Source organism: Prunus persica, chromosome G2 (assembly GCF_000346465.2).
Source record: "Prunus persica cultivar Lovell chromosome G2, Prunus_persica_NCBIv2, whole genome shotgun sequence".
Taxonomy (NCBI): Eukaryota; Viridiplantae; Streptophyta; class Magnoliopsida; order Rosales; family Rosaceae; genus Prunus; species Prunus persica.
The window spans coordinates 22,980,145-23,049,763 of NC_034010.1; the positions used below are offsets into that span (position 1 = coordinate 22,980,145).

General features: G+C 38.1%; 6 protein-coding genes across 11 annotated transcripts; 2 read left to right on the plus strand and 4 right to left on the minus strand.

Moving 5' to 3' along the window:
- On the plus strand, positions 7,981-13,074 carry LOC18786825 (auxin response factor 18). Its single transcript, XM_020556641.1, has 14 exons — positions 7,981-8,811; positions 9,178-9,293; positions 9,407-9,502; positions 9,618-9,674; positions 10,011-10,163; positions 10,267-10,351; positions 10,550-10,640; positions 10,740-10,904; positions 11,010-11,123; positions 11,205-11,277; positions 11,362-11,509; positions 11,611-12,233; positions 12,328-12,515; positions 12,609-13,074. Exons 1-14 carry the CDS (start codon positions 8,766-8,768, stop codon positions 12,748-12,750), a joined length of 2,097 nt encoding a protein of 698 aa, XP_020412230.1. The 5' UTR covers positions 7,981-8,765; the 3' UTR covers positions 12,751-13,074.
- LOC18787166 (uncharacterized protein At4g00950) lies at positions 17,433-19,018 on the plus strand. 2 transcript variants are annotated; one of them, XM_020556643.1, is made up of 3 exons: positions 17,443-17,837; positions 17,928-18,240; positions 18,680-19,018. In XM_020556643.1, the coding sequence occupies exons 1-3, from the start codon at positions 17,581-17,583 to the stop codon at positions 18,755-18,757; spliced, it is 648 nt and encodes a 215-aa protein (XP_020412232.1). In that variant the 5' UTR covers positions 17,443-17,580; the 3' UTR covers positions 18,758-19,018. The 2 variants fall into 2 exon arrangements, with proteins under 2 accessions (XP_020412231.1, XP_020412232.1); XM_020556642.1 differs by having other exon boundaries at positions 17,433-18,240; positions 18,680-18,984.
- On the minus strand, positions 19,361-21,518 carry LOC18785017. Its single transcript, XM_007218609.2, has 3 exons — positions 21,290-21,518; positions 20,336-20,418; positions 19,361-19,633 (listed from the first exon to the last, which is right to left on the minus strand). The coding sequence occupies exons 1-3, from the start codon at positions 21,366-21,368 to the stop codon at positions 19,604-19,606; spliced, it is 192 nt and encodes a 63-aa protein (XP_007218671.1). The 5' UTR covers positions 21,369-21,518; the 3' UTR covers positions 19,361-19,603.
- On the minus strand, positions 22,086-25,867 carry LOC18785239. Of its 2 annotated transcripts, XM_020557707.1 has the most exons (4): positions 25,608-25,867; positions 25,224-25,322; positions 23,050-23,986; positions 22,086-22,794 (listed from the first exon to the last, which is right to left on the minus strand). In XM_020557707.1, exons 3-4 carry the CDS (start codon positions 23,937-23,939, stop codon positions 22,329-22,331), a joined length of 1,356 nt encoding a protein of 451 aa, XP_020413296.1. In that variant the 5' UTR covers positions 23,940-23,986; positions 25,224-25,322; positions 25,608-25,867; the 3' UTR covers positions 22,086-22,328. The 2 variants fall into 2 exon arrangements, with proteins under 2 accessions (XP_020413296.1, XP_007217991.1); XM_007217929.2 differs by lacking the exon at positions 25,224-25,322.
- Positions 27,071-41,522, minus strand: LOC18784615. Of its 4 annotated transcripts, none has more exons than XR_002270062.1 (17): positions 41,038-41,522; positions 37,926-40,610; positions 37,163-37,622; positions 35,746-35,974; positions 35,104-35,268; positions 34,613-34,885; positions 34,246-34,491; positions 33,128-33,520; positions 31,623-33,023; positions 31,398-31,454; positions 30,401-30,829; positions 29,538-29,761; positions 28,889-29,022; positions 28,418-28,687; positions 28,143-28,321; positions 27,791-27,996; positions 27,071-27,713 (listed from the first exon to the last, which is right to left on the minus strand). XR_002270062.1 is itself a non-coding variant. In XM_020556439.1 (16 exons), the coding sequence occupies exons 1-16, from the start codon at positions 41,420-41,422 to the stop codon at positions 27,892-27,894; spliced, it is 7,635 nt and encodes a 2,544-aa protein (XP_020412028.1). In that variant the 5' UTR covers positions 41,423-41,522; the 3' UTR covers positions 27,071-27,891. The 4 variants fall into 4 exon arrangements, 2 of the variants coding, with proteins under 2 accessions (XP_020412028.1, XP_020412029.1); XR_002270063.1 differs by having other exon boundaries at positions 27,071-27,725; XM_020556439.1 differs by having other exon boundaries at positions 27,071-27,996.
- Positions 63,110-67,897, minus strand: LOC18786552 (cyclin-H1-1). Its single transcript, XM_007219404.2, has 10 exons — positions 67,878-67,897; positions 67,753-67,777; positions 66,055-66,111; positions 65,578-65,636; positions 65,281-65,365; positions 65,000-65,088; positions 64,850-64,913; positions 63,815-64,041; positions 63,539-63,666; positions 63,110-63,425 (listed from the first exon to the last, which is right to left on the minus strand). The coding sequence occupies exons 2-8, from the start codon at positions 67,765-67,767 to the stop codon at positions 63,997-63,999; spliced, it is 414 nt and encodes a 137-aa protein (XP_007219466.2). The 5' UTR covers positions 67,768-67,777; positions 67,878-67,897; the 3' UTR covers positions 63,110-63,425; positions 63,539-63,666; positions 63,815-63,996.

Below are 69,619 nucleotides of genomic sequence, written 5' to 3' on the forward strand. Positions count from 1 at the left end.
GTTCTGTTTGGAGTTTTGTTTAGGTTTGTTTTTACTTTAAAGTTGTTCTGTTTTTACTGTACCTTCAAAACCATGTCCGGTTATTTCATCAAGAATAAAAAGCAGTAAAAATGCTTTGAAAGCTTATATAAAATAGCCACCTTTGCGGCAAATTATTCGAACAAAAGAAAGAAGAAGCTAAAATCCTAGCTTTCTAAGAGTCTCTTGCAGGTTCGCTTTCTTGACAGAAAGCTCTTTCTGGAGCAGCACCCCCTGGTGAATTGAAGCCTCTGCAATCTCCAAAGCTGGCCTGGAGGCTGCAACCATACTTTGCACAAGAAAAGTGGCCTTAGTTTTAGAACTCAGTCCAGCCCCAAGCCTGCTCTGCACCTCCCTGCATTCTGCCAACTGTTTTTGGAGTTCCTCAATCTGCTTCTCCAGCTTATCCGCGGTAGCCTTGGCCTCCTTATATCCAGCCACCATCTGATCCAGTTCTGTTTTCTGCCTAGCAAAGTCAGCCAGATTGGCTTCATGTGTGGCCTTGCAGAACTCAGAAGTTTTGAACGTAGGCCTAAGATCTTCATAGCGATCATGCAGGTTAAGCACATCTCGGGCCAGGCTTAGGCCCATCTCAAGAATAGGCCTCGGAGCCATGTTCTGTCTATGCAGCAGGTCCGGGTCCTTCATCAGCTGATCAAGAGCCCCTGTATCTTCATCAAATTCCAGCTCGGTGGACTGCCAGATTTTCAACCTCTCCATGGCTTCCTCCACCGCCCTAGATTTTGCTTTGCCTGGAGGAGAGCTGAGTTTCTCCAGTCTGTCCAATTGGGCATCCAGATCCATGGCCTCAAACTCTTCAAGTTCTGGATCAGCAAAAGAAGCCGTGGCAGATGATCCTGGGAAGGAATGAATAGGCATCTGCAGAAGAGAACATAAGTTAATACCAGGCAGAAAGTGGAAGATAAAGGAGGCTCAAAAGTTATTAAAAACTTACAGCGACAATGGGAGGCTTTAGGGGGCTGGATACCGTAGCCAGAACACCAGTAGCCTTAGGCACTTCCACCTGGAAAGACTACAACTGTTAGAACAGACAGAACAGCAGGAAAACATGAATAGTCAAGGAGGAAAATTACCACAACCACAGGAGCAGCTGCAGTCGTTTCCACTTCAACCTCCGGGACCACAACGGTTAATTCTGCCTGATCCACGGGGTCTGATGCAGATGGCTCCACCTGATCCTCGGCCTCTGGAGCGGCAATAGAGTGTTCTGCCTCAGCATCCTCAAAAAGAGCCAGTTCTGAGCTGGTCAGCTCAGCACTCGGACCCTTTTGTTGCTTCTGCGCCAAGGCAATGCTCTCCGCTATCACCTCAGCAGGAATTTCATCCTACAAAAAGGGGGTCAGAACAGAAGGAATGAAGCAAAAGAGGAACTAGTGCGAGTCACAGACTAAAACTCACCTCGTCTTCCACCGCTGCCACCTTCTCTTGGGGCACCTCCTCCAGCTCTCGCAGCTCTTTTTCCTGCTCCACCTCCTCAAAGGCTTCTCGCAGCTCATCGTCCGTCCCAGAAGTAGCGGCTGGGATTGCTGCGGCTTCTTCTGCGGCAAAGTATTCCACTTCACCCCTCTTCTTAAGCTTTTTTAACTTAGTAGGAGGAGGAGAAGGACTCCCAGCTGGACAGAACAGAAGGAAAAGATTAGAAAAGAGAAAACAGAATAAATCCAGAGAGAACAGTTGGAATGCTCTAAACTTACCAGGAATGCCAGGCCGCGCGGTACTATCCAGAGGGGGAGCAAGCCCTTTTCTTTTTCTTCTACCAGAAGGAACAGCCTCGGCAGGGGTTTGTTCTGCCTCAACATCATCCTCTTCATCAGCAGAAGGAAGCTCCAGATCCCCGGCGGCAATAACAGAAGAGACTGCACCAAGCAGTTAGAGGTTAGAAGCCAATCCAACAGGAAAAGACAGAAGAAAATTAAAAAGGAAAGGCTTACCAATCACTTCTCCAGCCTGGACAGACTGTCCACCCACGTTCTTTGTCAGGGAAGGATCTAATAACAGGCAGAACATAGGTTAAAAACAGATTATCAAGACAGAACAAGTCCCAGACAGAATCAAGTATCTACCTTCTATGATTTGCGCATTAATGTCCTTGATGGTCTGGATCATATGCGCTTTGGCCTCCCCCTCCGCAAAAAGATGCCAGTTCTCCCAACCGTCAAAAAGCGTTTTGAGGGCAGTAACAGAAGCTGGTAGATTTTGGAATCTGGTTTGCCACCAGGCGTCAAAATCAGCAGAACTGCAGGAATTTGGCTCCCATGAGGGATAGAGGGCATCAGTGCTATTATTTATCTTGTTCACTGCACACCGGGCGTCCTTGTGCACCTCCAGATCATCTACATCCCTCCAAGAAGAGGCCCGATTGCAACTCCGGTATGATTTCAGCGGAATAAGCTGAGGACAGCCAAGCTGCCTTGCACAGAAGTTAGGATGATAGACTTCTGCCCCCAGATGATAGTTTGGAGGTTTGCCCCCACCATGAGGCAGATCTCTAGGCAGAGTAATGCTCAAGAACTTCTTTCTGAAATCTGTTCTGGCAGCCTCGTCTTCTGGTTCTTTCTCGAAAAGCCGAGATCCAGTCTGGAACCAAGGATAGGTCCTTCTGATCACCACTTGCCACTGAGCAGCCGACCTCTTGGTACAATGCCTGAAGAGCATCAAATACTCCTCAAGAGAGCGCTTGGGCACTTCTGCCGATATCAGGGGAAGGGCCAGAACTTGGTCTTCAGGCAGAACTATGTCTGGAAACCTTAACTCGGGGAAATATACCTGCAGCCAGATCTGGATCATCCAGAATGCGCCAGGAGCAGACAGGTTCAATGGATTTTCCAGAGTGGCAGTATGCAGATTCTTGAAAAGGTGGGCCAGAACTGTTGGTCCAAGCCCCACATCAGTGTGATTGTGAAGTGCTTCTGCCAGATGTCTGTATTCAAGCAGAACTGCCGAAGACCGATTGGGGAAGACAAATCGGTTCAGCCAATACAGAAGGAACAACATATGTTGCTGATCCTTGTCCTTCTCAGCGCTGAATCTCTTCAGAAAGTTGGAGAAGGAGCAGTTCTGATTGATCGTGGCTGGAGAGATAGTGAAGGGAGTGGCCACTTTCTCTTGGTTCTTTCGCCTGTGATAATCTCCAACAGCATCAACAGGTCTGCCATGGGGCCTAAACCCAAAAATCTGAGCCATATCCAGTAGAGTTGGAGCCATGGGACCCACACGGAAATCAAATGTGTTGCTGGCAGAATTCCAAAAACACAGGGCAGCAGCAAGCAGGTTCTCATCTCTGTTAATCGACTGCTTGGACAGAAGAATGGCGTCATAGAGCCCAGCTCTCCTCCAGTGACCCCCATATCTCGGGAGAAGTCTGTCAATCCAGTCTGCCCATTTGACGGGACTGTTCCTCACCTCGCTGGACGGAAAAGATCGACTCAAATTCTTGCTAACCCAAGAATAAGAAGCTAGGGCAGAAGTGCTTTCAAAACACAAAGGTGCCTCAGCATCCTTTTTCAGCAATTCCGCCACCTCAGCCGGAACAGGACCAAACCAGTGAGGCCCTAACACCAGAGTGTTCTCAAACAAATGGAGAACATTCTCGTCCAGATTCTTCTGGGCAAAGGGGTGAAGCTTGCTCCTAACCTCTATCGCGTGGGCATCAACCCCGCTCCCAGTGATGTAATCAGGAGGATTTGAAGCTGAAGAAGACTGAGCGCGGGATTTTGGGGAAGACATTTCTGATTCAGGGGAAGAAGCGGAAGAAAGGAAGGTCTGAAGAAAGCAATGGAAATCTCGAAGGAAAGACTCGCAGGAACAAGAGCTGGAAGGTTTAGAGTTTCTTTTTCAAAAAGCTATGAATTTGAATTTCTTTTAAAGAAAGGCTCGAAAACGTGGGAAGAAGAAGATGGGACGGCACCTGATAATTACTAGCTAATAACTAGCTGATAATTAGCCGTTTTCCCACAAACTCTAGTACGTGACAGGCGGACGTGGCAGACATAGGCGAAAGCACGGAAGAAACTGGCGCGCGAATTTAATGGCAAAACATTAAGTCTAAAAACGTTCCAAAAACAAGTTCAGACTTAATGGGGGCATTGTTTGGGCCTAAATTCGACACACCAAAGAGATCCAGAAACAGGCCCGTGGTGAAATACTTATCCAGTCCCAAAAAGACCCAAAGCTGTCATATTGGGCCTTTGAAAATCAGCCCACAAAATATTGTTTAAACTCAAGCCCAAGAGACTAAAGACACATTCACGTGGCTACCTCACCTCTCTGGAAAGTCAGCAAATCCAACTAGAGTTTTTATGTGAGAAGGGACGTTTCTGAAAACACTGCCGAGAAAGAAAAATCAAAGGGGCGTCTATGATCAGAGACTTTTTGCTCCAAAGCAACACACCGTCTTCTAAAAAGATTTCGCAAATCACGTTTTCAAGAGCAAGAGACAGGGAGTTGTTCAGAAAATACAAAAGAAAAATCAAAACCGCCATAGGATCAGCTCACACAGACGGTGGCATTAAAATAAAAAAAACCGTCAGCCAGGAAACCAGGGAAGGGATCGCTATAGGAAATGACCACTGGGAGTCTATCTGCCATAATTGATAAAAATCTTTCCTGCTTTACGTTTTTTGAGAAATCTTTTGCCGCCCATTATTAAAATTTAAAACCACCTTCAAAAGGAGGGTCTCTTATAAAAACAAAAACAGGCAAGAAAGAAAAGGGACATTCTTTTCATCAATGAATCAAAAAATACAAACAGGAAAACAGCTCTAGATCAGAATTCCAAAGTTCAGACTTAGAAAATAAGTCCTCTGAAAGCGAGATCCCTCTCGTTACAAATTTGGTTCAGCAAAAGCCAAAACAAACACAGCTTGAGTTTTCACAAATATGAAAACCTCAACAAATTTTATAGCATAGTTCCAGCTTGTTAAATCCTCGAGAATAGCCACTTCTGTCCTTTCAAACTGAAGAAGTCGCAGTTCTGCCCGCTCGAAAAGTCTCCCAAGGCTTGAAGTAGATTAAAGCTCTGCCAAAATTGAACTTTGGTATCGATTTACAACTGAAGCCAAGCAGCTAAAGTTGTTGACAGTACAGTCCAGCATAGACATACCCAGTCCAGCCCGGATCAGAAGTTTCTACCCAGGCAGAAATGAGATTCCAGCCATCTTTTTGCCTTTCTAGAGTTGATTTCTCCATTCTTAATTTTGTAAAAGGCAGTTCTGCCTGAAACAGTACTTTATTATTATCTATTCTGGCCAGAACAACCATCTTGATACTGAGATAAATTGTGAAAGTCCTCACCAGTCTGAGGCAAGAAAAGAACTTACTTGGGAGATATTCCTCACCCAAATTCACAATCGTTTGTTTTAGAAGTCAGTAACTTGAGGCGCAGGTTATCCACTCTAAAAATGAGTCTGCTAGAATTTACATTGCTAGCAGTGGCACGCTCGCACACCAAAGAAAGCTGACTTGTTGACCAACAAGTGGTCTCCAAGCTAGTGGGGAACTTCGCCCTTCCATATCAGGAGTTAAACACGAAAACGGGTGAACACTATACATAAAATAAGAATTTAAGCATGGAAGCAACAGTGTTTGCTTGTGCATTCCAAAGTAATGAGACAACTAATTCTTTTCTTTGGCTATTTGAGCAATTTAAGATATGTCATTGACCGGGGAATACAAAAGTATGAGAAAAAATAATTTATTTTTTAATTGAAAAGTCATATTGTAAAATCAAGATACAAAGTAAATACTTAAAAAATACTACAAGGGAGGGTGGTTTCTTACATACACTACTAAGTTGTGATGAGGTTCGAACTTAAGACCACTGATATGCAAGTAAAGGCCATTTTCTAATGGGTTAGACCCCGCCGACATTAAAAACTATTTATTGCTTCAACAATTAGCATTTATACTTGTTATTTTGGCCTTCTTTGTCTCACAAAATACACAATTAAAAAAATTATGATGTTGATGTTATTGTACTATGATTATTTTGAATGAATTCCATTTCTCATAAGATAAAGGAATACACAGTATTTTTCTATTACTTCATAGTCTATTCATAAATTGTCAAAGAATTTCCAAAATTTGTGTGTGATGTAGGGCTCTATGGTAAATCTATGACAAATGAGATGTGCTTTCAACTTCATGTAGTGAATAAGTAGATAAATTAATTTGGTGACAGTGATTATTTAATCTAATTTTGAATTGTACCTTTTAAGCAAGAAGTCGATATATATATTACTTTTTTTTCATTAAAAAAAGTGATGTTACAAACTCTTTGGCTTCATCTAGCATCTACATTCCAAATTTATTAAAATTTATATGCCATGTTGACTTTAAAAAAAAAAAATCAGAAAAATATAATATTTAGAGGAGAATGCAACTCCTTTTACCATTAGAACATGATGAAACAATTTCTTCTTGGAAATCTGATTAAATTTAATATGAACATTTAATAATGTATTTAAAGTTGTTGAGATCGATGGACTATAGCAACACCAGCGCGTGCTTCCAGTTTCCAAAAGCGCGCGGAATCCAAATCCTAAGAATGCTAGAGGTCGAACAGAAAGGGTCCCACCCCTAGTGGCAACGTGCGTAATAAGAGGAGTTTATGAGGGCAAAAGCCAACGACTAAAAAGTCTGAAGACCATAAATTGAAATTGAAAATGGAAAAAGAAAAAGAAAAAAATCTCTGCCGGGTTTACACGAGCCAATACCATTGCCTGCCACGACGCAGACAGAGAAAAAGACGGCAATGGAGGAAAACCCGAAACGGAGGCCGTCAAAACATAACGAGCTCCCTTACGCCGTTACGTTACGCCTGAAGTCCGTCAAAGCTTTTCAAAGGCGCCGTCAGACGCGTTCGGCGCATTTCAGCAATGTGATGATTACGGGAGGCATTAATTGTTCCGCCGCCGTTATTAGACGGTTCAGATTCAATTTCCCGTGAGCCCTACATACATAGCTAGCTTAATTAACTAGCACTAGCAAAATGAATAGAAAAATAAATAAATAAAAAACACAACATAACTTATATTCGAGTTTTCTTAATTAATTAAGAAATATAAGCTTTTTATAAATGGGAATTGTTATTGGCATTAAAAAATATTATTTTATACAAGAAGAGAGATTTCAAATTAAGTGTTTCATTCTAAATTATTGTTTTTTAAAACCTCAGTTATTCAAAGAGAACTTTATTAAATTGTTTTTTTTTAATTCAGAAAAAATTTCTTCCTCGTCATCATTTCATGTTCTATTTCTAAATTGTCGATTTAGATTGTTAATTCAGAAAAATGGTTTTTCTTTTTGAAGTTATACTACTTTCCATATTTCTATACTAATAGTTTCTTCTGTCAAACAATTTAGCATGTTATGTTGCTAAATTATCGATCTTTGATCATAAGCGTTAAATGTGTTCATAACATACCAAATATCAAACATTATAAATACAATTGTAATTGTCATATATAATTAATTTTATAACATCACACACAATTGTCATCTTTGTGCTCATTGACATTGTTATAATTATTTTGAGGTTTTTTTTTCTTGCACAATACTTATATTTTTTCTTTATCATTAGGTCAGGATCCCACACTTCTACTGATAATTAATTAAAACATTGGAGTCCCAATATCCCACACAAACAGTGGGGGTGGTCCCAATTATTGGTCAAGAAATTTTTATTTATTTTTGGTTAGATGATAAGAATTGTATTGGTTTATGTTTGAATATACAAATTGAAATTTTTTTTTTGTGGGTATAAAATATTTGTTGTAAGGTCCAAACCTTCATTATGATGATTAGTCACCAACCATGTACCATCATCTGCGAAGACTGAAACAGGATGTCAGGATGTGAGCTAAAACTCAAAGAGCAAGCACTAAATTCATAATGGGAAAGGAAAAATATTAGCAATAGCAAGTACAATTATTTAATTAATTCTTCTAGTTCTTTCCAGTGGGATGACTGTTATAATATTATAGATCCCACTCAATTATAAGAGAAATAGAAAAAAAGAATTTGGCCTATGATAGATAGATCCCATTCCCACCCAGTTGCAAGAGAATTGAGTAAAAAAAATAAAAATAATTGGGCTTTTAAGAATTTGCAATTATAATATGATTTAAGAGAGAAAAAAAAAACAAAGCTTTTTTGGGGATTTGGTAACGTCGATTCAGGTCAAGAAAAACCCAGCAGAATTAGAAAACCACAAAGACTCAGAAAGAGAGAGAGACAGAGAGAGAGAGAGAGAGAGAGAGCTAAAGCTTCACAATCACAAGGAAACCAAAAGAGAAGCTGTTTTGGCTGTGCCGAGAAGACAAAGCAAAAAAGCGGGTTTGTAACTGAAACACACTTCAGAGAGAGAGAGAGAGGAAGAGAGAGGGAGAGAGAGAGGGAGAGAGAGAGGGAGGCCACCAGCCTATTAAAAACCACAGTCGTTACAGACCCAAAAGAGAGAAAAAGAGAGAAATAAAAATAAATAAAAGAAACTAGTACTAGCACTAGCAATTATGGCTGCTAGCATAACCGTCCTGTCTTCTTAGCCTTTTTGCTCTTCCGGGTCTTCTTGTTCGTAAATGGGGTAGGCCATTATGGTATTTACCACAGTGCGTGAAGACTGAAGAGGCTGCTGTTTGAGCTTTTCTTTGCTTTGTTTCAGTTCTCTTGGGTCCTCTGCTCCTGCACGCCACTAACGACTTCGTTGCTGGGTTGGTTTGAGCTTTTGAATGGCACACCTTGAGTGTGACTCCTCGATTTCTCGGGCGGAAACAGGTGGGTTGGTTTGCTTGGTAAGTAGAGCAGAGTTGGATGCATAGGAAAATGAAATGGAAATGTTAAAGATTTTGCCTTTCTATGTGTTTTTTATTTGGGTACTGAGAAAACACGAAAAAACATTCATTGAAGTCTCTAGTTTGTTTTCTGTGTTGGGTGGTGGCCTAAAAAGTTGTTTATGTCTCAGTGGAGGAGGGGAGGATTCTAATATTTCAGCTTGCAGACTATGATAAAGTTTCCATCTTTAATATTTTCAGCTTGTTTTAATTTCTGGGTTTCTTCAGAAACCAGGCACAGGATTAGTTTATACCCTTTATGTTTATTTATCATTTTTCTAATATTTATGGTATACATTTCGTTTGGTAGGCTTTGGAGGTGGTGATCTGTACACAGAGCTATGGAAGTTATGTGCAGGACCTCTGGTGGATGTGCCAAGGCCTGGGGAGAGGGTGTTCTACTTCCCTCAGGGTCATATGGAACAAGTACAATCCTTTCTATCCACTTGTTTTCGTTGTTTCTTAGTGGATCAAAATCTGTTTTTTCTTGTTACATTTGTTTCCTTTTCTGGGTTTCTGATGATTTCTGGTTTTTGCAGTTGGAAGCATCAACAAATCAGGAACTAAATCAGCAAATCCCTCTCTTTAATCTTCCTTCTAAGATCCTTTGTCGTGTGGTTCATATTCATTTACTGGTATTGTGCTTCAGATCGTAGTTTTCCATGTATATCTATGGTTTTGTGAAAATTTTGTATTTTGTTATCTGGAAAATTGATTTTTGTTGAAATGAGAGTTTCTTTGAACTTACAGGCAGAACAAGAGACAGATGAGGTTTATGCTCAGATCACTTTGCACCCAGAAGCAGATGTGAGAAACATGTTTTTCTTTTTTGTCTTATTTATTGTTTTGTGTCAACTTGCTCTGTTTGATTACTAAGAAGGAGGAGAAAAAAGATATAAAATCAAAATGTATAACCCAAATGCTGTGAATGTTTTGGTTCCAGAAATTAATGTTAAAGTCGCTTCAATTCAATTGAGTTATTTTCTTAATAACCAATACTGAAATTTTCACGTTTTTTAGCTCTTTTCCACAGTTTTTGTAGTAACCAAAAGTGCGTGTATAGAATTATTAGTTCCAGCTCTGAATGAAGTATAATTTTTTCCCCTTTTCTTTCTACTCATCTTCTTTCCGCTGGCACTACAGCAAAGTGAACCTACCAGTCCTGATCCATGCATCCCTGAACCTTCAAAGCCAACAGTTCACAGCTTTTGCAAGATTTTGACCGCTTCCGATACAAGCACCCATGGAGGGTTCTCAGTTCTTCGAAAGCATGCCACTGAGTGCTTACCTCCATTGGTATTTTCTCTCATTTCCATGCATTTCTGTTGTTTTTATGCTAGTGGTTAATCACCGTTTTCTTTTCATATTTTCATATGCACTGCTGTTTCTATTTCACTAGGACATGATCCAAGCAACTCCAACTCAGGAGTTGAACGCCAAAGATCTTCATGGGTATGAGTGGAAATTTAAGCATATCTTTAGAGGTATGTGCAGCCAAAAGTTTGCTTTGTATAGAATGTGAATAAGGGTTTTTATTTACTTTAAAAACTACAATTATTTGATTCTGAAGTAAACTAATCGGAAGCACTAATATAGTATTTAGCCATGTTGAATGTTAGGAACTGTTCTGTTTCTGTGTATGATTACTGGGCTTATGTTTCACTTTAATTTCAAATGTTAAGGTCAACCCCGGAGGCATTTACTTACAACAGGATGGAGTACATTCGTCACTTCAAAAAGATTGGTTGCCGGTGATGCCTTTGTGTTTTTGAGGTAACTTTTGAAGTTCAAGGCGTTTCTATTTTATTTTTATAATTAAGGTGAATGCATCCTTCATAGCTTGGCTTTTAGTTAACAAGAACCTATTTGTAGGGGTGATAATGGGGAATTACGGGTTGGGGTTCGGCGTCTAGCTCGTCAACAAAGTCACATGCCTTCATCTGTGATATCAAGCCAGAGCATGCATCTTGGAGTGCTTGCAACTGCTTCTCATGCTCTTATGACACGAACCCTCTTTGTCGTGTACTACAAGCCCAGGTTTGGGGGATGCTTTTATTATTATTTTTTTTCTGTAATTTAAGGTTTTTCTGTTAGTTGGGAAATCCATTTATTCCAGCACATTTGTTTCTTTTTTTCTTCCAGGACAAGCCAGTTCATTATTGGCTTAAACAAATATCTGGAGGCCATTAACAATAAGTTTTCGGTTGGGATGCGCTTCAAGATGAGATTTGAAGGAGAAGAGTCTCCTGAAAGAAGGTGTCTATAATGGATTTTTGGTCATTAATGTTTTCTTAAACTGAATTCTTTTGTAAATTTCTACATAATTTATTTGGCCAGGTTCACAGGCACTATAGTTGGTGTTGGGGATTTATCATCTCAGTGGTCTGAATCTAAATGGCGGTCATTGAAGGTTGAGATGTTATTGAGTTACAGATCAGAATACTGTTTTATTTGCTCCCATTTGTATACTTATTTTTCGATCTTATTCTTACAGATTCAATGGGATGAACATGCTGCAGTTCAAAGGCCAGAGAGGGTTTCCTTTTGGGAGATAGAGCCTTTTGTAGCTTCTGCTCCTATACATCTTGTTCAACCAGTAGTAAAGAGCAAAAGACCTCGACCTGTAGAAATTTCTTCATCTGGTATGAAAGTTTCTGCTGTGGATTATTTATTGATTAATATTCTTGTTGGACTCTTGGGTGGGTTTTAGTGTCTTGACTTCTATGTATCAATTGGAATGTAGAAATTACCACCAATTCACCTGCTTCTGCTTTCTGGTATCATGGCTCAACCCAGACCGTGGAGTTAAACCAATTAGGTGGTGTTCCTGAAGTCCAAAGCTCTGGTAGTCAGGTTGTCTGGCCTCTGAGGCAGAAAGAAAGCAATAGCAGCAGTTACTCTAGCTCGAGGGTCTACTCAGAGGGCATCTGGCCTTCTTCTCCACACGTGAATGTCTCCTTAAGCCTTTTTCCAGACTCGAAGGAGGGCAACAAAAATGTAACTACGGGTTCTGTTCTCTCTAGTGTTGCTTCCCCAGTTTCATCAAAGGCATCATCAAAGCCAAGTAATACCCCGATACCTGGCCAGGTGGGAAAAGAGAAAAAATCTGACAGTTCAGATTTGTGGTTGTTTGGATATAACTTGACAAACAACTCTAAAACTGCCTCTCCCCCAGAGAGCGAGCCAGTGTGTAAAGCAATGTCGTGTGGTGGTAAAGGACCTACTACAGCTGCTGCATTTGAAGTTTATCAGGATCTGGATGTCTCAAAGCTCTCAAAGGAGCAGAAACAAGTAATCTCAGAGGCATCACCGGGAGAGACACAGGGCAAGCAAGGATTGACTCTCTCAACAAGAACTCGTACTAAGGTAAAATGCGGAGTCTTGCTAGTTCTATTGTTTCACACCACTACTTAAAAAAGCAGTTGTTTCTTATGAGCAATTGTTATTGTCTATTGAGAAGGTGCAAATGCAAGGGGTTGCTGTTGGTCGTGCTGTGGACTTGACTTCATTGAAAGGCTACGATAATCTAATTGATGAGCTAGAGAAAATGTTTGAGATCAAAGGAGAGCTTCGTCCACAGAACAAATGGGCAGTTGTTTTTACAGATGATGAAAATGACATGATGCTTATGGGCGATGATCAGTGGCTGTAAGTAACTTAAGATTTTGTCTATTGCACCATTTCTTTTCAATACAAAAATGAACTCAGGTTCTGAGAATATTCAACTGCTTACAAATGCAGGGACTTCTGTAAGTTGGTGAAGAAGATATTTATATATTCAAGCGACGAAGTACAGAAGATGAATAGATGTAAGCTTCAGAATTCATCTTTAGATTGTGAAGGGACGGTTAGCGTGGATTCTGAGCATAGATGTGAAACATGATAGTTCAAATTTCCTTCCTTCTTGTTGTGGGTTGATTTTATCTCCCTTTTCATCTGGGAGAAGTTAGTTGGTAGTTGCTTTGCTCATATTTTTGGAGCATGTACTAAGCAAGCAGAAGGCTAGGTTGGGGTTTGGGTTTTTGGTGATGGGTTAGCAGACTTTCATGCCAGAAGCAGAGCAGCTACTCTTGATCAGGATTAGAAATGGAATCTGTCAATACTTGGTGTGGTTGTGGTTAAGTTCAGTCTTCCTGTAAAAATACATATATATGTTTGGTATTTGGTTTCAATTTAGTCCTTTTGGTCACAATTGGCAACTTTTGCTTTTTGCTTGTTTCTCATATTTTTGGTAACAATTGGCAGCTTTTGCTTTAAGATGTCTAAAATGCGGAGGCAGGTGTGTTGTTTTCACAAAGATAACTTCTTGGAAAGGGGGTGTGGTGGAGAAAGGGTGGAAAGGAAGTATCAAAAGGTCTAAAATCCATTTGACAACGACACAAGATATGAGAGCATTATCTTTGTCTGTAATGACAAATTCAAGTCACCAACTCTTTCATTTATTCATTTTAAAAATCATTTTAAGAAAAAGGGAAAATTTCAATTGAACATGTAGAAAGGGGGCAATCTTCTTCCCAGTCAAATGTAAGAATAAGATACCGAAACAAACAATATGAAATCTATTGCCCATGTTTGTAAAGGCATGTGCTATGCATGAACTTAAAAATATCATACTGGAGGCAAATTTGCATCAGGCTCAGAAATTTTTTGCCTTTATATCATGGGAAAAAGAAACTATGTATTATTATATTAAAAACACAAAAAAGGCGCAATTGTTGTTAAAAGATGTGGCTTTCATGCCTTTTTTCCCTAGTGTTTTGCAGACATTTCCGGAGTTGGCTTCTTTGAGGTTTCTTGTAAAATTGCTATTCATTTTCAAACAACTTCATAATAAAAAGAAGACTGGCAGAGACCCCTTGCCATGCCCTTTTTTTTAAAAAAAATTAAATTTTTATAAATAGAACCCTTGCCATGCTCTTTGAATTTTTCTGTGCTCCATTATGTTATTCTCTCATCCGGATGTCAGCATGTTATTATCGTGCAGATGCCATTGTAAATATAGAGGAAAGCAGAGAGAGGTAGTAGAAAATACATAGCGTTTGCAAAATAACGTCCGCATAGAAGAATTTTTGTATATATATATATATATTGTGTCACACTGTTAATTTAAATCATGAAAAAAAAAAACGTGAATTCTTTTTTAATGCATGACAGAAATTGACAATTTGTATGATAAGATAAGACGTAATAAGTAGAAGTTAATTGTTCAACATAGAAGAGCATATTATATGCGCTTGATTTTAGGGGAAATGGAGCTGGGAAAGATTGTGTGAAAGCTCTGGCTTGTTTATATTTTGTTTTAAAACAATAATGAAAGACACGTTCTATTGTCTTCCACGTTAAAAGCATATAAAATATTTCACCAAAAATTGTACAAGACAGGACAGTGGAAGAAAATTTGTCCCTTGCTTTTGTTCTACGTTTATTTTTAGTTTTACCAGAGAGGTGCTATTTGCATTCTCCAAACACCTCTTGCACTTTGGCAAAAGAGCACGAGAGTGAAAATTCTTAATTGGGCTAGCTTTACTTAAACACACAAACTTATTCAGACCATTTTTCATAGAGCTGTAAATTTTTAATGGTGGAAGTTGGGTAAAAATATACCTGTAAATTCACTCTGCCACTCAATGACAATGAGTTAGTCTGATTTAGTCCCGTAGGACTCGTTTCGTGTCTAGAATTAAATTGGATTAGATAAATCATTAAATCCAAACTTAGACACCAAACGAGCACTTAGTCTTAATGTCTTAGTCTTCTAAGCCTGGGTTCTCATAACTCAAAAGAAGAAGCCCAGAGAATTTCAGGCTCTTATAGCTTCACCTCATCAGCTACAAAATTTCAGTTTCATGGGTTTTAATAAGCAGCCCTGAACTGATTAATGGGCTTCATTTGGGTTGCGTGGTTTCTGTCGTAAGCATGATTGTTTGCCACCACCACCAAACTCTCTTTCCACTGGGAAAAAAAAACGTGTTTTGTTTCTTTTCTTTTGTTGCTTTCTACTTTTTAGAGCTGTATGACATAATTACACTTTAATACACTTTAATCATTGGTTTGCCTAGTTTATGGACTAGTTGAAATTTGGTAATGATTATGGATTTAGTAAGCGTTAGCATTTTTGCCCAAACCAAACAAAACAAACCAAATTATATCAACATTCATTAGGCTCATCTGATTTCTTTTTGAGGACATTTCCTATTGAAAGGGGTGATAGCTTATTAAATTCACACACACTACAGGGATGCTAGGACTCGAACCCAAGATCTTACCTGAGAGAGAAAATACTCCAAATTACTACACTAATGAGTTCTTTACAGCTCATCTGATTTCAGATTCAAGATTCAAGATATATGATAATATAATATGTGTTTCAATTTTCATTCAGCCCTCCTCTTACTTCATCCACAGGGAAAGAAAGAGGTAATTTTTTGAGGTTAAAGTGTTGCAATGAGGTCTAAACTCTATAGTCAAAGGAGAGATAAATAAAGCACTTTGATCTTTGTGAGATCACAAATCTGCAGCAAGGGGTTGTTTGATTATGAAAATGACTTGATGCTTTCTACTTTTCACCTTGACTTTTGCATCTGGGTGGCATGCCGCAGCTACCACGCTAGCTAGAACATTGTTTAGCCACATAACTACTCCTAATACCACATATCATGCGATCATTGTTTGGGCATTTACGAATTTGTCATTTTTCTCTTGTTTTTTTTGTTTTTTGTTTTTTTGGTCAATGTCATTTTTCTCTTGTAGTTATAGGAAAATCTTGCTTTTATTATTATATTACTTCTTGCTTTGTGTCATATCAGGTTTAGTAGACTTGTAGTGTGTTCCAAAATCAACTAAATGTTGCCAATAGAATCATGTTAGTATCCATTGTTTCTGAGTCTGCGAGTAACTATGAGTTATTGATGCATTGCAAGATCATAAGCTTATTTGCATTGCTCGTTGCAAGTACTTGAGGCTTATAGAAGTAGCGCTCCAATTTTCTACAATTCATGCAAATCCAATAGAATTATATTAATATTAATTATTTATGCGCTTGTAAATGATTGCAAACTGTTGATGCATTAGAGCTTCTCCAGCGGCACAGCCCAGCCCGAGGCTAGGGGAGGAAAAAAAAAAAAAGGTGTTCCAGCGGACAGCCCAGGCCCGAGGGCAAGGTGGGACCCAGCAACCTGGGCTGGCCCGAGCTCCAACCCTCGTTTTGGTGCTACAGTATCGCTACAGTATAGCTACAGTGCCGCTACAGTACCGCAGTGCTACAGTGATGCTACAGTGTCTGGCGCTACAGTACCACTAAAAGTCCACGTGTCGCACTCTGAGCTCTCCGATCAGATTTTTTTCTCCAATCCAACGGCAGCCAATTTTTGTGCAATAAAAAAATGAAAACAAATTGAATTTTTTTTAAAAAAAATACCAAAAAAATACTCTTTTTTTTCTATAAATACCAAAAAATTTTCCGATTGAGATATGAATTTTATAATAAATATTGATATGTACGAACCCAAAAATATTATCTGAAAATATTACCCAAATTAATTATTTTCATTAAAAAATAGGAGGAAAAAACAAAAAAATGAATAGTAATTGCCATGGCTAAGGGCAACGGGTGGAGACACAATTTACTATTTGCAAGGGCAGCCACTATTCACGTGAATAGTGCTTGCCCTAGCTCCACCCTTGCCATGGCTAAGGGCAAATGGGTGGAGTTGCTCTTATGAGATCATCAACTCGCATTCGTATCATTCTTTTCAAGTATTTGGGTATATAGAAGTAGAGCCCAATTTTCAACAATGCAGGCAGGGATTTACTTTGATCGTTAATAACATCTATGGTCAATTTGGGGCAGGTTGTTTAGACTTTCAAAACCCAGCTGGTGTCCTCTTACTCTAAATTCAACTATTTTGCATTAATTTTTTTCCCGTGCTTGAACCTTTTATAGATTTCGATAAAGAAAAAAGAACCTTTATAGATTCTAAGGGACACGCTCATGCACATGTGTTTTTGCCTAGAGAGATCGGGATGGTTGGTTTTTAGTGACAATGGAGAATGACCTTTTTTTTGGAAGGGCCTTGATTGACTAACTAAAGTCCAAGAAAGGCTCAGTGTACTACTACTGAAAAGGGTTTTGTTCTCCATCACAGGTTGGCATCCTATGCTTCACAATTGCAATATGGTATGCTCATGTGCACCATTGTGCTACCATGTGGGCTTGAGAATTGGTAGAAATATGCCACAAGCCCTCATGTGATTGGCAAAGTAAGACTACCTCAGTGTACAGTGAAGTCAAGTCATTGTCAAAATTTCCCAGTGACAGAGGAGATAAAGCTGCTTTGCTTTTATTACCACATTCTCAAGAAAAAAAAACTTAATTGCAATGAGAATAGCAGTGTTCTCACGTGTGTCGTGTCGTAGCGTTATTAGTCAAGATAGTAAAATAATGTTATTTCTGTTTCGTGAAAGTCTTACTCCGATAGTAATTCTACTTTAAAAGAAAAGAGCAGGTGTAATGGATATTAGTGCACTCCACCAATTGGGTTTTTTTTTCCTGTCAAAGTCACAATTATATGAGAGCTTGTGTGTTTAGCAAACATAGCAAGGCTCCATTAAGACAGATGTGACTCAAAGTGGTGGCTTTTTCCTTTTAAGACTTTCCTTTCTCTTTCCCTTTGTCTCTCGTCTCTTTTAGTCACTCAAAAAACTCAACTCTTTTATGAGATTCAATCACCAAAGATCAGCCACAGAGAGATCGCTAGAGGCCATGGGATCTGAGGCAGAGGTAGAGGAAGAGACACTAAAGCTACCCTTGTTTTCTGCCCCTCAAATTCAGTCACTTGAGCCTTCTGGGAGTTTAACCCCACCACTCTACACCTCAGTTTCAGTTCCATTTCGCTGGGAAGAAGAGCCTGGCAAGCCAAGGCCTTGCACTGCCCTCATCACCCTTCCAAACCCAACTGACTTTTCTCAAAAGTGCTTAGAACTCCCTCCAAGGCTGCTTTTGGAAACCAAACAACCTTCACCCACCACAGTCCTGGAGGGTCCTTATGTGGGCAGGTCAAAGTTTCAGTCTTCTTCATTTAGGATGGGCATGGAGTGTTATGGGGATTTTAGCCCTGAGAGAGGGCAGCTTGGTGCTGTGGTTCTGAGCAAGAGAGGGCTTAAAGAACGAGGGTGGTTTGATTCATGGGGGAGGAGGATCTTGAAGGGTAAAAGAGAGGTTGGTGGGGCTAGTTATGTCTTTCCATCATCTGTGGATGGAGAGAGTGATGGCAGCAGCGTGGGAGAGAGCAGCAGCAGTAGGCAGGTGAAGACCACAAGGATTAGAAGAGCTGGGAGCTTTTCTAGTCCCTCTCATGCCAGACCTCATTTCTGGGTAAATATTTCTTTCTTTCATTTCTTTTATCTAATCATTTGGTTTTATTTTTAGTTGCCTCACATTCTGGCTTGCACTTTTTTCTACCTGTTATCACATGACATTATAAATTCGATGGAGAAGAAATGAACTCTAGTTAGTTTTTGAGAAACTGGTCCAAAGCCATTAGAGGTCTCCTAGCTTTTTGCAAAAGGAGGAGGTCCCCTACATCAAAGTGTACCCAACTAAGCAGGTCTCTAAGTACAACAACATAAATTGGGTTGTGTAGGGTAGGCTGGGAAGGGGAATGAGGGTGAGAGAACATGTTATGTTGGCAGGTTGGGGCCAAGGCTTTGTACTTGGGAAAAGTCTTTTAAGTTTTTAGAATTTCGTTTGGTAATTTTGAAGTTTTTATATTTTATATTTTATGTATTTGATGTAAAATTACTTTGATTTGCAGACAACAATTTGCCAGGGCTTGAAGCAGGCAGTTCCATGGAAGAGTAGAAAATTGAAGAAAGATGGGATTGTGATCTAGACTCAACTCTGTGCACCTTAGAGTAGGTCCAAATCAAAATTACCTGTCAACTGCTGCAGTCCAGTAATATTCCATGTGAATTGAAAATGACATTTTCTTTTCTACACAATCTAAGGATTTCATGCTGAAATCCGGAAAAGTGGACGTTGTTATGCGAAATGAAAATGGCTTGTAATTGTGTTCATGTAAAATGTAGACCTTATTTTACTGTTTTGCTTTCTTTTCCATCAGCTGCAACATGTCACTAGTAAATTTCTTGGTTGGGATCATACTTTGCATTGTTTATATATAAAATGGAAATGAAATGGGGAAGATTTCAGTAAATTTTCATTTGTATATTGGGACAAAAGAATGTTTATACAAGACAAATGAATAAAGAAAAAAAGAATCCGAGCACAACTTTTGCAAGATCCGTTCACCCATGTATAAATTTGTATCTAGAAATCCCCTGGTTGCTACCCTTTAATACATAGCTACGATTTGCTGCCAGAATTCTGAAGAATCGATTTTAGCACGAAGCACATTAAAAGAAATGCTCACAACAACTGTATAAGAACATGTTATGGTCTTCAACCATGTAGCAGAAGAAATGAAAACAAAAACTTTTGGCAAAACAAGGAATGCATTAATCAGGCTTCCAATGAAGCTTAGCTACTTAAAGTTAACACAACAACGAAACGATTCATAAGCTTACAACAAAAAAGGATGATATTCAATATGCAGTATCACTTAGTTCTCCATACAAGATTGTCAGGCTTATTTCATTGCTGATGAAAATGGAAATAAGAGAAAAGAGGAGGAAGATTGTTCGAATTGTGTCGCCTGTATCAATGAATCGTATCACCTCTACTTTTTACCTGTCATACCTGCAACAACCTGCAAAAAATGTCCAGGTATTCAGAAAAAGAGTGATAATAAACATTAAAGTGAAAAGGATCTTGTTAAAATGTTGTAGGGGCATATAACACAGATCAAAGTGAATAATATTTAGCTGATTTTTAGCAAGCGCCATCCATCACATGACCAAGCCCTAATTTCTTATCCTTTGGAACTTAGATGCTAATGGCTGTATAAGAGACCATAACCAAATCATGCACACCATGTATGGGATGGAGCAAGTTGAGAGGATCAAGTTGTACTATGTCTCTCTTTTCCTATCCTTTTCAACTTAGATGCTCATGGATGTGTAAGAGCACATAACCTAACCAAGTCGACCTATTTTAAGAGATGGGGAGCAGGTTGAAAAGGTCCATTGCATTCCATGTAGACCACCAATCTAACTATAAGATGAAGTACAGCCCGGACAATACCAACCTAATAATAAGGCATACTTACCAATGACAACAATAAGACTTTATTTATATATTTATAATTTATAATTTACAACAATTGACGCTACATCTTTTGAGCACTAATTAAATTCAAGTTAAATTTAAGTTCTAATCCCGCAAGGAAGGAATCAGACATGAACAAATTCACTATGAACATCATAATATCCAAGTACTCCAATGGGGTAAAATTGCATAATTACGTGAACTATGAACGAAAGATTTAAAACATGCGTCATTCAACACTCACATCGCTTAAAGCAGGCTGAGGGACTTGCTTAGAAGCTTCAAAGGAGTCTAGAATTGGCCTTACCACAGCTGGAAGGAAGAGACCTGAAATTTTATCCACAATGACCAAATCAGTCGCAGATAGCCATAACCCCAACAGGGATGCCCTTCAATCCTTAATAGATACTGATACTTTTTAAAATGTTCGATCTATTAAACTGAAGATATCAGGAGCCAAAATTGACCTCTGTGTCAAAGAGCAAATAGAAAATAGTTTCACAAGTGATCACTTCCTCGTTTATAGAGATAATTTCGTAATTGGAAAATGCAATTCTAATCCATTAAAGAAGGTTTCTTGGGCTGAGAACGGAAAAAAATAAAATATATCAAAGATCAACTTGGATATCAAAATGAGTACAGAGCTCAAATATCTGGTTTCAGGCAATGTTTTTCCAGCCATGGAAGCATATTTTTACTCACCTAGGATGAAGTTATTGAATAAAACGAACCCAAGCCAAGTCCTATATTTCTCTTCGCAGATAAATAAATACTGATACAAACAGCTCTAAAACATGGAATTCAATAAGTGTAATCCAAAAATGTGATTCATAAGTGAGGAATTAGATAACTAAATCTTCGAAAATTCAGCCAAAATATTCTAACTTTGCCTTAAACCGTGTATTTAATTCCTTATTTAACAACTGAAACAACTTCATAGGGCAAAAACACAAGACTCACATTGCATCAAAGAGATGTACATATATACATGCACAAAATTACACCTTCACAAAAAGAAAAGAGATTGGCAAATATCTAATCTGAGAACAAAAGCCCCGAATTCTGTAAGCTTTGCACATGAAACAAAAACCCAGTTGATAAAAATTTGAATTAGTGCCTCAATTTTGGCATTCAAATCCCATCCATTTGATACCAAATCAAATAGGGTTTTTGCGAGAGAGAGAGAGAGAGAGAGTACCAAAGCCAGCGATGAGGCAAGAAGCTGCGACCACAGGCTCTTGTGCTACGAACATCCTCAGCTTCTCCATCACTGCCATCTCTCTTAAATGCGTGCCTGTGTATTTGTGTGAGTGACTCTTCTTGTTTGTCTCTGTACCTCTGAGCTTGAGCCTAGAGAGCTGAAAATGGAAGCGAAAACGGATCTGCTGGGCAAAATGATCCGGATCTTAACAGGTCGGATTCAGCAATTAACATTTGGCCCCAGCATGGACTTGCTAACTTCACTTAAGTTCTAACCATAGCCCAGGCTGAAACTTGGCTGTGGGCTTAGGTGGAATGATAATTTGGGCCCACAATAACACATCTCATGTCAAGTAAAAGTGGCAAATCTTAATCTTGTCTTTATAACGCGTACATATTGCAATACTAATAAGAGCATTTACGTTATTACTCTTGCAAGTTAGGTCCTATATTCAATTCCCCCCCAACTTAAATATCACTTTGTGAAAAAATAGAAAATCAAGGTAAAAGTGAAATTTTTTAATCCCGTCTTCCACTGATATTGTAAACATTTAAGTGGATTATACCCCGCGGCTGTATTCTAGTACCATACTATGCTACATTGATCTTAAGGTGCCAGTCGAATTCAATCAAACTCAAAACCTCTACCCTTTACTTGTACCACCAAATACCCGTACAAGGTCAATAATGTTACAAGGGACCTGTAGATACTACATAAGTCCCCATAAATCATACCGTCAAATTCAAAAACACGAGTTTTGAACCCCAAACATAGTCTGCAGGGCGAGGGAAAAGGGAAAAAAGAAGCAAGACTTGTTATATACACAAAGTGGAAGAATAACCAGACATAATATACACACAATCTCATCCGTCATCACATGTATACCAATACATAGGGGTATATTCACAAAGGAAAATTAAGAAAATCTAATGGAATACACAGAGAAAGAAATTAATCCAAAACACATTCCCTTTTAAACAATCATTACAAGACCCGTGAAATGGTTAGAGCTCAGAACTCAGAACTACTAGACATCCTATAAATGGGGTAACATCCACCCCACAGTCCATCCCAGGAGCAAGCCAGCACCAACAAGACTGAATCCTAATGCAAAAGCAACAGCATACTTGGTAATGTCGTGCCTGGGTTCTGCCCGCCTGCCTCTTTTACCCTTGGGACCCTTACGCCAGTTCCTCCGCGGTTTCCTACCTTTGAATGGCATCCATGGAAGGACCACTGGGACAACAGCGGAGCCTGGCTGGTCGTTGTTCTTAATCTGGATGCAAATGGTTTCCAGCTGCAGCAATTGGAACCACTGCTTATAGGCAAAGAGTTGAGAGGCTTGTCTGAAGAAGAGCTTAAAAATGTGCTCCTTCTCAGCATAAGCTTGCTTTGCTGCCATCTCGGCTTCCCTTGCACGTGTTTGAGAATGGCAGAGCGCTTCCATAAGCTGAGCTTTGGTAGGTTCTCCCTCAGAAAGTTGTTGTGTCTCTGTGACATCCCTGCGAAATTTAAGATTTGAGTATCATGTGTGTTATGTTGCATACATATGAACGTAAAAAATGAACTCGACTAACTCAAATTTGACAAGACCATAAGATTTGGATATCAAAAGAGTCATATAATTTCATCAGTTTCTTTTAGCTAAATACCTTTCGGGAAATCAACTTATCTATTTCAGGATATAAAAAAGATGAAACAATTCGAGAAAATAACCATGAGCCCTGAAACATCCACTGAAAATATGTAAAAACTACCAGAATGATTTGTCAGAGTGCCCTTCTTCAGCTGCATTTCCCTTTCTTTCATGTGTTATTCCAGGATCAGAATAGCACCGTGCATGACTGGTCAAATCGGAAAGACCACCAGTTTGGGCCTTCCCATCTAAAGATGTCCCCAATATTACATTGTGGTCAGAACATCCAATATCAGCATACGGATGTCTCTTATGATACATTTTCTGAGGTGGGGGAAGATCACAGTTCTCAACATGGTTAAGTGACTTCTGCGCAACCAAGGAGGCCAATTCATCTCTATCAGTCGTCCGCCACCATGGTTCAGCCCTCCCCCCTCCAATCCAAGGATAGTCACAACAAAATTCCTCGGGTTGTTTGGAAAAGGGGTAATCAATGGTATCCATTCCCATAATTTCATATTTTTCTCTCACATCCTTGTACTGAACAAGTTCCTTCATGTCCTTACCATATTGGGCGTTTACATCTTGCTTTTGGACTTTGCTGTTCTTGTGACCATCAGCATCAGTACATTCTCCTTTCTGTTGGCGGACCTCGCTAGTTTTAGGTGTTGATTTTACAAACCCAGCTCTCAGTGTTTCCATGTCGGCCTCCAACGCATTTAACTGTTCATATGTAAAATCCTTTTGGTACCCATAGCTAGGTTGCATTTGCAGCCACCATCTTGCATCGGGGGGTAGACTGGAATATGAAGGATTCCTGTTAAGAGGCACGAAACCAGCAGCAGGATGATCTGGCCCTTCTGCTGCAGTTGCAGGCCCTGCATCAACCTGCTTAGTTGTTGAAGATGAGGACTGGCAGCAAGCTAATTTGGGAGCTCTTTTGGCATCTTCTTGAACAAAACAACGATTAGCTACCCTCTGCCACACGGCCCTTGCTTCTGCTGCTGCCATCAACTTCCTATTCTTTTGCACATTTTACTCTCTAATATGAGAATATGCTACATATTGTTTGCAAAAGAAGAAAAATATTAGAATTTAATCCAACAGAAAGGATCCTACTCTTTTAACACCCAAAACCCATTAAGGAAGGAAACAAGAGAAGAAACAAAACAGTTAATCTGCAGAAGAATCCAAGATAGGTTTCAAATCAAGATTATGCAGGTTTAGCAAGCTAAAAAGAGCACTTTACAGATATGACCTTCCTTAGATTCTTCGGACGGTGTTTATCATTATTTCAACATATTTGATAATTTCACCATTCACTTGGTTTGAATGATAAAATTATCACCATTTCTGAGAGACAGTTCTCAGTGCTATTAAAGGTCCACGGTGCCAGTCGAAGTTATGTACTAGGAAGCTGGAATATGTCTAAAATCTCTTTATCAGCTTCAACCACAGTTATAACTTGATCTATCCATCCATGCATCATTTACTTAATCATATATTACTAAGTGATGATTACCTTCAAGCAAAATTCTTTGCTCTTATTTCAATTAATCCATAGAATGTCATAACTTACACACCAGAGCTAGCTCTTCATTACCTCAAAAGATAAAAGTTGCCCATGAGATTATACAGCTTGCTATGCTCTATTATCATGAAGAAGCTGGTTTTCCACAATGGTCAAACCAGCCACTTTGACCAGTGCCAAATTCTTATATAATAATAACAAGGATCTTCATTCAAATCTCAAATCTCCTTACGACCATACACAAATATGATTAGGTGCAAATTCTTAAATTCCAATTTCACAGCCTAATTCCTTTTATATCTGCATGCTTGACTTTCGAAAGCACTATAAATGTGATTTAAGAAATCCAATCACCATCATTTTTTCTCTACTAACACTGGCAGTAAACCGGTCACTTGCTAAGTGAATGAGGAATCATATTCCATACCACTCAAAACAAATATCAAACAGAACTTCAATTGAATCAAAAGAAGAAGAACAAAAACCAATGGAATAACACATTAGCAATTGTACGAAGATTTGAAAACACAAAGCATTAGAAGGTTTTAAAAAGACTGATTGAAGTTAAAGAAGCTAAGAACCATTACCTCCACTGGAGGTTAAGGCTTGACCATTGAAGGTATGCCAGAGAAGTAATTTACGAATAGACACTTTGCAAATGCTAAACAAACTAATTGGCCCCTGAGCCAAATATGAGTTACCAAAGACCAACCCTTTCAACATAAAGAAACTGAATGGTCTTTCAATTTTCACCAAAGACCAACCTTCTTTCTATAAGATACACCCCAATGCAAATGCTAAAGGGTTGCCACCAAAGAATACTTGCTATAATCCGACCGAATTTAAGCACCAAATCCCATTAACTGATAAAAAATTCAAAGGAAGAAAAGTCAACAACAAATCAAAGCCTCATATTCACTAACAATGAAAGCTGTCAAATAAGACTTAGCTGACTAATATACTCTTTAGATATGTGTCTAAACAGAAATCAAAATATATTTTCACCATTATCAGACAAACCCAGATGAGCAAACATGAAGGAAAACACAACCAATTCCAAAACATAACTAAAAAACCACCTAAAAATACAAGCACCCCAGCAATTCAATTGCTCAAAAAGAACTAAGAAAACAGAGAAACAAACAGACCTGCACTGAATGAAGTGGGAGAAGATGGGTAAGTGGGGTCCTTGTTAGATCTGATTCATTGAATTAAAAAAGCTTTAGCATATACAGAAGGAACCGTTGTGGTTCTAAGATGCAAGGTAGACAAAGAATCTAAAACCAAGCAAGAAGAATATGACCCATGTCAGAGAAGGCCACGAGGGAGGGGAGGAGGGCTTTTGATTTTCAGTTATCATTTCATACTTGTACGTTGTCGGTTTGCAGTTTTATACAGCCACGCTTGCTCTCCAATTCAGCAACTATTAAAAAAGCTTCAAGCTCAGAGCGGCACGACACCGTTTTGCTGACACCAGCATTTTCCAATATCACATGGGGCCCCATGTTTCATAATTTGGGTTTGAATACTAGCATGTAAGTTGCTAGAAGCTTGGATCCGCTGGTGGGTTAGTGACACGTGGCACCGATGGGAAATTCAAGGGCGGTGATGGACCCAACATGTAACATAGGATAGGATTGAACACATATCTGTTCTTTTATATTTTTATTTTAGCGATATTGGAATAGAGAATATTCAAACGCACAATCTTGAAAGAGTAACTGTTAGCTACGAACTTCTTACCGACCCTTGATATGCTTATTTTAGCGTTTTTAGAGGGAACAGTGTTTAAGGGCAAGTAAGTAAGGAGGTTGGGGGTGGTTTCTAAATCGACCAACCAACCATTTCGGCTTCTCCTATGAAACAGATAAATATGAACGAAAATGGGCATCTACAGTGGACCCCATGAATGAAAGACTACATATTGGAGCATATGAGGTGGACCCCATGTTTGTGAAGGCCAAGATTTTAACTTGAATTAGTGATCAAGATTTTGATCCAGTGGGCCTGTCAGATGTGTATAATACAGTGTTTTGTTTTGTATATGATCCTGTTTTCACCTAAATGAAGTGAATAACAAGGCAGATGGAGGGAGTTTTCAGTGTGTGAGCCCATTGTTTTATGGCCAAGTGTATGGCTGCCTAATTAATATGTGACTTGTAAGAGTCTGATTGATGTAAATTCAAGTTTCCAGTAGGTGCAAAATGGAAGCATTCTGCTGAAAGCTACCAGGAGAGAGAGAGAGAGAGAGAGAGAGAGAGAGAGAGAGAGGGAGGTAGACAACAGAAATTATAAATTAGAGAGAGACCACAACCCTTGAAAATTCACCGTTCTTTTTGACTTTTGCAGTCAGGCCATGCAAACTAAGCCCAGTTTTGATATGCCACATACACAAACAGAGCTCTTTTAGTGCCACGCGTTTATTTTGCTTTGTGCTCTGCCCATAGACTTCGACACATTTTCCTTTTCGTTTTGCATTTTATCCGTGGGCTTAAATGGCAGTAAGCTTTCAGCAAAAGCACTTTCAAACAGCTAATGAAGAAGTAACGGTAAAAGTCAATGTTCACTATTAGGGTTGTTGTCAAATGGAGCTCTCAATTTGAATGCCATGAGAATAACCTCGCAAATAAATCTATAGGGGAGATTAAAAAACTGGATGCGACAACAATTCCATCCATCAACCCATGGCTTAAATACATAAACCAGATGCTTCGGATGGAAGAAAGTGTGCACCCTACTATTTACTGCTGACACAGGAAATCCAGATCTCATCATGTTTCTAAAAATTCCCTACATCAACCCTAATATACAATAACTATATGACACAATTTCAAAGAATCCAGGATTCTACAAGTACAAAGGAGTAAACTTGGCTCTTCCAGAATTATATACACAAAAATTTAAGTATAAGAACAAAAAAAAATTGTACAGGAAACTTGAAACTCTTCCCTGTGCTTTAGCTTCACACGAGATCCAGGAGCGCAGAAGAACGAGATTGAAAACACACCAAACAGTCTTCATCAAAAAGGCTCAATCATGCCAGCCTTCCAAACAATGTTGCTCGATAAGAGTTATACTAAACATACCAAAACGCTTTCTATCAGATTTCTTTTCTGTTGTATGGTCCTGTCTACCTTCAAGCAGAGGCAGTGTATGGTTTATACTCCGTTGTCACTAATCAAAATACGTACAAAGTTTGGAAGCGTTGAGCCTCAGAAGTCGCTTTGATTACCAGTGGTAGGTATCCAAAATGTCTGCAGAGTTGACTAAAGTATATGTTAGTGTCAAGCAACAATCAAGCAATGTGGCAGTATCTCTCATTCTCACCAACCTTGAACAGTTGGGCAGTTTAGCAATATTCAGTGCTTTCCGCAGTCAAACTATGCACGAATGATTTTCCAAGAGTTCATATGTAACTTATAATCAATTTCATCATGTCTGATGTTGGTGGTCCTTCAGTTGAACAAGCTTTACAGTTCCATCTCCACCACATGAGAGAAAACCATGTGAGACAACTTTTATATCCGTGACAGCAGCCTGTGACATGGAATGTGGTGTCACCTTAGTACAGGTGGCCAAATGACACTTATTTTGTCTATGACATAACGGAAATCATTTACCATGTCTAACTACAGATATAAGACTTTTAAGTCATAACATTATTGCATGAACAAAGGGCCTACCTGGACTACTCCACCAAAGCCTCGAGTGCTTGGTTGCAAAAATGTGTGCCTTTCATGCAATTTCGGCCAGTGATATACCAACTTAGCTCTCTTGGCGTCCCAAAGCTTAACATCTCCATCTTTGCTTCCCGTTAAGAACAAACTGGTATTTGGGATTATAGATATCTTGGTGACACTCCCTTCATTCGGATTCATTCATCAAAAAGTTAAATGATAATTGGACAAATAATTGATAATACAGAGTTACTCTTGCATGAAAATTTGTCAGGTTATACCTGAGTGAGCCTTTGGGATATACCAAAGCATTCCATTTTGATTTTGTTCCCCAAGCTTGGTACCATTCCCAGGATGCACATCAATATTCGATGATGTCTTCATGACTTGTTCACCTTTATCAGAATGCCTATGCCTTTTACTTCTTCCAGTAGCAATGTACCGGAAATCATGAAGTCCAACATCACCACCTTTTCCGCCAGTCACAATAAGGGGGGAGATAGAGCCACTTCCTATGTCATTATCAAACACAGAAAGAGAGCGTGCACCACCTTCACACAAAAAGGACAAGGCATATACAAGATGAAGAAAAATTATTAACTGAACAGAAAAAGTTAATAACTATGGCTGAAAAAGCAATCTACCAGAGCACGGGTAAGATTCTTAGAATGTGGGAAATAGCAATTGTAAGGCGAGTGTGTGTGTGTTTGAGAGAGAGAGAGAGAGAGAGAGAGAGAGAGAGAGAGAGAGACCTTCATGACAAAGGATAGAAGCCCGTGAGGTGGTAGGTGGAGCCAATGTATCCCATATAACCACATTAACATTATTGGAGCTAAATCCAGCAACAGCAATGATTGATCCACTTGAAGTAACATAAGCAACATCACTGCAAATGAAATTACAGCTGGAAACAATAAGAAATTTCCCGATTGAAATTCAGCGTTAACAACCACAGTTCCACAACATAATCACACACATCCAGTCAAACAATTCTAGACAGCCAAATGATGCACATTAATTAAGCAAACATGATGCAAAAGGTTACCCAATTAATCAAAGTCAATAGACAATGGTCATTTGTTATGGACCACAATCCACCTAAGCAGCAACAGTTTACATTGACAGCTAACTGTTGAAGTTAAACAATAGGACTAGGGTATTCCAATAATTTCAGGTTTCTGAGTAATTTCATTTTATCATAAGAGGGAAGTAGCCATCCCATAAAGGAAAAAGCTTGGAGCAAAAATTACAGCCACTACATCTTAGAGGATTTATCTATAGCCACATATTGAAGCAATGCTCAAACTAATTCCGGATAATACCACACTTTATTCCCAAACATATTTAAGAACTTGATAATTAAAATTGTGTTGAGAATTTTAAAAATCATATTACACATACGATGCATGGCTGTTAAAGCATAGAGATGACTCTGTAGGACCAATGTTACTCCTTCCTCCCACCTCCAGCTGCCATGTGCATACAGTTCCATCCAAGGCAGCAGTAGCAAATCTATGTCCACAGTGGTCAAACTGCAAAGCTGATATAGATGCAAGAGCATAAGGTGGAGGGACATTTGCAGCAGGCAGCACTCCATAAGTTGCAGTAGTTTTGTCCTTACCAAACTGCATTTAAAAAAAATTTATTTTTAGTTATATGTCCTCAAAGGTAACAATAAGAAGACAGCAAAACATTCACAAAAGTGCACTTTACAGTACTTATTATGATTGTATTTGAAGACAGTTTCTTCATACTGCATTGTAAAATTTAGGAATGAATAATTAACAAAGAAGCACAGGATAGATTGGAGTTCAGTGCAAAATAACATATAAGTCTTCCATGAAATTATAGGTTGCCATGAAACCATGCTTAGTTCTTGTTTCCCAAACAAGGTGGTCAATCTGTTGAGAGATAAATCACAAGTACAAGGGGTGTAAAATGTTTTCTGAGGAGATTCTGGATGTCTTCAAAAACAAAATTAATACACAAATGCACCCTAGCAACAAATTATTAGAGACTAGTTAACTGTGACCAGACAAAAAACTTTTGACTCAGCCAAAAGCCTAATCAAGCAAAATACTATATGATAATACAATTCAAAATATCATAAAGACTCTATCGTGCTCTATTGAGATCTATAAAAAATTTATACAAAACAAGCTAAGGAAACCCAATACAGATATCAGGTAAAAGATTGCAAGTAGCATCTACAAGTTCTTGAAATTTATACAAATAGTATCTAAAAGATTGTCAAAGTTTCATACCTCCCATAAGTAAATGTGTGTATTGCTAGAACCAACTAAGAAGAAAGGTCTGGACGGGTGACTGGAAAAAGCCCTCATATTTGCATTCTCCACAGTAGCTGGTGGATCAACAAGCTCCTCAAAGTCCTCTTGAGTTTCCCAACCTAAACCAGACGCACCAATACCAGCATAACCTGGAATCCCAAATGCTCCACCACCCGTCAAATCTCTTCCTGGCCTTGTCAAGGAGCCCACACCAACAGTTGCTCCACCCAGTCCAAGGTGTGCACCTTTCTTGCTTCCAAGACCAACACCAGGAGAAACACATGTAGGAGTGGGGGTTGATTCAGAACCAGCCCATCCATTCAGTGGCCAATCAGCTTCTGACCAGATATAGTCTGAATGATCTCCAAAAGACACATCATCTTTCCAATTAAAAAATAATATTCCCTGAATCAGAAAGACGTTGACATTAATTACTCACTGCATGTGCTACCATACTGGATGCAAACTATACAAACATGACAATACCATTGAAAAATCAGTTGAAACCATACACATGATGTGCATTTCTGGAAGAGTTGATTTTACAATAGAGAAATTAGCAAACTGATTGTACGAGCTAGCATAAAATAAAAAGCTTATGTTCAATTTTAGTGATTTTCACACAGCTAATGCATACTTGAATTTCTTTTTCCTAAGCTGAACTTTCAACTTCAGTTTAAGATCAAAACTAAACAATTTATTATACGCAGGACACATTTTTCAGTAGTAAGAAGTATGTATGCAATGATTTAACAACACTCGGAACCTACCAGTTGGTTATATTGCATGTATCCAAGTAAATTTTTTTCCCCTTGTCTTTAACTCTTTCTAGTGACCTAAATATAGGAGATATGTCGTGCACAGCACAAGCTAATACAATCAAGCATTTTGAGTATATGACAAAAAATATGGTAAGTCATCTGAAAATAATTGAAGGATTCTCACCAGATGGAGCTCAAGTTCAGGGCCTTACCTTTCGGTTGCTTGCAAGTGCAGCTTGTCCCTGATCAATGGAGTTGAGACACAATGCCTGATCCAGATAAAAAATAATTACCGTCAAATATTATCAAAAGCTCCAAAAATGTTCTCTTCTGAGATTTAGAACCCTAAGTCAATACCAAAGCTTTCCAATGCAATGATCAATTGATATTTTGTGATTGCCAGAAGTTACAGAGGAAAGAAATGAATAAAAGCTTACCTCCAAAAGCTCCCCATTTCTCTTATATATCTCTTTTGGGTTTAGAAAATGTGTAACCTCCTTTGTAAGGGTTGTGTCTTTCTGCCAGGCACCAAGGAAAGAATGGCCACCCCGAAATATACTTTTAGCAGGTGATCCAGCTTCAGTACTGGCAGAACTACTGTTAAGTGAAACTTCATGATTGGGAATTTCCTCAGTTTCATCTACAGTTGTAATGCCTCTACATATGTTACTCCATCCTTTAGAGGGTTTACGATCAAAAGAGTGAGACCAGTTTATTTTTTCCTCAGCAAAACTTTCAGATATCATTTTAGGATCAGCACAGGTAACCCATAACATGTCAGATTCATGTCTTTCATCTATTGTGTCCAATTTGACAATATCTTGATTTAGATGCTGATTGAGGGCTCTGGTTTGACACTGGTTAGATTCTTCTAACCAAACAAGAGTCCTTACATGCAACCCATAATCCATTTTATGCTGCAGAAGTGATGCTAGCTGTTTTACATAATAAGAAGCAACATGTGCAAGTGTGGGCTTCAACAACTTAAGCAAGCTCAAGGACACCAGTTCAATCAGTTCATTTACACTATTGCTATCAGACTGTAAATTTGCAAAGCTAGGTAAGCGTGAAAAATGTTTTCTATCGGGTATACCAGAAAAACAACCATCATCAAGTTTATAGGACAACAAATTCAACTTATGTTTCATGAGTCTGGATATGTGTTGCCATAAACAAGCCCCTATGATTTGCCACCTTTCATCTTCTGGAATTGAATGTGTTATATTCCTATCTTGAGAAACCTGAAGACTTACATTATCACTAGAAACATTTTGAGCCACAACCTCTTGAATCTGGGGAAGGAGTTTCTTGAGAGTCATCATATCAACTTCATAAGGTGTATGCCCATTAGTAAATGTGATCATAAGGGGTTGCACCAATAGTAAGAGAACTTTTGAGTTTTTACGATGCCAAGCATATGCAAGCTGTACATAATACTCAATCAAATCAATGACTGCAAGGGGTTTCATGGTGAGATCTTCAGTTGAGGAGAAAAAGGCAAATCTCAAAGCAGCCCTTAAACTCTGCAATGACAGTGTAAGACCTTGAAAGTAATACCCCAATGAATCTAACCTCATAGATCTACTATCGCCAGACACATTGTTTTCAATATAATGTGACTTCAGTATAGAGCAAGTTATACCACAGGCACCAATAACGCGTGAAAACAAAAGGGAAGTTTCTCTGGTGGCCTTCAAAAGTGGCTTATGCATAAGAGCATATGATAAGAATCTGTCAACTGTTTGGGTTTTATCTAGCTCTTGATGTTGAGAAGTGTATCCATGTAATATATCAAATCCAACGAACCATAGCCCATGATCTTGCAGCCATATTAAAATCTGTAGAATGGAAGGGGAAAAATATGATCAGAGAGTCTAAAAATGTATCATTTCATGCCAGACAAACTACTCAGGTGTGATCAAGGCACAGTCTAAAAATGTACCAGGCTAATAAGATGGAAGGGAACCACTGAAAACTTCTGCTCCAACAGATGAACTGCCGTGTACAATTTCTGTTGGAAAGATTCAAGAACTTTTACATATTCATGATTTTCGTATCCCTTTACACATGTACTAGCTTCAGAAGATCCAAAAGCAATATCTACCCAGCTTGGATGCTCTCTTACCAACTTTGATAAGTATTGAAGTGTCAAATCTAATTTGCCTTGAAACTCCAGATCGCAAGCCACATAACTTGATAACCAATTGAACGAATTTATTGGAGAAGGATTTAGAATTGCATGTAGATTTTCAGAATGCCCAAGATCTGACATACCCCTTTCATCTGTATCCCCACGAATGGTTGGCAGAGATGAAAGGTACTCCAAAGCTTCAAGCTAACAGTAACAAGAAACAATAAATCCCGGGCTTTCATTCACATATACAAAACATGAGAATTGTCCTATCAGTCACCTATACATGAAAATCCAAATACACCTCACAAGCTTTAAGAAAACACAGTGCAGTATGAACCCTAGGAGAGTAGAGGAAGTCTAAAGATAAAAGCTAACAAAAGCTGCAAAATGCACAACCAATTGGCATGCCTTTAGGAGGCTCTATAAGGATTCCCAGCACCCACACCCCTTCAGTATATGTAAACTGGTATGGAAAGCCATTCTCACCAAAGAGCATTATGTGAAGTTGGGGGAAGGCTTCTCTGGATTTGGATAATTTCATCATAAAGATCCTCAAGTACCATATGGGACACATTGTATGGCACCTATTGCACTCACTATAGATCACAAGATCAAAATATTCCAGTACAAAAACAAGAAACCATTTTGACTAGTACAGTTTATAGCATCTCAATGTATAAACTGGGCACTGAATCTATACATGGAGTTCATGAATAGGTCAAAGTCAGGCATTAGTTTGATAGGGAAAGGTCACGCATTATAAATTATGGAGTTCACAAATAGGTTAATATGAGACAATAATATAGGCCAACATTTCAGAATGTCATTGAACCTTTTATAAATGGCAAACTCACCTAAAACACTACATTCACATCCACCAAATATCATCCCACATAATAACAGCATGAATCAAAATGTAAACTTACAGGAAGCCCACATCTGTTTAACGCGGTAGCTGTCGTCAATATTGCCCACCTGCCAAGGATTGCAATATTTCGCTCCCCAACAGCATTCCTCATGCAATTATTGGTTGCTAGCATTAGACAATACAGACCAACGTTTGGGTCTGAGAAAGCAACACCATTGGACGAAAGTATATACTTCTCAGTTGCCGAATTTATTTGGAAACCAAGCATGTGTATTAAAGAAAGAGAGTAATTCCCCAGCTCCCACTGCAAATCAAGGAGAGTCATTTGTAAGGTATGACATCTGAAAAACCATGGATATGACATATACCGTAGTAGTGTCTTCTTAATAAAAATTCTTATGTTAAACTATTTAAAATCAAGGCACCTCCAAAAGGCTTGCTAACCAATAATCGTCCTTCTCAATTGCAAATGGTAGCATAAACTTTGTAATTAAGTGTCTCTCTAGTGGTCCACCACGCCCCTCAACAAGCCGACAAATCACTAACGCAAGCTGTTCATCGCCAAGGTTCTTTGCACAAATATTGACAGCAGAAGAAGTATCACCTCCAAGCAGAAAGAAAGCAATAGCTAATTCCAGTTGATGTCTCCCCATTAAGACATATGCATTCTTCAAAGCAGCTGCCTTATTTTTCTCCTCCTGTAAGAATAAAATGTGGATGCATGTTAAGACAATCTACCATCAAATGATTAGCTTGACATCGGGCGGGGGGAGATATATATCAGACTCGCACCAAGAAATGAAGACAAGAAAAGTCACAACAAGGACGAGGACCTCAAGAAGAAATATTTCTAAAGTTTTCTTCTCCATATTCTTGTAAATAAATGTATACATACATAACCAGACTATAACTTAACCTGAAAATCACGTGAGAGAAATCCAACAAGGGGCTTATCCTTCTCATCCTTGCTAATTTTGAAAAGGCCAGACAAAACTTGAATTCTATTCAGTGCTATGTATAGCAATGCACAATCTTTAGGATCTTTCCTTTTTAGATACTGCAATCTTGCCAGTTTCTCCATCTACAGTGAGGAAAAAAAAACCCTCGAGTCAGTCAAAGCTGCATAACATCATGAAGAGAATTTTAATCTTTATATTTCTAGCACAAATAATGAAGCTGCATAAAGTCTTCAGAGATCTTAAACATAATGATAAGTAGATAACCAAAAATACTGCACAAAAATAAAGATTAAACAAAATAACTGCCTTTTGAAACTTATCATTGCTTATGGGAAATCAATTTCTTTTCCCTTGGTACACTGGTCAACACCATGCATATGTATATCCTACGAAAATGAATGCACACCAAACAGGTCTAGCTACTATGCTTTTTTTTCTTTTCTTTTTTTTCTTTTTTTTTTTCTGTTTTTTTTTTTGGCCCAGATAACAGCTTCGGAAATTGGAAAGAAAGAACCAACTTTTCTGGTGACATAAAAAGAGTGCTATTTTCCTAGTTTAGTGCATTAAGAAATATTAAGAATAATAAATTAAAGTATTACCCTTGAACGCAATTGTGCTGTATTTGTAAACCAAAATCCAATACCCAGATTCCGCATTTCTTGCCAAGATGGATCATTAGGTAGGAAAGACCCAAATAAGTTTTCCTGGCAATCAGAGTGGTAGGCCCATCCAATCAACTTGGAGTCAACAACCAACTCCTCCACAGATGCCAATCTACCATGCTTTCTGAAAGAATGTAGTTGCTGAAACCTCAATGCAACCCAAAACCTACAAAGAATGAATATGTAAGAATAAAATAACAGAAATGGAGAAAAAAAGAAGTTAAAACAATTTTAGAATCATTCTCAAGAATAATGATATCAAAAGTACAGTAAATTAAACAATTTAAAGAAAATTATGGGCAAATGGTATAGTTATATGCAACACTACTAGATGAAAATAGTTCACCATAGCTCAAATGTTATAGTTGGATAATTTTACCTAACTTAAACAAAAAGATCTTTCAAATTTTACCAAAACCTGTAAGGGACTACAACATCCCCAAATGTCAGATTTGTGGCATGTAACCACCCAAGAATATAAAGGTTTGAATTACAGTTTTTAAGGGCAAACAATGATGCAAGACTATTTCTATAATGAAAATAAAAATAAACATGAGATTCATGTAAACCACAAGCTAATCAAGGTTAACAAATCCTTGGAATTCTTTACAAACTGCATCCTACATTTGGATATCTTCCTTAGTGTGCATCCTACACAGGACAGGAGCAGAATAAAACAACTGGATATACCTTTTATCTTAGTTCCATTCCATCCTTTCTAGCAAAACAGGACTGGGAATGCATAGTCTTCAGTAGTCAACAGGTTATCTAATCAAAAGTTTAATTAACTAAACATTTCATTCTAAGGAAAAAAGACCAGAACATAAAACAACATGAACCTAGTAAGTAAAATCTTTCAGCAGATCTTCTTTACGAATCACAAAATCTCACAAATTCTCTGGAAAGTATCCGTAATTCCAGTAACATGCATTCACTGCTTTTTGAGAAGCATAGGGCATTTGGTGGGGAAGGAAGGCAGAAGCTTTAACAAATTGTTTGTATTGGCTGAGTTTTGTAGGGTGTGTATGGAACAAAATATAAGGGTCTCTAAAAAGTATAGAGGGGAGGGTGCAGAGGTATTGTGGGATAGTTATCCGTTTTGGTTTCTTTAGGGTTTTGGGACATACCATTTTGTCTAGGTATGCAAATTGGAAGGCTGTTGTCACTTAAAATCCAGTTTTGCTTGTTTTGATGTAAAGTAATTATACTGTATTTTAGCTAGAAATTAGAGTTTGTTCACTGTTTTGTTTTCAGTGGACAGCTTGTCCACTGTGAATGCACCTTCAGTTATATTTGAAAAAATGATTCACATAGAAAATACAGAAAGGATGTAGTCAACAAAAGTCAGAGTTACCTCCGTCCAGGTTCATCAAGACTTTCATATGCAGAACCAGAGTGTGAATTAGTCATTTCAATAAGAAGATCTATAATAGAAAGAATTTGAATCTTCTCCATGTCACTTATAGCCGCTGACTTGTATAACTTCTCAAAAGGCTCAACAAAGTCACTAAGTTCAGTTTTTGTTGAGGATGAATTCAACTGATTACTGGAAGCATAGGAGTCCAAACTGTATGTAAATTGGTCCAAGTTTCTTTGAAACTGAGAAGATGAAGTAACTAGAGAAGCATCACCGCTCCATTGAAATCCTCTGTCATTTGAATATACTGAGATACGTGCATCAAAAAAACTTGACAAAGGAATTTGTGGAACACAAATGCTACATTTTGCAGGGCTATACTTCCTCTCAGGAGAAGAATTAGAAGAAAGAAACTCATTAAGATGCCTCAGAGCAATGTAAGCACGCTTCCAATTTCCTAGACACATTACAGATTCCATGTTTATTAACATAATTAAATATTAGAAACACGCTTACTTGAAAAGAAAAAAAAAAAGTGATCTAAGAAGTCCAAACAGGCAACATTAGGAAACTGCTAACAGAGAAAAAACAGACACGCAGAGAGGTAGGGAGGGAGGAGAGAGAGGGGGCAGTGGATGGAAGATTTTAACCAGTATTACATAACTCAGTTGAACATCTGAATTTAAAAATGCTATTCTAGTTCTTGGTTTCTAACACGATATGCTACTTCACCAAAATAAGTAAACTACTGAAATAATACCTGAATAGATATTCATAAAGAGGGCCTCTGGGTGATAAACTGGCAGAGATCCATTTAACTTCTCGATCACTTCATGCATGTTCCATAAACCTAGCTTGGTAGCCGAACCACACTTCAGTTGAGCCCTTGCTAAAAACAAGCTGCTGGACAGATAATCCTTTTTCAAATCAATCTCCAATGGTATACCGGACTTGCAATCTCTTCTACTGTCACCAAGTAATATTTTCTTGAATTGATCAAGTCCACAATCAATGAACACCGTAGAATCAATATCTTCTTCCATTCTACCCAAATAATCCGGGCAATTTGGATCGGCATTAGCAAGATGTTTCTTATTTATAGGGAACAGCCACTGACTATTTACACAAAAGTAACTATTGTGAACAAATATAGCCGTTGCTCTGGGGCCCCAAAAGAAGTCATAAATGGGAGGGAAAGTACGAGTAGACGCAATGCAAACCCAGATGTCCTTTTTTAATAATTTTCCAGAGTTTAATAAAGTCTGACCACCACAACGCTGCTGAGAATATACTTGCAACTGATTCTGTGTGCAGGCTCCAAGCAGTAACTGACCATTTCCACAGTATAGCCAATTCAAAGCAACAAGATCTTGACCAAAGGATAATGTATCCTCTAACATAAAAGTCCCTGCATCTGCAAGGAGTACAGGGTCCCATATACAAAGAGTACTAATAGTATTTGAAGGAAGCTCCTTGCAGATGGTTGCTATCTTACGACCACAATCCGATAAGCATATAGAGCTAATGGGTCCTTGATGTGCCACTAACATACCCACAAGTTCCCATGGAATTTGAGGTGTTGATGGCTTATCCATGTTACTCCTCCACAATTTCAAGCTACCATCAGAGCAGCCTGTAGCCAGTATATATGGAGGACAGCATCGATCAATAGTAGAAGCCAAACTTTTTTCTATACGGATCAATCTACCCGGACAGACCACAGCAAAACTTGAAACATCATCATGCGTGTGAGGATCTGGTATCTTTGACGAGCAAGGTTTTACATTAAGACAATATCTTTCATTGGCAAAAGTAGTTTCAAATCGCCACATACTGCCTTCAGGAGCACTTCCAGCATCAAATTGACACTCACAGTAGCTTCTTGATAAATCAAAAGAATGCAAGGTGATTTCCCAAGAAAGAGCCTGAAACCCATTCATCCATACACCCAAAAGCATAAATTTATTAGATTTTAGGGTTTTATGACAAGTCGAAGGCAAAGGAATTGAAAAGATACTAGTGGGACCATTCTCATATGGACCATGACCTGTAAAAGGTATTGTGCATAAGTAGTGACACTCTATACTTTCTTCCTCATTATGATGGAATTTTACAACAAAGCAATCAACGCCTCCAGCATGTCCCATAAGAAGAACAACTGCTTCATTTACTATTGACGGTGCCCACCTCAAGCTTGTATATTTGGAACATGATCCTTGTGTTACAAGTTTCCCACAAAGCTCCCATGTTGGAATTAGTGTTGGACGGCCCAAAATGCAGTTGGAAATGGTAGAAAAAAACCAAAATAGAAGTAGTCCACAAGAATCTAGAGAGACAGCCAATTCAACTTCGCAGCTATAAGGATGCACAGCTACTTGTAAGATTCTTCCAGCATGACCATCCAAATTCAAGAGTCCACCAGCTGAACATGATAAGATGTTCCCAGTACCAGATTTATTAAGGGATATATCCTCGGCATTATTTGAAGTTTGAGTATATAATTGTGACCAAACCAAGGAATTACCAGGTAATAACTGAACAAAAGAACATAATGTTGGTGGACCAGACAAGCAGTTCCTCGAGATAACAACTTTATTAAGAGGTATTCCATCTTTATAATTAGAAAGTCCCCCTTTTAGCCCTTGTAGTTTTTGTGTCTTCCATAAGGTGACCCGCGGAAATCTTATTGGGGAGACATCATCAAGACAGTGTATAGCCCAGAAATTGACCAACATTCCAGGGCCAGACCCAATTAACCACTCACAGTTACCAGGTTGATCTTGCTCATAACCTTTTCCAAAGAAAATTTGTTTAGCTCCCTCACTAGTTTTATGTACTCCCCCAATTTCTGTGGCCCACATCAGATATATATCAGTGCCTAGAATCCCATTCAGTGCCTGATTTATCTCAATTACAGCGGCTACAGAAAATGAACACCTCATTGTTTTGTGGTCATTAATGTCCTTACCAACTTTTCTTCCCCTTCCATCATCAACCTCGCACCATAACCTTGCAGTTCCATCTGCGCTACACGTGAGTAACACTTGCCTCGGTGGATGTTTTGCATCTCTATTAAAACTTCCTGTTAATGGCCTCCATTGAATCATTGAGATCGGATGAGGATGATGTAGCTCGGATGTCAAAAAACCAGATTTTCCAACACGTTGGCATACTAGCACACATTTGCTAGCCTTATTGGTCAACAATCCTTTAGTCTGATAAGCTGCAGTTGCAAAAGGTCCGTCAACAGACCACGTTGCAGAGACCATACTTTGTGGCATGTCTGCTTTAAACTTCCAAGCAATTTCCCAAGACCTGCCATTTCTTTTCCACAAAACCACATCAATTCCACCGGCAATAATTCCATCCCCTGAGCCCGTCCATCTCATTGCCTCGACCTTTGTAGATTGTACAAGTACTGCATTCTGGCTCCAACAAAAAGAACCTGAATATGAGTAAAAAGATTTGAAATTTAAGACATACAAACCAAATTAAGAACAGAATCCAGATGCACTGCATATAAATTACTTAAGGAATGCAGAAAACCATAATAATTTCAACTAGTTGTAATCAAAAGGTCACTTTGTTTTCTCCTCATTCGTTTTCTCATAAACCAAACTGAAAATTATAACATTTATCCTCCTTACTATACATGCAAATTCCAGCTGCCAATTCGGAATCTCAACATTTCGCCTCATTTTCTATCTCAATTTTCTTAGCTACCAATCAGGAAACATGGAACTTTTACTGCAGACAGTTACACACCTTCTGTTACTAGACATTCACTCAAGTCTTGCTGTCAATTCAAAACCTTTAACATTTCACCCCATTTCTCAGTAACCAAACTAAAACAACCTCCAACCCTCACGCACCTTTGGAACTGGCCGAATCATGCGAGAACACCCAAACGCAATTCTCAGCCGCGGCAGCTAGCTCACCGATCGAGGGCGTGGACGGGGACCAAGAGACGGCTTCGACTGCCGACGAGGGGTCGCCGGAGAGCTCGAAGATTTGACGGAAAATGGGTCCTATTACAGTTTCGGCATCGGAGAGTGGGGAGGGGAAGTGGGAGATCACTAGGAGCGAGGAGGCTCCGTAGGCGACCCATGAGAGGTCTAGAAAGTCCGGCAGCCAGTCGAGGGTGCATCCGGGTGGATCGGATCGGGTCGGGGCGGGAGGAGTTGGGTCGGATGGTAGGAATTGGAGAGGAAGGTGGTGGGTGGGGTCCACGGCTGAGGGTAGGTCTACGTCTGGCATTGGGTTTTTGGGTTTCAGAGGACAAAGTGAGTGAAGAACAGAAGAAGGAAGAAGGAAGAACGCAGAGGTTTAAGGACCAGAGCAGAGCACACGGTAAAATGTGCGCGTGCGTGTATTTGTTGCACGAAGATAACGACGTCGTCTGCATCAAACGACACAAAGAAAATTGCATCCTCCAACCAAAAAAATAAAAGGGTTAATTACAGTTTAGTACCTTATATTTACACTCTTAAGATATGTTAGTCTTTATCTTTTCAATTTTTACAATCACATATCCTGATCTTTTAAATTTGTTACAATGTGGTTCCGCCGTTAGGGATTCCGTTAGATCTCTCCGTTAGTTGCCTACGTAGCATTTATGAGTCCCAACATTTTTTTTAAAAAAATTTTAAATTGATTAATGTATGAATAAAATATAATTTTTTTGGAAAAATTGAAGAAAAAGAGGAGAAAAAAAAATCTTAGTTTATGCAACTAGGGTTTATATGGAAGACCAAAATTTGTAAAATATTATCTTAGTTCTTCTCCCCCTTTTCCCGTGACCACCACACCCTTCTCCCTCCTTCCTTCTCCCTTCATTTACATCCTTACTCTTCAATATCGAAACAATTGGTGTCATAAAGAAGTTCTCCAGGGTACCGATTTTTGGCAAATCAGTATGATGGTCCTCTTTAATAAAAATTGGTCCAGCCAAGCACAAAGCGCACTTCATCTTGTTCCAATACACAAAGGGGCCTGAGTTATAACAGTTTGTCAAGGTCCGTATCTGTTCAAAAACAACATTAGTTACCTGTCGTTCATAATTGGTAGCTATTCCTTTAAGAAACTTAGATGCAGTCCTCCTCATAATATGAATATCACATTCCATATCCCTCTTAATGAACTCAATATAGTTCACCTTAAACAGTTCTTCATCCTCATCCCTCAACCTCACAATTGGCATCACAATGTCCTGACAAATCTGTGTTATCATTAAATGTCCAGTAAAAAGATTATGATCCATGCTTGTGCTAAGGGTGGTCAAAAAATTAATAGCAGTAAGAGCTACACGATCACGGCTAGACACCTTAGACACATTCAACAATAATTTCCACACATCAATAGCAAAATCATTCCACGAGGTTTGAAAGTTTTTCCCCTCATTCTAAGTACAAAGGTTAGTAGCCTTGCACACGGCTGCGCGCAACTCATCAACCAGGGCCAGCCCATCAACACTACTCTTAATCGCAGAATAATAAGTGGCTAAACACGGTTTCATCTCCTCGATCCAAACATTTATAGTGCCTTGAAAAAACTAAGGAAAATCTTGAAAATTCAAATTCAATGAGTAAAAAATCATACAACACAATATCTGCGACTTGAACAGTTGCTTAAGGGACTCACCACAGGAATTGACAGGTTCAATCAAACACGCGGTTTCAATGAAAATGTCCGAAAAGGGTGTGGCAAAACGCTCCAAAAGTATTTCAAATGATTGCACTCATACCCAAAACTCTTAAATATAGAGTTAGCAATGCCGAGAATATCATTATCGGCGTTAGCTTTTTGGAGGCGGGAAATGAGGTCGGGGAGCAAATTGGGCTACCCATCTGGCCAATCATGCTTGCATATGAGGACTACTGAGTGAGCTGGCTTCGGATTTTGTGTGTGGCGGAGAGCATGAGGGAGACGATACCGACTTTAATCTTCTCATTCTCTACTTCGGAGATGGTGGGCTCATCTTCCAAGGAGGAATCGGGGCCCCATTGAGACTTGAGTTGGTTTTTGAAGTTGAAGGAGGCCGCCTGTCGGATCTTTTCATTGTAAACGGGCTGGGCGACGATGTTGAAGAGGGCAAGGGAGTAGTTGGGGCATTGAGACGCCTCAGAGAGTGAAGGTTCGGCCTGACGCAAGGCTCCTGTTCTTGAGGCAGAGAGGCGTGTAAGTCCAGATAGAGGCGGTGCAATTCTTTTACATTCCACTCTGGGTTGTTTGAAGTTGAACCTTTCGAAGAAACTAACAATGAATCCCCCAGAATAAACAGACACCCGAACCCTAGAAGAGATCAACGACATTGAAACCTCCCAAAATATCTAGTCCTATCCTAACCTGGCTTGGCCCAAATTTAATGGGCTTAGGCCGAGCCGGGCTGGACTTTAAAGAGGAGAGAGAAAATAACGGGCTGGGCTGGCCCGAATTTTTTTTGAAAATTCAAAGCCCCAAGGCTAGCCCATGGGCCAGGCTTGAAAAAGCCCATCGGGGTGGGCCTAAATAGGCCCACTTTTTTTTTTTTTATATGTATTTTTTGTGAGTTATGTATTTTTTTTTTCTTTCTATGTTTTAGTGTGTTTCTATGTTTCCTCTTTTTTTCATAGTTATCTATTTACATTTGTCTATATGTGTATGTCTCCATTTTTTTCTTTGTTCATAACTTCATAGTTTTTTTTTTCCATAAATATAAAGATATAATTATACAACCTCATTTTTTTAGTTCTTACAATGATAATAGATAATGATTTTCTCCATATTTCATTTAACTTGGGTTTTTAAATATATATTTATAGGAATGTGAGCCTGTGGAACGGGCTTTTATGGGCTGGCCAGGCCTATGGTCCCTAACCGCCTGTCGGATTTTTTCATCGTACACGAGCTGGGCGACGATGTGGAAGAGGGCAAGGGAGTAGTTGGGGCATTGAGACGCCTCGAAGAGTGAAGCTTCGGCCTGACGGCGAAGCTCCTGTTCTTGAAACAGAAAGGCGTTTAAGTCCAGATAGAGACGTTGCAATTCTTTTACGTTCCACTCTGGGTTGTTTGAAGTTAAACCTTTCGAAGAAACTAATAATGAACCCCCAGAAGAAACAGACACCTGAACCCTAGAAGAGATTGACGAAATTGAAACCTCCCAAAATATCTAGTCCTATCCCAACCAGGCCTCGTCAATGGGCCGGGCCAGCTAGCCCGACCCAAATTTCATAGGCTTGGGACGAGCCGGGCCTGGCTTTAAAGAAGAGAGAGAAAATAACGGGCTGGGTTGGGCTGGTTTTTTTTTTAAATTTAAAGCCTAAGCCTAGCCTATGGGCCAAGCTTGAAAAAGCCCATCGGGCCGGGCCTAAATGGGCCAATTTTTTTTTTTTTTTGTCTTTTTCATTTTTGATATGTATTTTTTTTTATCAGTTCTTTATATTATTTTTTTTCTTTGTTTCCACTTTTTTTCGTAGTTCTCTATTTAAATTTGCCTATATGTTTATGTCTCCATTTTTTTCTTTGTTCATAACTTCATAGTTTTTTTTATCCCCATAAATATCAAGATATAGTTTTACAACCCCATATTAATAAAATCACATTTGATCTCATACTTCATTTTTTTAGTTCTTACAATGATAATAGATACTGATTTTCTCCACAATTCATTTAATGGGTTTATATATATATATATTTATATGAATCTAAGCCCGTTAGCCGTGCTTTTATGGGCGACCCGAACCGTGCTTTCTTAGGCTCAAACCGATCGGGCCTATGGCCCCTAACCGCCTGTTGGATCTTTTCATCATACACGGGCTGGACGACGATGTTGAAGAGGGCAAATGAGTAGTTAGGGCATTGAGACGCCACAGAGAGTGAAACTCCGACCTGACGGCGAGGCTCCTGTTCTTGAGACAGACAGGTGTGTAAGTCCAGCCAGAAGCGGTGCAATTCTTTTACGTTCCATTCTAGGTTGTTTGAAGTTGAACCTTTCGAAGAAACTAACAATGAACCCCCATAAGTAACAGACACCTGAACCTTAGAAGAGATCGATGAAATTGAAACCTCTAAAAATATCTAGTCTTATACCAACTAGGCCTCGTCAATGGGCCGGGCCAGCTAGACTAGCCCAAATTTAATGGGCTGGGGTCGAGCCGGGCCGGGCTTTAAAGATGAGAGAGAAAATAACTGGCTGGGCTGGGCCAGATTGTTTTGAAAATTCAAAGCCCAAGCCTACCTCATGGGCCAAGCTTGAGAAAGCCCATCGGGCCGGGCCTATGACCCATAACCGCTTGTCGGATCTTTTCATCGTACACGGGCTAGGTGACGATGTTGAAAAGGGCAAGGGAGTAGTTGGGGCATTGAGACGCCTCGGAGAGTGAAGCTTCGGCCTAACGGCAAGGCTCCTGTTCTTGAGACAAAGAGACGTGTAAATCCAGACAAAGAAGGTGCAACTCTTTTACGTTCCACTTTAGGTTATTTGAAGTTGAACCTTTCGAAGAAACTAACAATGAACCCTCATAAGAAACAGACACCCGAACCCTAGAAGAGATCGACGAAATTGAAACCTCCCAAAATATCTAGTCCTATCCCAACTAGACCTCGTCAATGGGCCGGGCCAGCTGGACCGGCCCAAATTTAAAGTGCTTGGACCGAGTCGGGCCGAGCTTTATATATGAGAAAGAAAATAACAGGCTAGGCTGGGGCGGGTTTTATTGAAAATTCAAAGCCCAAGCCCCATGGGCCAAGCTTGAAAAAGCCCATCAGGTCAGGCCTATGGCCCTTAACCGCCTGTCGGATCTCTTCATCTTACATGAGCTGGGCAATGATGTTGTAGAGGGCAAGGGAGTAGTTGGGGCATTGAGACGCCTCGGAGAGTGAAGCTTCGGCCTGACGGCGAGACTCCTGTTCTTGAGATAGAAAGGCCTGTAAGTCCAGACAGAGGCTATGTAATTCTTTTAGGTTTCATTCTAGGTTGTTTGAAGTTAAACCTTTCGAAAAAACTAACATTGAACCCTAGAAGAAACAGACACCCGAACCCTAGAAAAGATCGCTGAAATTGAAACCTCCCCAAATATCTAGTCATATCCCAACTAGGCCTCGTCAATGGGTCAGGCCATCTAGACCGGCCTAAATTTAATGGGCTTAGGCCGAGACGGGCCGATCTTTAAAGAGGAGAAGGAAAATAACGGGGTGGGGTGGGCCGGGTTTTGATGAAAATTCAAAGCCCAAGCCTAGCCCATGGGCCAAGCTTGAAAAAGCCCATCGAGCCCGGCCTATGGCCGCTAACCGCCTGTCAGATCTTTTCATCGTACACAGACTAGGTAACGATGTTGAAGAGGTCAAGGGAGTAGTTGGGGCATTGAGAAGCCTTAGAGAATGAAGCTTCGGCCTGACTGCGAGGCTCCTATTCTTGAGACAGAGAGACGTGTAAGTCCAGACATAGGCGGTGCAATTCTTTTACGTTCCACTTTGGGTTGTCTGAAGTTGAACCTTTCGAAGAAACTAACAATGAACCCCTAGAAGAAACAGACACCCGAACCCAAAAATTGATCGACGAAATTGAAACCTCCCAAAATATCTAGTCATGTACCAACTAGGCCGCGTCAATGGGTCAGGCCAGCTAGCCCGCCCCAAATTTAATGGGTTTAGGCCGAGTCAGGCCTGATTTTAAACAGAAGAGAGAAAATAACGGGCTGGGCGGGCCGAGTTTTTTTTTAAATTCAAAGCCCAAGCCTAGCTCATGGGCCAAGCTGGAAAAAGCCCATAAGGCCGGGGCTAAACCGATGTACTTTTTTTGTTGTTGGTCTTTTTTGTCTTTTGTATGTATTTTTTTGTCAGATCTTTATTTTTTTTGCTTCTATGTTTTGGTGTGTTTCTATGTTTCCTTTTTTTTTTTTTTTTTTTTTCATAGTTCTCTATTTAAATTTGTCTATATGTTTATGTCTCTAATTTTTTTCTTTGTTCATAACTTCATAGTTCTCCCTTTTTATTTATTTTAAATTTCCATAAATATAAAGATATAGTTATATAACCTCATATTAATAAAATTGTATTTTATCTCATACTTCATTTTTTTAGTTCTTACAATGATAATTGATAATGATTTTCTCCATATTTCATTTAACTTGGATTTTTTTAAATATATTTATTTATATGTATGTGAGCCTGTGGGCCGGGCTAGGCTTTCTTGGGCTCAAACGGGCCCGGCCTATGGCCCTAACCTCTTGTCGGATCTTTTTATCATACATGGGCTGGGCAACGATGTTGAAGTGGGCAAGGGAGTAGTTGGGGCTTTGAGACGCCTCGGAGAGTGAAGCTTCGGCCTGACGGTGAGGCTCTTGTTCTTGAGATAGAGAGGCGTGTAAGTCCAGACAGAGGCGGTGCAATTCTTTTATGTTCCACTATGAGTTGTTTGAAGTTGAACCTTTCGAAGAAACTAACAATGAACCCCCAGAAGAAACAGACACTCGAACCCTAGTAGAGATCGACGACATTGAAACCTCCTAAAATATCTAGTCCTATCCTAACTAGGCCTCGTCAATGGGTCAGGCCAACTAGCCAGACCCAAATTTAATGGGCTTGGGCCGAGCATGGTCGGGCTTTAAAGAGGAAAGAGAAAATAACGAGTTGGGCTGGGCCGGGTTTTTTTTTTTAAATTCAAAGCCCAAGCCTAGCCCATAGGCCAAGCTTGAAAAAGCCCATCGGGTTGGTCCTAAATGGGTCTTCTTTTTTTTTGTCCTTTTTTTTTATATGTATTTTTTTGTCAGTTCTTTATTTTTTTTCTTTCTAGGTTTTGGTGTGTTTCTATGTTTCCCCTTTTTTTTCATTGTTCTCTATTTAAAATTGTGTATATGTTTATGTCTCTATTTTTTTTATTTGTTCATAACTTCATAGTTCTCTCTTTTTTTTCTTTTTTTTTTTCTTTTTCATAAATATAAAGATATAGTTATATGACCTCATATTAATAAAATTGTATTTTATCTCATACTTCATTTTTTTAGTTTTTACAATGATAATTGATAATGATTTTCTCCATATTTCATTTAACTTGGGTTTTTTTATATATATCTATTTATATGAATGTGAGCCCATCGACCGAGCTTTTATGGACAGGCCAGGCAGGGCTTTCTTGGGCTCTAACGGACTGAGCCTATGACCCCTAACAGCTTGTCGGATCTTTTCATCGTACACGGCCTCAGCGACGATGTTGAAGAGGGCAACGGAGTAGTTGGGCATTGAGACGCCTCAAAGAGTGAAGCTTCGGCCTGATGGTGAGGCTCCGGTTCTTGAGACAGAGAGGCGTGTAAGTCCAGACAGAGGCAGTGCAATTCTTTTACGTTCCACTCTGGGTTGTTTGAAGTTGAACTTTTCAAAGAAACTAACAATGAACCCCAAGAAGAAACAGACACCCGAACCCTAGAAGAGATCGACGACATTCAAACCTTCCAAAATATCTAGTCCTATCCTAACTAGGCCTCGTCAATGGGCCGAGCCAGCTAGCCAGGCCCAAATATAATGGGCTTGGGTCGAGCCGAGCCGGGCTTTAAAGAGGAAGGAGAAAATAACGGGCTGGGTTGGATTGGGTTTTTTTAAAAATTCAAAGCCCAAGCCTAGCCCATGGGCCAAACTTGAAAAAGCCCATCAGGGCGGGCCTAAATGGGCCTCCTTTTTATTTTTATTTTTTTTATATATGTATTTTTTTGTCAGTTCTTTGTTTTTCTTTCTTTCTATGTTTTGGTGTGTTTCTATGTTTCCTCTTTTTTTCATAATTCTGTATTTAGATTTGTCTATATGTTTATATCTCCATTTTTTTCTTTGTTCATAACATCATAGTTCTTTTTTTTTTTTTTTCATAAATATAAAGATATAGATATACAACCCCATATTAATAAAATTATATTTTATCTCATACTTCAATTTTTTTAGTTCTTACAATGATAATAGATAATGATTTTCTCCATATTTCATTTAACTTGGAATTTTTATATATATTTATTTATATTTATGTAAGCCCGTGGGCCGAGCTTTGTTGGGCTTAAACAGGCCGGGTTTTACACACCCAAATCCAAACCCGGCCCACTCAACAACAGGGCGGGTCGGCCCATGGCCCATAACGGAGCGGGCCAGACTTTTTCTCTATAGGCCGGGAGGGCCCTCATCGACCCATAGGCTTGCAGGCCTAATGATGACCCTTAATCCCAACTCTAGTTCGAATTACTTATTCTCTGTTTGTTGGAATTCATATTTAATCTTTGTCTTTTAAAGGAAAAAAAGGAAACTTTGTCTTATTGGGTCGAAATGTCTTATTCAATTTTTAGATAAAGTAATCTTAACCCAACTAACCAAATCAAGTTGTAAAACTTTATATAAATCCAATTAACCAAAATTTTTTTTTTTTCGTAACTTGTTGTTGTGATATTTATTGCAAGCGCACAATTCGCACAAGTAATATAGTGATGAGTAAAGTGTCGTTCCCACGAACAGTGATTTAATTTACCAAGTACCGATTGTGATTAACCCAAGACTTTATTTGAACAATTGATGATGAGATTTGATTGATTAATTAACTAAAACAATGAATAAAAACAAGCGTAGAAAAATAAAGTAGTGAGATTCAAGTTATGAGAGCACTAGAGCTTCCGATTTCACCATAGCCAATTCTACCCAATTCCCTTAGCATGTTAATCCTAATTATTCTCTATGTTGACAGTTGATTTTCCCTACTTTATTTGATACTCCATCCCTGGTTATACCAAAAGTATTCTTATTACCAACCCACTCTATCCCTAGTAATGGAATTAAGATAATAAGAACCCATTAAATTCCTTGGAAAACCTACAAAACAACCACATAAGTCATGACAAACATCCATGTCTAATCATGTAACTCATGGTATCTATTACAAGAAGCAACCCCAAATTGGATATTCCTATCGTCAATTTAGCATCAAAACAATTAAATGTTGGCCAAACATTCAAAGCATTAAGCATGGTAATAGATAATCAACATGGAAAAATATTTGGAATTAACATTGAATATTCATGGCTAGGCTACATCGTAGCCCTAGCAAGAAGAAATTAGTTCATGACAACTTTAATAAAAACCATGATAAATATCATAGGAAAGAAGTAACCAATTGAAGATTTGATCTCTGCACGACAGCAACTCTAGCTCCAGGTTGTCTTCTTTGTCTCTCTAAAACTCTCTCTCTCTCTCTCTCTCTCTCCTTTGAGTGTTTCGGCGATGAGTATGAATGTGTAGGGATTTTAGGGTAGATGATGGAGGATGGATGATGGGTAATGGATCCCTTCAACAATGACCTAAACTCCCTATTTATAAACCTCCTAGAAATCCTACCTAAGGAATAATTACAATTGTTATAAAAATAGGATTCCTTCTAAAATAAAGTCTTCTTTATTTCTCCTTGTTTGACTTGATAAGACTTGCACCATCTTGAACTAGGAAATTTGACAACATTCCTTGCAACAAAAGGAATGACTTGGCTTCTTTTTAGTTGATCTTCATCTACTTGCCTTTTTTTTAGCACACTTTCTCCTATTTCACAATTCCTTCACAAATCTCACAAAACTAATTAAAAACAACCAATTTAAACCAAGAAATTAATAAATAAATAAGCAAAGGGGGCATAAAATATATATAAAATATAGACTTATCAAATACCCCCAAATCTATCTTTTGCTAGTCCTCGAGCAAAACTGAAAATCAAAAATAAATTAAAACAAACTAACTAAACTAAACCACTTTCGCAGGTAATCTCGATGGCACTTAGCATGTGCCACAAGCCTTTAAACCTCTAGGTGTCCCTAGTAGGAGGAGTTGTGTCTCCTGAGGGTTTACCAGTCACGACACCCACAAACACTCCTTGCAAAACAAATTCGTTAAAGCAATACTTCCAACAAACTAATAATAACCAATGAATGCCAATCACAATTAAAAAACTAAAGTTATGCCACTACAAATAAAATGCACCATAGTGTAAAGTGTTAAGCCAAAACTCCAAGCATTCAAACATAAAGATAACCATATTCGGCATGTGTACAAATTCGTCTCAACTCTAGGCCTCACAGGATAACTCTCAATTTTCTCACAGAACCTAGGGTTGCACTCTTACCCCGCATATGTGAATGAAGTTAGGTGAAGAATTCAAAATATAAGACACATATGCATCCAAAAATGAATAAAAGGAAATTTCTAAAAATAGATCTCATGGAAAGGAAATCAAATACTAAAAACCATAGATGAAGTACATACCTCTACTTCTGAGTAAGAAGTCCCCAAAAATCCGTTAGGTCTTTACTATGGTTGTAATGAAGGGCTAGGTTATGGGTTATGAAAGAAAGGGAAGGAAATACTAGAACTTGAAACATACCAAGGCATTTATCACGTTATAAGGCTCGGCTCTTCAAATTTATTTCACAGAGGCGTCCAGGATTTTTGATATGCTTTACATTTTTTTTTTCTTTAATAGATTTCTCTCTTTTTGTTTTTTCTTTTTTTTTTCTTTTTATTTATTTATTTATTTTTAAGCACATATTTCCTCGGTACACGCCACCTCTTTTGTTGATGTAGAGATTAACCTTCATCCTTGTCTTCATGCCATGGCATATCCCAAGTTATAGGGTATGGCTAAAAATAGGGTGAAAAGGGTAAGGAAATATTGTGGGTGATGAAAGAAAAGGCTAAGTGTTTGGCTTCAAAGGGTTGATGGCACACACAATGGGTAGGACATGAGGTTTTATTTAGTGGTTAGAACATGCATAGCCTAACATCATCTCTCAAGGTCCATCCAACTCAAAAGTAAAAGCATGAGATGATTCCAAAAATAGAGATTAGTTCTTAGTATTCAATTCAAAAGCCTAATTGAGATCAATTTAAATAAGAAAGAAAGAAAATAGTGAATAAGACTAATCCCAAATACTCTCTCAATGAATGGCAATTTGGCTCAAGTATCTCACAATGGTAGCCTCCACTATTTCTCCACAATCATCCAAGTATAGCTAGCTTGTCTATTAAAATACTTGAAGTATGGCCATGTGAAGTGCTATACTTATGATGCATAAACTTTCATGGCAACACTTTAGTTAAAGAAATAAGATCAAACATCACATATACATCACTATTAGTAAGAGAAAGTAAAAGCTTTAACAAAATTTTTATTTTTATTTTTAAAAGTTAAAGGCATTTTGTGATCTTTTTTTTTTTTCAAACAAATGTGAGTGAATTTATGGGCCATAATTTCTTAGGGATAAAGAAATTTCATCAAAAGGAAGAGGACACACCTGGAATAGCTCCTAGAAACCTCTGATCACAAATGGAATGGATCATAATTGATTTGGAATGAAATTAGAAAATTCTGGAAAATTGACCTTTAGCGATGAAAAATCTGATGAACACCGTCGCTGAAAACCCTTTAGCAACGAAAAATCTGATGAACACCATCGCTAAAAACCCTTTTGTGACGAAAAAGCTTCATATTTCTGGGTAGATAGCAGCTAGTCTTCTTTGGGTTTTAGGCCACTTTTTTAGCTTCAAATCTCCCTAAAACGTCATGTAAAGCACTTGAGACCCCCAAAACAGTTTCAAATCATCATAATAACCATTCTAAACATGTTGGTGGCTTCAAATTTGCCTGAAAAACATCAGAAAGGAAAATAGGCAAAATTTTTGATTTTGACCAAAATAAGAACATAATAACCTATTTTGCTATTTTCTGGGTTTTAAAGTCATCTAATGGCCAAAACAACATCTGTAACACATCTGGAACATGTTTGCAATCATCATGGGGCTAGAAAAAATCGAGAAATATTCTTTGAAACACAAAATCCTTTCTTTGGAACACAAAATCTGTTTTTTTTTTTTTTCTTTATGACTCAAAACTCAAACAAAAAACAACTAAACTCCACACCCCCAAACCTAAACTAAGCATTGTCCTCAATGTTTAAAGTAAATGCATGTAACAATTAGTAAAGGCATAGAAGGATGGAAAATAAAGGGAAAACAAAACAAAATAAAATAAAAAGGAACGAAGGTACCTAGTTGGGTTGCCTCCCAACAAGCGCTTGGTTTATAGTCCCCAGCCTGACTTGCGAGGTCATCACTTTGGATCATGCAGAGGAATGGAAGTCCGCTGTTGATCAAAATTGACTTCCAAGTATGGCTTCACTCGTTGGCCGTTTACTTTGAAAATAGTACCTTGTTCGTCATGCCTAACCTCAATAACTCCAGAAGGAAATACTTGCACTATTGTAAATGGTCCAGACCAACGTGATTTCAGCTTCCCGGGAAAGAGTCGGAGGCGGGAATTAAATAGGAGAACTGTCTGACCAGCGAAGAAATCCTTCCTTAGAATATGCTTATCATGCCATTTCTTTGTACGCTCCTTGTATATCTTGGAAGTCTCATAAGCTTCATTACGAAACTCATCCATATCATTCAATTGAATTGCCCGTTTTTCTCCTGCTGCAATCATGTCAAAATTGAGTGTTTGGAGTGCCCAATGTGCCTTATGTTCGAGCTCAACCGGTAAGTGACAAGCTTTCCCAAAAACTAGACGATAAGGAGACATGCCAATTGGTGTTTTGAACGCCGTTCGATAGGCCCATAAGGCATCATCCAATTTCAGTGACCAATCCTTTCTTGAAGCACTCACCGTCTTTTCCAAAATTCGTTTTAATTCTCTATTGGAAACTTCAACTTGTCCACTAGTTTGTGGATGATAGGGAGTAGTAACCTTGTGGGTAATACCATATTTAGCTAAAAGAGAATTAAATTGACGATTGCAAAAGTGTGTACCTCCGTCACTGATGATTCCACGCGGAGTCCCGAATCTGGTGAAAATATTTTTTCGGACAAATTTGACAACACCCTTGGAGTCATTGGTAGGGAGAGCGACGGCTTCAACCCATTTCGACACATAATCAACAGCCACCAATATGTACTTGTTCTTCCAAGATTCAGGGAAAGGTCCCATGAAATCTATGCCCCAGACATCGAACAATTCAACCTCTAGAATATTATTCAATGGCATCTGATTTCTGCTAGAAATATTTCCAGTGCGTTGGCAGCGATCACAGGCAGCTACAAATGCATAGGCATCCTTGAACAAAGTTGGCCAAAAAAATCCAGATTGTAATACCTTGGCTGCTGTTTTGGAGGCACCAAAATGCCCCCCACACGCCAATGTGTGGCAATGTCGCAATATGTCTTCCATCTCCTCCTCAGGCACACATCTCCGTATAACTTGGTCAGGGCAATGTTTCCACAAATATGGGTCGTCCCAATAATAATGTTTAACCAAGGAGAAAAACTTCTTCTTCTGATGAAACGATAAATCAGCTGGAATGATAGTACTAGCTAAATAATTCACAAAGTCAGTTTACCAGGGAGCTTCGGATGATCGAATGGCATACAATTGTTCATCCGGGAACATCTCCATAATGGGTGCAGCATCATCACTCATCTTTACATCACTGACCAGCCGCGAAAGATGGTCAGCTACTACGTTTTCGAACCCCTTTTTGTCTCGAATTTCAAGATCAAATTCTTGGAGCAGTAGTACCCAGCGAATTAATCGTGGTTTTGCATCCTTCTTCGAAAGTAAATACTTTAAAGCTGAGTGATCGGTATACACTATCACCTTTGCTCCAATCAAGTAGGATTGAAATTTATCCAAGGAGAAGATTACTGCTAACAATTCTTTCTCCGTGGTGGTATAATTCCGCTGGGCGTCATTTAAAGTACGACTGGCATAATAAATTACATGAAGTAATTTATTTCTTCTTTGACCCAAAACTGCCCCTACCGCATAGTCACTAGCATCACACATAATCTCAAAAGGCAAGTCCCAATCCGGTGCGACAATGACAGGTGCAGAAGTAAGCTTCTCTTTCAAGATATTAAATGCTTCCAAACACCTTGAATCAAAATTAAATTCTACATCTTTAAGAAGGAGATTGCATAAGGGCTTCGTGATTTTGGAAAAATCTTGGATAAACCGACGATAAAATCCAGCATGACCCAGAAAGCTTCGAATCCCCTTACTGAAGTGGGCGGTGGCAATTTTTCTATGGTATCAATTTTTGCCTTATCAACCTCTATGCCTTTAGCTGAAATTTTATGCCCCAGGACTATCCCTTCTTGCACCATAAAATGACATTTCTCCCAATTCAAAACCAAATTGGTTTCTTCACATCTTTTCAAAACTAATGCCAAATTATGTAAACAAGAATCAAATGATGAGCCAAAAACAGAAAAGTCATCCATAAAAACCTCAATGAAGCGCTCCACCATGTCCGAAAAGATGCTCATCATGCAACGTTGAAAGGTGGCAGGGGCGTTACACAACCCGAAGGGCATGCGCCTGTATGCAAAAGTGCCGAATGGGCATGTGAATGTCGTCTTTTCCTGATCTTCAGGTGCAATTGGAATCTGATTATACCCAGAATATCCATCTAAAAAACAATAATATGAATGCCCAGCAAGTCTTTCCAACATCTGATCAATGAAAGGCAAGGGAAAGTGATCTTTCCTTGTCGCAGTGTTCAATTTCCTGTAGTCTATGCAGACACGCCATCCTGTAGTTGTTCTTGTCGGGATCAACTCATTCTTATCATTTTTCACCACTGTAATACCCCCTTTTTTCGGTACGACTTGAACTGGACTCACCCAACTACTATCTGAAATCGGGTAAATTATTCCAGCATCTAATAACTTTAATACTTCAGCTCGCACAACTTCTTTCATATTCGGATTTAATCGGCGCTGATGCTCAACTGAAGGTTTAAAATTATCTTCCATCAGAATACGGTGCATACACATGGAAGGGCTAAGTCCCTTAATATCTGCAATAGTCCACCCTATTGCCGTTTTATGCTCCCTCAAAACTCGTAGTAATTTCTCTTCTTCTAGTTTACTCAAATTTGCAGCAATAATCACAGGAAGAGTTTCAAAATTACCCAAGTATGCATATCTTAAGTGGGAAGGTAGGGGCTTCAATGTGAGGGTTGGTGCAGTAATGACACTGGGTTGTGGCTTGGAGGTTGTGACGCCAAGCTCCTCAAATTCGCGCCACCTTCTAGGAGGGCGCGGTTTCATTGCTTCCAAAATGTACACCATCTCAGAAATTTTAGGATCCTCATGCTCAGTAGTAAAGGAATGCACAAGGCAAGCCTCCAATGGATCACATGGATGTTCTTCTTTAAATTTTTCAGAGACAACTTTTTCCACTATATCCACTCGGAAGCAAGAGTCTGATTCCACTGGGTACTTTGTTGCTTTAAAGACATTGAAGGTCACCTGCTCATCAGCCACTCGCAAAATTAATAAACCTTTGTCCAAATCAATTAATGTCTTCCCGATTTTTAGAAAGAGGCGGCCTAAGATAATAGGGGTTTCGGCATCTTCTTCCATGTCTAAAGTCAAAAAATCTGCTAGAAAAATGAGCTTATCAACTTTGACTAACACATCCTCAATTATGCCTCTGGGATATGTTATGGACCTGTCCGCCATCTGCAAAGAAACAGTGGTTGGGTTAATTACCCCCAACCCAATATGTTTAGCAATAGAAGAAGGCATTAGATTAATACTGGATCCTAAATCACATAAAGCTTTTTCAAAGTAAGTGGTTCCAATAGTGCAAGGTATAGTAAAACTCCCTGGATCCTTTAGCTTAGGTGGTAGCTTCCTCTGCAAAATAGCACTGCATTCTTCGGATAATTTCACTATCTCATGTTCGCCCAATTTCCTCTTCTTTGATATAATATCCTTCATGAATTTGGCATAACTCGGCATTTGCTCCAAAGCATCGGCAAAAGGAATATTGATTTGTAATTTCTTGAAGATATCAAGAAATTTCGAAAATTGGACATCCACTTTGTTTTTTCGAAGACGTTGAGGGAACGGAATTGGCGGTACATATGGCTTTACAGGGGCAGCAGGTTGAGATAATTTCTCTACAGTAGCAGGTTCAATTTCTTGAGAAATTTCATCAAGTTGTGCAGCAGTTCCAGCAGTGATAGACGACGACGACGGCACGTTAGTAATTTCTGATGTCTCTGCAGTTTGTTGCTGGATATTCTTGTCTTCATCCAAGTCTACTGCTGTTTTTATTGGCCTCCCATTCCGAAGAGTTATCGCCTTCGCATGTTCTTGGTTTTTCGGATTAATCTCTGTTTGGCTTGGCAAAGCTCCATTTACTCTTCCTGTCAATACATTAGCTAGCTGGCCCATCTGAACCTCCAAGTTTCGAATAGAGGAAGCTTGGTTCTGAAGGGTCGTCTCGGTTTTGCTCATAAATTGATTTGGATTGACAGAGAGAGTGTTGACATTTCCAGCAAGTTGAGTAATTATATCCTCTAATCCATGCTTCTTTTCTTGAGGTGTGAAACCAGGTGGAGGTCCCTGTACATTTTGGTTATTACTCCATGAAAAATTCGGATGGTTCTTCCATCCTGGGTTATAAGTGTTGGAGTAAGGATTATTCCGTTGTCGATGAAAATCAGAGACTTGGTTCACTTGTTCCGATGGTGATGTGAATGGACTAGCTCCACACTCATTGCCATGATGAGGTCCTGCACAAAATTCACAACTTAAATTAGTAGACTGAATAGCATTAACATTTAAAGTACCAAGTTGTTTAGACATAGTAGAAATTTGCGCAGTTAACGCAGATATGGCGTCAATCTCATGAATTCCAGCTTTCTTTGGTGTTGATCTCTCACTAGGCCATTGATAGTTATTTGACGCCATCTCTTCCAGCAAGTTATATGCTTCAGTTTCTGTTTTTCCCATCAAAGCTCCTCCGGCTGCAGCATCAATTGTTGTTTTGCTTGTATTGTTCAAACCATTGTAGAACGCTTGAACTTGCATCCAAGTAGGTAGGGCATGATGTGGGCACTTCCTTAGCATATCCTTGTATCTGTCCCATGCTTCATAAAAAGGTTCCATGTCATTCTGAGCAAATGACATGATGTCATTCCTGAGTTTCGCAGTCTTTGCAGGAGGAAAGAATTTAGCTAAAAATTTCTTGGCCAAGTCGTCCCATGTAGTAATCGAATTAGGTGGTTGAGAATTCAACCATGACTTTGCCTTTTCCTTTAATGAGAAAGGAAAAAGCCTTAAGCGAACAACATCATTGGTAGCTCCATTGCACTTAAATGTGTCACATATCTCCAAGAAATTAGAGATATGGCTATTAGGGTCTTCTTGAGGTAAACCACAAAAGATGGAGGATTGCTGAATCATTGAAATTATGGCTGGTCTGATTTCAAAATTATTGGCATCAATGGTTGGACGACGAATGCTCGATGGTGATGCCACCACAGATGGGACATCATAGTCCCTTACTGGTTTTGCTTCCTCAGCCATAGGTGATGGCTTTTCCAATATTGCGTCCTTCCCCCTTTTGAGTTTGTTAAGCTTGTGAAGCGTTCGCTCGATCTCTGGATCTAATGGTACAAGCACAAGACTCTGCGAACGTCTCCCAAAACTCATGCACTAGGTGAAGTACCTAAAAAAACAAAAAAAATTCAAATTAAAATCCAAATCAATCTATATCGATATTAATAAAATTTAAAACACTCCCCGGCAGCGGCGCCAAAAACTTGTTGTGATATTTATTGCAAGCGCACAATTCGCACAAGTAATATAGTGATGAGTGAAGTGTCGTTCCCACGAAGAGTGATTTAATTTACCAAGTACCGATTGTGATTAACCCAAGACTTTATTTGAACAATTGATGATGAGATTTGATTGATTAATTAACTAAAACAATGAATAAAAACAAGCGTAGAAAAATAAAGTAGTGAGATTCAAGTTATGAGAGCACTAGAGCTTCCGATTTCACCATAGCCAATTCTACCCAATTCCCTTAGCATGTTAATCCTAATTATTCTCTATGTTGACAGTTGATTTTCCCTACTTTATTTGATACTCCATCCCTGGTTATACCAAAAGTATTCTTATTACCAACCCACTCTATCCCTAGTAATGGAATTAAGATAATAAGAACCCATTAAATTCCTTGGAAAACCTACAAAACAACCACATAAGTCATGACAAACATCCCTGTCTAATCATGTAACTCATGGTATCTATTACAAGAAGCAACCCCAAATTGGATATTCCTATCGTCAATTTAGCATCAAAACAATTAAATGTTGGCCAAACATTCAATGCATTAAGCATGGTAATAGATACTCAACATGGAAAAATATTTGGAATTAACATTGACTAAAGTAATTGAATATTCATGGCTAGGCTACATCGTAGCCCTAGCAAGAAGAAATTAGTTCATGACAACTTTAATAAAAACCATGATAAATAATATCATAGGAAAGAAGTAACCAATTGAAGATTTGATCTCTGCACGACAGCAACTCTAGCTCCAGGTTGTCTTCTTTGTCTCTCTAAAACTCTCTCTCTCTCTCTCTCTCCTTTGAGTGTTTCGGCGATGAGTATGAATGTGTAGGGATTTTAGGGTAGATGATGGAGGATGGAGGATGGATGATGGGTAATGGATCCCTTCAACAATGACCTAAACTCCCTATTTATAAACCTCCTAGAAATCCTACCTAAGGAATAATTACAATTGTTATAAAAATAGGATTCCTTCTAAAATAAAGTCTTCTTTATTTCTCCTTGTTTGACTTGATAAGACTTGCACCATCTTGAACTAGGAAATTTGACAACATTCCTTGCAACAAAAGGAATGACTTGGCTTCTTTTTAGTTGATCTTCATCTACTTGCCTTTCTTTTAGCACACTTTCTCCTATTTCACAATTCCTTCACAAATCTCACAAAACCAATTAAAAACAACCAATTTAAACCAAGAAATTAATAAATAAATAAGCAAAGGGGGCATAAAATATATATAAAATATAGACTTATCACTTGTAACCAATAACCATAAGAAGTACAAATTTGTTGGGTATAAAATAATGAAAAAAAACTAAAAGAACTTAAGACAAACAAATAGAACACCACTGCAACTGTTCACCGTCCCGTGGTGTTGTGGTTTCCCCTTTTTTTTTTTCACTTTTTTTTTTTATAAAAAAAATTAATGTAATACTGAAAATTTATAATGAACAAATTTGTATATATATATTTTTTAATAAAAGAAACACTGTTTTATTATTATTATTATTATTTTGGGATGAAAGAAACATTAGTTGTAGACTTGTAAACTGGTCGAATTCGGATAAGATATCCCTCGATCCAAATCTGAATTCATTTATAATCGGATTATCAAATTCGGATCGTATTTGAACTATCGAATTGCACCTATCAATCCATATCCGTTATGCATCGAATTCGGATCGGATCAGATTATTATCTGATTTATTTTGTGATGTATAAAAAATTAAAATTTCATTAGTAGCCTCGTTCTTTTATCGTATTTTTCTACTTTTTATATCAATTTTTGGTATTTGACCATAAAAATTAGTTGTAAGTGTATTATTAGTGCATATAAAATTAAAATTACTCATTTATATATATAAAATATTAATATAAAGTCTAGAAAAACTAAATTATACTAATAATAAGTCAAATCAAATTATTATCGGATCAGATTAATTATAATCCATATCCAGATCCATTTCAGAAAATTCGGAGAATTTGGCTACTCCCTCATTGTTAAACTAATTAATTTTATTTGTTCAATATTTCATATATGAAATCTTTCTTTTTGAAATTATAGTCAAGAATCTCATGTGCGCATTTGTTTTGTTGGTCATAGGTCAAAATCAAATAAATTTATATATAGTTGTTACACATTTCAGGGCAATAAATTCATGCATGAACAAATAGTAATTTGGTATGCATCATTTCATTACTGCTAATGTAAACTTGTCAAGTCCATAGTTCTACTTCTCCAATAAGTTCTACTTCTTCTGAGACTGATGTTTTGTTTGGTATCTCTGACACATACCTATGAAATTTTTGGCTCCTTTTAATTTTAGGGAGATTCATTGTGATACCTATATAAATTATAATATATATAATGGACTTTAGAAACACGTTCAAAACTCATTTACAACATAACAAATAGGCTTTTAACTTCTTATAAATTACAAAACTGCCATCAATTTCTTAAAACAACCACAACCCCAAAACCTTATAAAAATACCCAAAACACTCAATAGGGCATCAAAGTAATTTAATAATTAAAATGAAATTCAATAGAGCTAGTTGTCATTTTTTGAATTTGTTTATAGAAATTAAATGGTGTATGGTTTATTTATATTATTAGTACTAAGAATAGGTATATGACTAAATTTTCTCTTAATTTAATTCCTCTGTTTTGAATCTACCTCTTTTGGTCTTTCCCAACAAACTAGATTGTTAATTAATATGGTAATATTGTTTAAAACATCTAATATATGTACAGACAAAGATAGTTTACAGTTATATAATTTTAATTTTTTTTAAGAAAAAAATGATTATAATTAATAGGTTTTTTTTTTGGGCAGATGAAGCAAACAAAGTTTGGTGGTGATCCACAGATGAAAAAAGGATTGAATTGCTGTTGCTTGTTTGTTGCTTTGCCTGACACGTTTCCTTCCTTTTTGACTATTTGCAATTTTTTTTATAGCTAATTGTTTATCTACATATATATAGGGTAATTTATTCACGTAAAATAATTTAATGGTTAGTGGTATAATTATTGCACCTTAATTGACATAAGCCGAAAGTTTTTGTACAGTCTTAAGATATTATTTTCTAAGATATCTCAGGTTTTAGTTACTTTTTTGTTCTCCCACGACATTGATTCCATCTATTGCCTTACACATGCATATGATAATATGTGACACATATAAGCATATATGCATAATTTTGGAATTTATTTACTTCTATGTTTTCTTTCATTTTGATATGGACTTTGTTTCCCTCGTTCCCTTGAAAGAGGTATTCCTACTTCTTGCAAATCACAGTATTATACATATGCAAAAATAATTCAAAAAAACATAAAACGAATCTCTACACACATCAAGCTATGATTAACAAAAAATAGGAATTCCCACTTTCAAAAAAAGAGGCAAGTATTTTCCTTTTAGCATTAATGCAAAACCCAGTGGGAATGATGATGCACTTGCATATAGCTGCAAGTCGTTACTAAATGCGGCAGTAGAACCCACTCAAACTAGACCAATTTTTAACGTTAGGTCAACTAGTGGCCACTATTCAATTAGCCACCTGAACAAATTGAGTGGGGCGGTAATTACATTGTGTGCGCACTTTTTTGAAAAAAGAACACACCTTTTGGATTATAAGTTCTTTTTTAAGGGATTTGTCAACCAGTTTTAAATAGCTCCGTGTTTTTTCCAATTATGCACCAACACAAGCAATAGCATTGGTGCAAAGTGTATCTCAAATTTATCGCAATGCAAATAGGGGATTGGTCAAAACAAGCCAAACATATTTTTTGTTGGGAAACCAATAAGTGACGAAGCACAGTCCCATTCTTTAGTGAGCTTTGTGTGAGTGTCTGTCTAGGTCTGCTCAGCATCACTTTCTCTTGATAAAATACGAGAATGACATAAACCCTCAAATCCCCTCTCCATACCGAGCTTCAATACTCTATTTGAGCTTAAGAGATCATCCTCTCTCACAATACTCTCAGACAACAATCACCTGAAAAAAGTTCAGGCAACCTTTTTCTTTCAAGCTTCAAAACCCTGCAACTCAAAACCCACGACTCACGGCTGACAGAAACTTCATCTTTAAATTCCTAATCCTCTCAAGAATACTCTGGCACCTATGCTGAAGCTTATTCCCCATCCAGCCATCCCGTCACAACCTCGTTTTGATCTATCCCTTCTCTAGAATACCCTAGTCCACAATTTCATTGCTCCACTTTTCCTATGCATTTCAATGATTTCGTTGTTATCAAGAACAAAAGCAATATTGAGAGAGAGAGAGAAGAAGAAGAAGAAGAAGAAGGATAATAATAATTGAATACATTGCCTTTTTTTAAGTAATGCATTGTCATTATCTTATACATTTTCAGTAACCAATACAATCTTTCCCTTTTTTATCTACACTCTAGGTGCGTTGCTAATATGCAATTCTAACTGCAGCCAGATAAAATGGCATTCTTTTCTATCTACACAATTAAGAGCAAGTCAAAGATGTTGCCAGAGCTGAGAATACTCAAATTTATCCAAAAAATATTGTGTTTTCTCCTTAAACCAGACCGTATATACCTTGGTCATAAGACGATTGAATAGACGCATGAGCTGATTATGGCTAAACCTCCTCCTACAAAATGTACAATATGCAAAACCTTTCGACATAAGGGAAATCATTTAACATGTCTAACTACAGATATAAGACTTTAAGTCATCACATTATTGCATGAACAAAGGACTTACCTGGACTATTCCACCAAAGCCTCGAGTGCTTGGTTGCAAAAATGTGTGCCTTTCATGCAATTTCGGCCAGTGATATACCAACTTAGCTCTCTTGGCGTCCCAAAGCTTAACATCTCCATCTTTGCTTCCTGTTAAGAACAAACTGGTATTTTGGGATTATAGATTTCTTGGTGACTCTCCCTTCATTCAGATTAATTCATCAAAAGGTTAAATGATAATTGGACAAAGAACTGATATTTCAGAGTTAATCTTGCATGAAAATTTGTCAGGTTATACCTGAGTGAGCCTTTGGTATATACCAAAGCATTCCATTTTGATTTTGTTCCCCAAGCTTGGTAGCATTCCCAGGATGCATATCAAAATTCAATGATGTCTTCATGACTTGTTCACCTATATCAGAATGCCTGTGCCTTTTACTCCTTCTAGTAGCAATGTACCAGAAATCATGAAGTCCAACATCACCACCTTTTCCGCCAGTCACAATAAGGGGGAAGATAGAGCCACTACAAAAAGGACAAGGCATATACAAGATGAAGAAAAATTATTAACTGAACCGAAAAAATTAATAACTACGGCTGAAAAAGCAATTCATGACAGAGGATAGAAGCCCGTGAGGTGGTAGGTGGAGCCAATGTATCCCATATAACCACATTAACATTACTGGAGCTATATCCAGCAACAGCAATGATTGAGCCACTTGAACTAACATAAGCAACATTGCTGCAAATGAAATTACAGTTGGAAACAATAAGAAATTTCCCGATTGAAATTGAGTGTTAACAACCACAGTTCCACAACATAATCACTCACATCCAGTCAAACAATTCAAGACAGCCAAAAAATGATGCACATTAATAAAGCAAACATGATGCAAAAGGTTACCCAATAGTATATCAGGGTCAATAGACAATACGAATGGTCATTTGTTATGGATCACAATCCACCTAAGCAGCTAAAGTTTACATTGACAACTAACTGTTGAAGTTAAACAACAGGAAGTTAGGAACTACAGGACTAGGGTATTATTCCAATAATTTCAGGTTTCTGAGTAATTTCATTTTATCATAAAGAGGGAAGTAGCCATCCCATAAAGGAAAAAGCTTGGAGCAAATATTACAGTCACTTCATCTTGAAGGATTTATCTATAGCCACATATTGAAGCAATGCTCAAATTAATTCCTGACACTACACTTTATTAACAAACATATTTAAGAACTTAATAATTGGAATTGTGAGTTAGAATTTTAAAAATCATATCACACATACGATGCATGGCTGTTAAGGCAGAGAGATTTCAGTATGAGAAGGTACAGGTTGCATTTCATTTGAGCTCCTCTTCGACTTGTGCTTCGATTTCTTATCCCACTTCGTACTTCTGGAAACCAGTCAAAGTTTGGCATTAATACAAAACAAAAGGGCACCAGATTAAACGTGACTATTTCTAGATAAGGAATAGCATACTCGTCATGTGAACTAAGACCCCAACAAGATTTCAGTTTTCGGTTGATGTGCTTGAGATCCTTGTCTGAAGGAAACTTGTATTTTCTTGCCTGCATATACATTAGCCAGGAAGAAAAGAAGATGGGAAAATGAAACCAAAAGGTTATCAGATTAAATTTTTCGAAATCCTGAACTTAATCATCTAGCTTTATTATATATAATTTTCACAAATGTTTGTGCTGCTAAAGCAGAGTCAATGAAGTTTGCACCACACTTGTATGTAGATTGCAACGAATTTATACCCAAGAATCTATTGCATTAAGTAATTCAACTAGCTCTGAAACGGTATGTTCAGAACTCTGACGAGAGGGAGTGCTCCTCAGATATCTGAAAATGAGCATACATGAAAGAAGGTTTATTAGTATCGTCCAACAACAAACCCCCCCTCCCCATCCCAACAATTTAATTTCAAATGTAATCAATTCTAATTGAGCAGCCAATAGGGAAGTTGAGGGGAAGGCAGAAATAGAACTGTACAGGAAAAAGAAAAATAAAACTATTAATAAAAACTATAGGAAACCTAAAGTTCAAATCAGAACCTCTCAAAGTCAACAACTTTGTGCACCTGATTTGCACTACGCAAAGCAGCCAATGCCAACTGCATCAAATGAAGATGGGCAAGTTAAAGATGATGTATAAATTATCCATGAGAGAGAGAGAGAGAGAGAGAGAGAGAGAGAGAGATCAAAAAGTTGAACCACGATCCAAATTCCAAACTCTACCTAGCATGGTGAACTTCAGTAAAGGCCATATTATTTTTCTTAGCTTTTGGTTGGGCTCTATCTCACTGTATATGAAATGACCAACTTCTCTTCCAACTCATAAAATTCATTAAATCTGCTCCTATAACCCTAGCACTCTCCGACCAAATCCTAATACTCAAACCTAAAATGGGTGAAGCATTTCGATTCGTTTGCAAAACTTTCTAATTGAGTTGCAAAACTTATCTTCGATATTTAAAATTAATGACCAAATTCTGAGCTTGAACAGCTAGAAGCTTGAATGGCAAATCGTACCTGCTCAGGAGGGAATAGAAGTGGTGCATCTGTGAGCATGATTTTATCCACTTCCATCTTTGCAGCATACAAAACATTCCATGAAAAAAAATATTTAGCTGGTTAAGCAAAAGCCAGATTACCGTCATCAAAAGAACTACATTCCACTAAATGGGAAATTCTTAATTTTCACCCATTATATTGCACCCCAAGGAAAAACGTTACATCTGCCACAAAGCTGATTAGTGATATTTGGCTCATGTGCAGGGGAGTGGGACTTTCGGAGTTTTTCCTTTAACAGAAGTGAACTGACATAGTACTACCAATCTAAAAAAATTCCTTGGAAATTTTGTTTTTTTCTTTCTGTTATTTACATAATTGACACAAGAACCAACAACCAAATGAAACAGAATTATTCATTTAATTAAAAGACTTCCTTACTGAATTACTTATAGTTTAAATTTATTAAATTGTGCAGAAAGATACATTGGTCATGACTGGCTATTGGTTATTTAAAATGATTGCAGCAAGTTAACAAAGAAAGACTCTTAAAGATTCAGTCGAACAGATGCCATGTAACAGAAAAGAAACTGAACACACTATTCAGCTATATGCAATTAAAATAACAGAGCAAGCAGGAACAAAATGGTTGAGAGTTCCAAGAAAATATGACTAAAGAATAGCATCTTGATAGGCTTATTCTGTTTATCATGAAAAATGGAATGCCTTTAAAGTATTAAAAAAGAGACTGCTAGTTTTGCATTTTCTCTCCTTTTAAAGTTTTTTTCTGTTCTTTCATGATCTGTTATATTCAATTGAGATATATTATCCAAAGAAAAGGGAGCTTACTAGTACCTTGACGAGATTTTAAATGAAGATTTGACTAGCGAAAAGTACAATTTTAAGATAACAACGAATACAAAATAAAGATCATTATATTGCATTCTCCTCTTGAAAACTACTCAAGGACTGCATAGATTCAATCGAATATCAAGTTTTGCACTCTCTAGATTTGAGGAACAGTTAGAGGAATACTTAGGTTTCTTGTCTTGCAAAAAATTTGGTTTGTGCATTGGTAGTCCTACGAGTTAAGGATAGATTTTGGGTTTATTTGTTCCTTCCATCTCTTCCTGTATTATGTTTTCTTCTATTAATTCTCTAAAGCAACATAAAAACTAATGGCTAAACATTTTATTACACTAAAGATGGCCACATTTTGGAAAAAGACTTTCATAACATCTTTTAACTTCTTACTTACTCACTGGCTTAAGTCTCTTCCTCTGACACGTCTAATGAATGGAAATTATTATCAAATAATTAAAAGACGACCAATTCAGGGTATGCACATAATCTTTCATGAATGGTTTCAAACCTGGGTTGAGTACCACAATTACAAGGTAGGTCAGGTTTCTTGACTAAAAAAAAGGTAGTTCTGGTTTCAGCTATAAGTAGGTTGCTAGACCAAAGTTCATGAGAATATGCTGTCAGGCGGAATAAAATTACACTGAAAACCAATATCTAAGTAAGCTCAAGCATGGTTCAAGTTTTGCTAATTACCAATGTTCGAAATACTTGAGAGAGAGGGACCCGACCTGCCCAGGCGCCCAGACCCGCCTAACGCCTAGGCGGGCGATTTTAAATATCTTATGAAAACTAATCATATCCAAGTATAACAGTAAGCATAACTGGCAATTGAGAAAAGAGATTGAAGAAGAAAACCTGTTCCTGAAGCATTTTCCCACTCCTGCTTTCAAATCCTAAGTTGTCTAAGATTGTTTCAGCAGCTCAAGGATAAAAGCTATGGTTTTTTTTGTTGACGACAAGTTCGGTAAATGTGGACTTACCTTTGTGAAGCAATGTGAAGCTGAGAGAGGTACAGAGAGGGTAGTGGACACAAGGCACGCCATTGAAGCTTTCAACTTTGAGTCTCTTTATTCCTACTTCCTTTCTTGAGCTCGGTGTCCGTACGTAAACGACTCTCAACGGTGTCGTTCCTTTTAAAGTTTCGCCATAACATTTCCGGACTACAATTAATTTCCAAACCAAACCCGACCCAAATGCGCATCAAGCTCATTCGGAGGCCCATTCACAAGTAAAAGCCCCTAGTGAGTCTATCCGACAGTCCTAATCTGTGGGATTGGTTTTGCTTGGAAAAACAAAAACCGTTGCATTGAGGCTTTTGAAGACAATCATTGGCAGGAAAGGTGGTTTTGCTTCTTGGGTCTTCCTGTTGGTTGGTGGAAACTAAATACATGGCTGCAGGAAAGGTGAGGAAGGGATTATTGGTGCTGGTGGTTTAATCAGAATTGTCAATGGGGACTGGGTTGGTGGATTCTCTTCTAACATTGTGGGCCACCCTCTATGGCTTGCGGCTTGCTAACCAATCCAACTATTTTCCCCTTATTGTGGAGTCCGATTCCCGTTTGGCGGTAGATCTTTTGAATGCGCCTAGTTTTGATCCTCTTCACCCGTTGTTCACTCTGATCTCTAGCTTCTATTGCTGGTATGCTTGCTTCATATTTGGGATGCTGCTCCTGCTGTTGTGCATCAGTTAATTTTTAAGGATATGTGTAGGGTTTGTTTACCCAGACTTATCATTGTTCCTTATTAGTGTTTCTGTTGGGCGTTTTCCCTCCACTTTACCAACCAAATAAAATAAAATAAAATAAAAAAGCCTTTAATTTAATTTAATTTTATATATTTTAATACAAGTGATATTTGTAACGACCCTTAAAATTTAGATATTAATATGTAGTTGCGATATTGGAGGAGCGATTTTCTCAAACACACTATCAAAGCCATTTCCACTAAACTAGACCCCGTTGTCAGTTTTTGTAATATCTATATTATATGTCACATCAATTAAATCAATGAAGTGTATTTTAATTAAGGCAATTAGAAAAACAAATATTGAAATAAATCATAAAATAAAAGAAAATATCAAATTATTTTAATTGATGTGGTTGTCCACCTCAGCTACCACATAAGATGGTATAAAGATGTGGTATACAAATGTGGTAAGAGTAGCATTATTCTTTTTTAAAAAAAAGTATAATACGAAACAAATTCACGTAGGATGTATGTATACATTTTTTTTATTACTTATTTTTCATACACTTTTTAAAGATATGACAAAAAATACGTTTTTAAAAATCAATATATTATACACGTATTATAAACCTATTTTTCACATATTAGTAAATAAAAATACTACACATTAAATTTTTTATGTAATCTATATGAAAATACTTTACAATAACCGAATTTTTAACCGTATTCTTTTATATAAAAAAATTTGTCGAATAATAAATGCACATATTTTATTTGTGTTTTTCTGCTCCCTATTTTACTAAATGTGGCTTCTGATAAGGAAAGTTTGTATCTAGAAGTTAGTTTTTGTTTGATTCACTCCCTGTTGTAGTTGGACTCATTTGAGGACTTTGACTGGAAAATTGAGCACCGATGTGTGCTGTTTTGAAAAATGCGTGCAAAAGCCATCAACTTTGTAGATTGGCGTTGTTAGTTAGGCAAGTGCAATTTTCAAATATCATCATGGCCTATTTGAAGCGAAATGGACATAACCTTG

Coding starts and splice junctions, on each gene's coding strand:
- LOC18786825 (XM_020556641.1), top strand. CDS start 8,766: ATGGCACACCTTGAGTGTGACTCCTCGATTTCTCGGGCGGAAACAG. Junction 10,641..10,739: donor GATGCCTTTGTGTTTTTGAG/GTAACTTTTGAA, acceptor ACCTATTTGTAG/GGGTGATAATGGGGAATTAC. Junction 12,516..12,608: donor ATGGGCGATGATCAGTGGCT/GTAAGTAACTTA, acceptor TTACAAATGCAG/GGACTTCTGTAAGTTGGTGA.
- LOC18787166 (XM_020556642.1), top strand. CDS start 17,581: ATGAGATTCAATCACCAAAGATCAGCCACAGAGAGATCGCTAGAGGCC. Junction 18,241..18,679: donor ATGCCAGACCTCATTTCTGG/GTAAATATTTCT, acceptor TTTGATTTGCAG/ACAACAATTTGCCAGGGCTT.
- LOC18785017 (XM_007218609.2), bottom strand. CDS start 21,368: ATGGCAGTGATGGAGAAGCTGAGGATGTTCGTAGCACAAGAGCCTGTG. Junction 20,419..21,289: donor TTGCCTCATCGCTGGCTTTG/GTACTCTCTCTC, acceptor ATAAAATTTCAG/GTCTCTTCCTTCCAGCTGTG. Junction 19,634..20,335: donor CTCAGCCTGCTTTAAGCGAT/GTGAGTGTTGAA, acceptor CATTTTTTGCAG/GTTGTTGCAGGTATGACAGG.
- LOC18785239 (XM_007217929.2), bottom strand. CDS start 23,939: ATGGCAGCAGCAGAAGCAAGGGCCGTGTGGCAGAGGGTAGCTAATCGT. Junction 22,795..23,049: donor CACTCTGACAAATCATTCTG/GTAGTTTTTACA, acceptor TAAATTTCGCAG/GGATGTCACAGAGACACAAC.
- LOC18784615 (XM_020556439.1), bottom strand. CDS start 41,422: ATGCCAGACGTAGACCTACCCTCAGCCGTGGACCCCACCCACCACCTT. Junction 29,023..29,537: donor TGCTTTAACAGCCATGCATC/GTATGTGTAATA, acceptor TTTCATTTGCAG/TGATGTTGCTTATGTTACTT. Junction 27,997..28,142: donor GCTTTGGTGGAGTAGTCCAG/GTAGGCCCTTTG, acceptor TCCATGTCACAG/GCTGCTGTCACGGATATAAA.
- LOC18786552 (XM_007219404.2), bottom strand. Junction 65,637..66,054: donor TTCTATTCCCTCCTGAGCAG/GTACGATTTGCC, acceptor CATTTGATGCAG/TTGGCATTGGCTGCTTTGCG. Junction 64,914..64,999: donor GGTCTTAGTTCACATGACGA/GTATGCTATTCC, acceptor ACTGGTTTCCAG/AAGTACGAAGTGGGATAAGA.